Source organism: Nycticebus coucang, unplaced genomic scaffold, assembly GCF_027406575.1.
Source record: "Nycticebus coucang isolate mNycCou1 unplaced genomic scaffold, mNycCou1.pri scaffold_50, whole genome shotgun sequence".
Taxonomy (NCBI): Eukaryota; Metazoa; Chordata; class Mammalia; order Primates; family Lorisidae; genus Nycticebus; species Nycticebus coucang.
In genome coordinates, this window is record NW_026515581.1 from 1,008,916 (window position 1) to 1,081,004 (window position 72,089).

General features: G+C 37.8%; 1 long non-coding RNA gene across 1 annotated transcript; it reads left to right on the top strand.

Annotated features, from left to right (window-relative positions):
- The first annotated feature begins 11,955 nt into the window (after positions 1-11,955).
- On the top strand, positions 11,956-18,459 carry LOC128579400 (uncharacterized). The gene is made up of 3 exons (XR_008378139.1): positions 11,956-12,065; positions 12,406-12,515; positions 17,452-18,459. It is a non-coding gene; the product is annotated as an uncharacterized LOC128579400 (long non-coding RNA).
- Positions 18,460-72,089: the final 53,630 nt, after the last annotated feature.

Genomic DNA, 72,089 nt, shown 5'->3' on the forward strand with positions numbered 1-72,089 from the left:
TGCTGCTTAACTTTTTAGGTATAATAAATACCTATTATATTTTGAATATGAAAATATCCTTTAACAAAAATTCTGGAGAGAAATTAACTGTTTTATTCCAATAGGTTAAAATAATGCCTCTTTCTGTATAGCATACAGAATTAAGGTCCACTGTTGTTTGTGGATTTTGTTATTGCTTTGCTATTAAATATGATTCCATTAAGACCTACATAGTCATTGTCTCAAACTCATAGGTGTCCTTTCTTACTTTTCAATGTTGCTTTGCTCTCTTACAGAAAAATTAATCTGGAAACAGAAGGAGACAAAACCACTATGTGCTTTCTAATGCCAGAGCCTTACTGACAACCACTCATACTAGAGAGAATATTTTCTCTCTAGTAAATACTAATTGGTAGGTGAAGAAGTAGGTGATGAGAGAGGACAGGTTGTAGACAAAGTGATATTTGGGAAGACAAAGGGGATGGAGATGGTGCAAGTTCTCAGTAGATCCCCATTCTCAGCAAGGATTTAGAAGCACTAATCTGATACACACCATCCTACCAGTCTTTCTATTCATTGTTAGAATGGTCACTGAGAATGTATAATGAACAAATGCTTTTAATACTTCAAAATTGAATTTCAAATGTATTACCAATTTTTCTTAAGATGTTTAAATTACTTTTCTTCAAATTAGACTTATATATATTCATAATTTAAAACACATATAACATGTACTATACAACCGCATGAGCTCTTTACATATACAATAATGCCTTTTTTATTTGGGGCTGTTTATCTTCTGGTTATTATGGTAACTGAAAAATAAGTATTAACTGTAACTGATTAAAACCAGATAGAGTAATGCCAATAATACTCACTTTTAAAAGTGAAATAGTATTAACACAGAGCCACATGTGCATCATAAAGATAACAATTCTGAATGCTACTAAATATAAAGTCAGTGGTATTTATTTGCGAAAAAAGATGAAATTGGATTTTTCCCCTTGAAACTACAATGGGACAAAAATCTTGGTACATGTTGCCCTCTAGTGGAATTTTAAAAACAGGCAGTTGAATTCTTATGTTCTTTCTATAAATCTCCAATGCAAAGTTTACTATAAAAACTAGTAAATGTGGAATGTAAAGGTCTTAGCAAAATAACTAAGAAAATGCTACAAAAGCTATGTTAACTAATGTGATGAAAATGTGTTAAACGATGTATGAACCAAGTGTATGGTGCCCCATGATCATACTAATGTACACAGCTATGGTTTAATAAAAAAAAAGAAAAAAAATGTTCTAAAGACAACTTACTTCCTTTAAAATTGAGAGTATTATAATGAAATTTACATTTTTTGGTTGTTATTAGGTTTTGTGTTATTAAAAAATTAAGGTTGTCAAATAAAACTTAAGTCAGTAATTGTCATTAAAGGTCAAGATATGATTCATATAAAATGAAAAGTAGAAATGTGCCACCTCTGCCTATATTTGTCAGCATTCCAGTGTCCTTGTAGGAAAAGGATTCTAAATTTTTTTTTATTTTTTTGCAGTTTTATTTATGTATTTTTTTGCAGTTTTTGGCCGGGGCTGGGTTTGAACCCACCACCTCTGGCATATGGGGCTGGCGCCCTACCCCTTTGAGCCATAGGTGCCACCCTTTTTTGCAGTTTGTTTGGCTGAGGCCAGGCTTGAACCCGCCATCCCCAGTATACGGGGCCAGCGTCCTACTCCTTGAGCCACAGGTGCTGCCCAGGATGCTGAATTTAATCAAATACTTTTTCTGTATACAGTAAAAGGATCACATGGTCTTTGTTTTTGCCCCTATTGATATGGTGAATTACATTTATAGATGTTTATATGTTAAATCAGCCTTGCAACCCTGAGATGAGGCCTACTTGATCGTAATGTACAATTGACGCATACTTCTGTGACAATTACAACAACAAAAATAAATTGGACTTAATTAAACTGAAAAGCTTCTACACAGCTAAACACAACAATTAAAGCAAATAGACAACCTTCAGAATGGTAAAAGATATTTGTATGTTACAAATATGACAAAGGCTTGATAACTAGAATCTACAGAGAACTCAAGTTAATCAACAATGATGACAAAAAAGAGAAAACAATCTCATCTGTCACTGGGTAACAGACATGAACAGAACATTCTCTGAAGAAGACAGACGAATGGCTAAGAAAGATGAAAAAATGCTCATCATCCCTAGTCATCAGAGAAATGCAAATCAAAACCACCCTGAGATGTCACTGAACCTCAGTGACATTAGCCCACATCACAAAGTCTCAAAGTTGCTGATGCTGGCATGGAGACAGAGAGAAGGGAACACTTACATCTGCTACTTACATTGTTGGTAGCAGTGCAAAGGAATATAGCCTCTTTGGAAAGAAATATAAAGAATCCTCAAGGAACTGAAATTAGACCTCCCATTTGATCCTGCAAATCCCATTACTAGGCATCTACCCAGAAGAAAAATGCCATTTTATCATAAGGACATTTGCACTACATTATTTATTGCAGCTCAATTTACAATTGTCAAGATGTGGAAAGAACCTAAATGCCCATTAACCCAGGAATGGATTAACAAGATGTGTTATACATATACCAAGGAATACTATTCAGCCATAAAATGGTGGAGACTCTAGATCTTTTGTATTAACCTGAATGGAACTGAAACACATTCTTCTTAGTAAAGTATCACAAGAATGGAAAAACAAATATTTGATATACTTAATACTAATGTGAATCCAGGAGACAATCTAATACATGCCCGTGTAGGAGAAAACCTTGATTCATTTCAAATTGGGGGGAGGGGTAATGAGAGGAAGGGAAAGAGGAGGAGGTGAGGTATTGATGAGCTCCACTTAACGGACACAATGTAAGGGTGTACGGCAACCTTTTGTGTGCAGGACCCAACTACAAGAGTAATTCCACATAACATATGCAAATATTATAACCTTGTTGTTTGTACCCTCATGTTAATCTGAAATTGAAAAATAAATAAATAAAAATAAAATGAAAAGTAGCAGCAAGATCTTGGACATGTACTTTCATTTGCTTTTTATTTTCTTTGAATCTTTGCCAAGGAATTTTATCTAATCTGACTCTGTAATACTAAAATCGAAGCTCGTCTCTCTATAAATTGGTTGACTACAACTATATTTTAGCCTCTTGGTGGAAAATAATAATTTGAAACTCTTTTAGTGTCAAAAAATGAGAACTACTCTTAGTAGAGATATTGAAAATAAATTTTCAGAAGATTTACATAAGAGTTTGATTTTCTTTTCATGAAAAAACATGCTTTTCCTGTCACTTTCCTCTATTAAATTATTTTAGCTTATTACTTAAATACATATTAGTATAAATTTATAGGAAACCTATAGATTTATAGAAAAAAGTGCATGTATGATTCTGTGCAAAATATATTCTATTTATGATAGCCATTTAAAACTTTATTATCATAAATTCATTTTACATCATTTCTTGACTCCTACTTCACATTACTATTGCTTTTATATCTAACTTGAGCATATATGGATTTAGAATGAGAATTCTGTTTATGTGTTTGTCCACATTTCCTTGCCCTAAAAATAGTTTTAAAATATAATACCTCCACTAATTACAGAGAAAACATGGTTTATGGTTTCACTACCCTATGAACAACTACAAACTCCATATTCAATCAATTATATCTCTTGTTGACTCATTAACAGATGATCCCATCCCCATACCAGTTATTAAGCTAAAGAAAACTTAAGTCTCTCAAGAAAGCATAAAATAATCAAAAACAGCCCTGGATAGTGTAAAGAATTATAAATATGCCTGTAAAGCAAATTAAAGTTAAATGACCTGAAAATAATCAGTAAAATACTTTCAAATTTGTAGGTCATTCTTTATTTTCTTGAAATATAAATATTTTAATTTCATATTTTAATTTATGCATTGAATATTCAGAAACTTTTCCCTTATTAATTCTAAACAATGAAAATATATTAAATAATTTACACTGGGTAAAGTGGTAGATTTTGGTGGAACTTGTAAGTTTTAATTTATTTTCTTGAAGGAGGTAAGGACCTCCATTTTGTTGGCGCCTGTCTCATTTTCCACTTTCTCTGTCCTGCTTTGGCAGGACACTTACCATGCATTTCCTCTCCATAATTGTGCCTGGTTTCATGTCAATCTCTATTTTTTTTTTTTTTTTGGCCGGGGCTGGGTTTGAACCCGCCACCTCTGGCATATGGGACCGGCACCCTATTCCTTGAGCCACAGGCACCGCCCATGTCAATCTCTAATAATAATCTTATTGAAGTCCTCTTCACTAATATGAATTAAAATCCTATTGTTCAAAGTAACATGGTGCCCATGGCTGCCATACAACATAGTACACATACTGGAATTCCCAGCCAGAATAATCAAGCAATTATCCAAATTGGGGAAGAGGAGGTAAAATTATCAGTTTTTGCTGATGATATTATGCTATATCTAAAAAGAAATCTCAAAGATGCCATCAAAATACTCCTAAAAAAAAAAAAAAAACAGCAGTCTGGGGTAAAAAAAATATCAATGTATACAAATTAGCAGCATTTCTACACACTAATAGTTAAGAGTCAAATCAAAGAGTTGATACTATTCATAGTATCTACAAATAAAATAAAATACTTAGGAATATACTTAACCAAGGAGGTCAAAAATTTCTACAGGGAGAAGTATCAAACACTGATGAAAGAAATCACAGATGACAGAAACAACTGGAAAAATATCTCATGCTCATAGACTGGTAGAATCAACAATGTTAAAATGTCCATACTTCCCAAAGTGATTTACCGATTCGGTGCAATCCCCATCAAAAGACCAATATCATATTTCAAAGATCTGGAAAAAATAATGTTATGCTTTATTTAGAAACATAAAAGAGCCCTAACAACCAAAGCAATCTTAAACAGAAAAAAAAAAAATTGGAGGAATCATACTATCAGAGTTGAAATTATATTATAAAGCCATAGTTACCAAAACAGCATGGTATTGGTATAAAAATTGAGATGCAGACCATGGAACAGACTAGAGAACCCAAATACAAAATTATTTACCTACAACCAACTGATCTTTCACAAAGCAGACAACAACATACCCCAGGGAAAGGAAGTCCTTCAATAAAGGGTGTTGGGAGAACTGGATAACCTCATGGTAAAGACTGGAGAAGGACACCTACTCTCAGCATGTACAAAAACCACTCAAGATGCAGAAAAGGCTTAAATGTAAAGCATAAAACCATAACAATTGCAAAAAATAAATAAATAAGAAAACCTCTTGCAGTCATTAACTTTGGCCAAGAATTTATAACTGAGACCCCAACAACGATTATAGCAACAACAAAAATAATCAAGTCAGACTTGATTAAATGAAAAAGCTTCTCACAACCAAGGAAATAATAAATAGAGCAAATAGACAATCTACAGAATGTGAGAAGATATCACAAACCATACATGTGATAAAGGGCTAATATACAGAATCTACAATGCAAATTCAAATCAGGAAGGGAAAAATCAAACAACTCCTCTAAAAAGTGGGCAAGAGACACGAACAGTTTTTCAAAAGAAGCTAGGTGAACGGCCAAAAGTCATGTGAAAAAATGTTTAACATCACTAATCATCAGGGAAATGTAAAGAAATTAAAAACCACGAGGAGACATTGCATGACCCCTGTCAAAATGACTATTATTGAAAAGTAAAAAAATGATAGACACTGGCCTGGATGCACAAAAAAAGTCCTGCTATTAGTGGGACTGGAAATTAATGCAACTTCTATGGAAAACAGTATAGTATTCTTCAAAGAAATAAAAATACCCTGTTTCCCCGAAAGTAAGACAGTATCTTATTTTAAGTTGTGCTCCCAAAGATGCGCGAGGTCTTATTTTCAGGGGACGTCTTATCTTTCCTTTAAGTAGGTCTTATTTTCGAAGGATGTCTTATTTTCGGGGAAACAGGGTAGATATACTATTTGATACAGCAATCCACTATTGTGTATCTACTCACAGGAAAAGGAATCATTTTATCAAAAGAACATCTACACCCCAATGCTTTTTGCAGCAAAATTCATAATCACAAAAATGTGAAATAAATTGAAGTGCTCATCAATTCACGATTAAAAAAATGTTATAAGTCTACACACATTCACCCTGTATTACTATTTAGTCATAAAAAGGAATGATTTAATGTATTTTGCAGCAATTTGGATGGATCTGGAGACCATTATCCAAGTGAAGTATCTCAGGAATGGAAAAGCAAACACTATATCTTCTCGCTAATAATTTAGAACTAACCAGTGGGTACATATTGAAAAAAAGAGAAGTAAAAGTCATTGTCAATCAAGAAAGGGAGAAAGAGTAAGGTACAAAACACTGTCAGGTATAAAACACTATTCCAGTAATAGACAATCTAATATTTCTGACTTCAGCCTTATAAAAGCTATCCATGTGAAATAAATTGTACTTTCTTTCTTTATAGAGACAGAGTCTCACTTTGTCACCCTCAGTAGAGTGCCATGGTGGCACAGCTCATAGCAACTTCAAGCTCTTGGACTTTAGTGATTCTCTTGTTCCAGCCCCCTGAGTAGCTGGGACCTACCACAATGTCCAGCTATTTCTTTGTTGCAGTTTGGCTGGGGCCGGGTTTGAACGCACCACCCTTGGTATATGGGGCCAGTGCCCTACTCACTGAGCCACAGGCCTTACGCATTTTTAACAAGGGAGCCCTAGTAAGAGAATGAGGATCTCATGTAAAATATCAAACCATCCTTGAAGTAAGACACCCATACTTGTCACTTATGTGATCAAAATTGCAGCAGAAGTTTGCCTACCACTGTTCTTTTGTTTTTACGATCAGTCCATGAAATGTTACATCAATGACTTTTTCATTGACCTGGCACAGTTCTGGAGACCAGACTTTCATCTTTCGGAACAGAACAGATCAGAGCATTAACTCTCGGCATTGATGTCTTCTGAGAGAATATAATATTAAGTGGAAGTCAGATTCCACGACTACTAAAGGTAATAATGATGATGATTCTTAGAACTGAGTGTCTCTATGACAATTAGTGTATTTGTCAGTGCGCCAGAGCAGCCCTGCGTAGCAAACAGGTGGGAAGAGAAGCCATCAGCTATGTTGTCTTCCTTGTTATCAGAACTTTTAGAATAAACAAGGAAAAAGTTGTCATTCATAAATTCAGTTTTTTATTGTATTCTCAATAAATATTTTTGAGATTGTTTTTAGATTAGCTAAGCAAAAATATTTTAAACAATTACGTTATAATGACAATATTTTAAACCCATCATTATAACTTTGAAAAGTTTCTTCTTGCAAACCAATCCCTATTTTTTGGAAGTCCTTCAATATCCATGTTCCCAAGGCCAAGTGAATTCCACTTTCTAACAGTACACATTATCAGTTCTGACTATATTCAACAATGCCCACTTTTCCTTTATTTTACTCTAAGAAATGTGTTCAGTTATTTGCAGGTGATAATATAACACCATATTGAGATTAAAAGGTTAAGTCTGGACATACATTTGACAGAGATAGTTCTAACTGTAACATATCAGTATAGAGAAGGCACAGCAATTTACCTATCTTACATGGAATGAGGCTAATAAAGCTCAGAGGAATCAATGTATAATGTTGTCCAGTGACAGAGAAGCTCTTATAAAACCCTTAGGTAAATCCATCTTGTTATTTTGGGTAACTTAGTTTAACATGTTTTCATTTGTCTCCTTTCTATAAAGAACAAAATCATATAGCCTTCTATGGGGAGGAATAGGTTGGTGTATAGGGAGCAAGATGATATAGGCAGATAAAGACATACGATAAAAAGCAGCAAACACCAAACCGTGTTTAAAACTTCATAATTATTTCTGGAAATCTGTTTTCAGTTTACTCTATACATTATGAATGGAAGCAAGTTATCCCCATTGTATTTTAAGACAATGGCCATTGTGTATGGATCTGTCCATAAAAGTTTCTCAGAAATTGTTGCAACCCATTCAACAGAGTCTCTTTTCTATGGAGAAAAACTTTGACAGGATGGGCATCTTATAGTTTAGGAAGGAAGTTTTACATTATTATTTTCTAAATTTATCAGCTTTACTTTTGCAAGGTACAGAGGAATGTGCTTCTGGTTGATAGCAATCCCAAGATCTAAACTCCTTGAGTTTAAAACTCCTCTATAAAACCGTGTACTTTTATAAATGAACATGAAAGTGCTCTGAAAGTTTTTAACATCATCCATATTCTTAAAATAATTTTTTTAAAAAAGTGCCATAATTACTTTGAAAATCTATAAGCTAAATTTAGATATAATACTGTAATGATATATGGGTAACTCCCATTCTAAGAATTGTTAAATTTGAACATAATTTTCTAAGTACATATTTTTAATTTTCCTTTCATTTGAGGAGAGAAATATTGTCATCTCCAGGGCATCAACTTTTCTATAAGTATTTTGGCTTAATAATTATCTCTTGATAAAGTGAGAAATACTACTAATAGCAAATTTCCAGGCTTTAGTAAAAATGTATAATTATATTAATACTTTTGTGTATAAGAAACACAAAAAATAATAAAATTCAAAAAAATGAAAGGTCTAGTTTTCTTATAATCTTCGTGCAAGAAATGTATCAGATATAAAATCTAAAGCCACGGAAATCATAAAGAAGGAATCCAAAGCTATCTTTTTCTAAACTTGAAGATTGGAAAAGAAAATAGATGTGAAATGTCTATATTTTCCCATATAGAGTTTTAGTGAATTCCTTTAACAGTATTACTGATTATTACATTCTGGTACTATTTTAGGTAACAATTGAAGGACTCATAATCTGAACTGATACTTATCTCTTGATGGCTTTAGTGTGTTTGAATAGACAACACGCATTTCACATTTCCTGCTAACTTCCCAAATTTATTTCAGTATTATTTTCTTACTTCTTAGTTGCCCAACAGCAATTTTACCAATAAGCCATATTTTTTAATAAGAAGTAGAAGTGGTTTTGCTTGTATGTGTGAACCTCTGTGTGTATCTATGTGTGTGGGTTTATATGTTTGTCTTTGTGTGTGTGAGATATTTAGTGGAGCATCTGAAGTTCTGCTATTACTGTCTACATTCCCTTAGACAAAGTGTTATACGATTGCAATAGAAGGCCCATACCATTTTGTAGATATTAAAATATTTTATAGGTGCTAAGAATGCTACCCTGAAAAACAACTTTTTGAATATTCAATATCTGTTAAATTATATTCTTACTTATATTGAAATAAACATTCATATATTTTATTATTGAGGGGAAATACTGTAAATTTGCTACATAAAAAATCGTATTTAAAGAAGTCATTATTTTGAGACAAAGACATGTTAGTTTATTAAGCTTCTTTGTATATATGCATATATTTTTTCTTTTAATTTTCTGTTTCTTCTCAGATGATCACACACAGACCCAGCAAACTAATACACTTGGTAACAAAGACATGACCTTTAAATTGTCATTAATTGCACTCTGGGAGGCCAAGATAAGTGGATTGTTTGAGCTCAGAAGTTTGTGACCAGCCTGACCGTGAGTGAGCCCCTGTCTCTACTAAAAAATAAAAGAACTAGCTGGGAATTGTGGAGGGTGCCTTAGTCCCAGGTACTTGGGTGGCTGAGGCAAGAGGATTGCTTGAGCCCAAAGAGCTTGTGGTTGCTGTGAGCTATGGTGCCATAGCACTTTACCCAGGGTGACAGAGTGAGATTCTATCTCAAAAAAACTAAAAATAAATTAATTAATAATCATTGATCAATAGAAGGCTGGCAATTTTATTAACATTTTTATATTGTTTAAATAAGATCTATTTTCACTAAACAGTTTTCCATTCTGTTAAAGAAGAATTTATAGGAATTATTAATACATTCTGATTAAAACTTACATTAGTATTACAAAATTAAAATGTCTGGTATTATTTTCCTAATTATCTCTAAAAATATTCAAAAATATAAATGAAATAATGGATTTGATTCATCGAAATCAGTAATATTATATTTACCATGGTTTTTTTGAAGGGTGGTCAAGTGAATTATGTATCATTATCTTACTTTGTAAATAGCCAAGGATTCATAACAAATGTACTTTTTTGACATATAATTGCTTGAATTACTTGTTTTACACTCCAAAGATTTCATTTAAGAAACTGACAAAAACAAAATGTAAGTATTCTATAATGTTGTTGAAAAGAATACATAAAGAGTTAATTTTTTAATTCAAAGTGTAAGTATATTTGATAATAGATTAGTAAGTCCTTAGCAAAAATAACTTCTACAATGTGGGGATACATGGTCAATTTATTACCAAAAGGTAAAACATTATTTTTTGTGAAGGGGGGCATTTCCATTTCCATCATGGATTTGCAGTTATTCTTTTTTTTTTTTTACAACCCAGGCTAAATTTTATTTATTCCTGAATCTGAGGATTTGAGAAATACAGCTTAGATAGCAGGGAACAACTCTGCTGTTATCCCTATAATTAAAAACAATTGCAGGCCTGCTACTTCACAACTAAAAATACATTGCGCAGTATTTGAAGAGTGATATAGTAACTTACGCTTAGAGTATTGGCTTGAACAAAGCATTTGTTCATTAGCAGCTGGTAACTTTGTATAACTGTCACTTCAAGGCCTTAAAAACAAGAACTAGCTTTATCAGCAGTAGAAAAGCAATACAAAAACAACTTCTAACTCAGCCTTTCACATGGGAAATGCATGTTCACACAAGCAGAAATGGAAAAATATTTTTAATAATGCTTGCTATTATTAGCTGACAAATTTATCAGGGAGACTTCTGCGTAATTACTGGTTTAAAAAAATAAACGGCCTACCTAAAACAGTTAGTTTGTAAGGGTAGGAATACACAAGTCAGCTAATCTTACCACTCTCAGCAGCTCTCTGGGTCTCTAAAAGTGCCCAACAGGGAAGAAAAAAGCTGACGGTGAGAAATTAACTCAATTTAAAACACAGGGAGAGGGGGGACTGACGGAGGCAGTCTACAGTAGACTAATTCTATTTTTAAAAATGGGCGATAGGCCTTTTCTTTACATCAAATTGTGTGAATTCCGGGAAGAGTAAACGAAGATGCTGTGCGCAGCTTTTTAACTCTGAAAAACGCCCGTTCAGTGAAAGAGTCACTTCCGTTTCGGAGCATCCCCTCGCTGAGCCAGCGAATGGCGGCGTCGGCGGGGTCGCTGGAGGGCAGACATCCGAGCGCAGAGCTCCCCGCCGGCTCGGCGGCAGGTTTCCCCGGAGGAGCGGGCGAGGCGGCGGCGAGCAGGAGCCGTGCCCCAGGCGGAGAGCTGGGCGGGGGCCGAGGGCCGGACCTGCCGCGTGCGGGCTCGCGGGGCGGAGCGGCGGCGGGGACGGCCGGGGACGCCGCGGGCTCGCGGGGCGGGGCGGGGCGGCGGCGGGTCGCGGGCGGATGACGTGCGGGCAGGCGGAGGAGCTGCCACTTCCTGGAGCCGCCGGCCGGGGCCGCTGCAGCACTCAGCGCCGGAGCCGGAAGCCCGCGGCCGCCACCATGTCCCACCAGACCGGCATCCAAGGTAATGGCGCCCGGAGGGGCCCCGGGCGGGGCGGGCGCGGCCGCAGTCGGCCGGGAGCGCAGGGAGTCAGTCCCGAGGGCTTTGCGGCCCCGGCGTCCGGCGCTCGCCTGGCGCTCCGGGTCCGCGCCTCCCTCGCTGGGCCCGGCCACCGCCACGTTGCAGAACGACTCGAAGTTCCGAGGAGCGAAGGGCGATTTGCAGTTATTCTTAAAGCAGTCACCTAGACTTGTCCAACATATTCTGTGATTATAGGTTGTTCTGTTCTGTTTTATTTTTTACAGGAAGGCAGCCAAATTTAAGTGCTTAACAATATTTATGACTGAATTAAATCACACTTGCTGTAAGATAAACACCTTGCTTTTTAATGTTCCTGCTTGCACTCATTTTAAAATGTGATCTCCTATTTACTTCAAGGCTAGTCTACAGACTATATCCTGTCTGCAAAAGCCTCTGGGATTTGGGGTAAGTAATTAAAGACATTTAGGAAATTCAGAATTTCATCATTTTGAAAGTTCATCACCTGCCTGGTCATATTCCATAATTCTAGAGCAGCCTTTAATTTCACATTTTTAAGTCTTTCTCCCCTTACTGTATATGTCAGTTGCAAGTATATGTTAATTTACAAGATCATTTGATGAAAGTTTATCTTCCTTATATACAGTACTATACCATACGTGTTTTTGTTTAACATATCCAGCACTTAACACAGGCTGGACACCTAACAAGCACTCAATATATCTTGATTTCTGAAAGGTACTTCAACTTAATAAATTATATTAAATAATCACTTTCTTGGTCTTAGCTTTCCTCCATGAACCACATTACTACGATTCTGTGAAAAGCACACTTGAGCATTGGATAATATTTTGGTAATTCTGCTTCTTATTGATCATAAGTCATCTGATTTCCATGGTAGGTATATACCCCATAGTAATAATACATTTTATATTTATTAAATATTTGCTGTATATCAGGCATTATTTAAAGCATGTATCATCACACAAAACTTTGGAGATATGAACTACGATACTCACTATCGAAAAGAACCAACCAACCAAACAATAAACACTTAAAAATGGATGTTGATGCTTGGAAAGAATAGGTAAATCCTTAAGAATATATATCTAAGAAATAGAGGCAACAAGATGGGAGCTGTATCCACATTCCCATAATCAACAACCAGACACAGAGTACATGGATTTTTTTAATCATCCTTTCTTCTTCTTCTTTTTTTTTTTTTTAAGAAGTGGGCTTGGTGGGCATTTTAAACTTCTTTATGATTCTGGTAATCCAATAAAAAATTACAGGCCATTCCATCCCAGAACAAAAAATGTTTCCACTAAGCTGAGATAAAATAAAATCTGTGAAAGGTGGGTGTAACAAGAGGCGTTATGGAAAAGAAGGTAAAACTTTTACAAGTTGTTGTTGGCTTAATGCAAAGATTCTAAGATTTAGGTGATACAGCATTCTGACATTGCTGGACTTCAAGATCATCCTTCTAACACTTCCTAAAAAATAATATCATATATTTAATTTGGAATAAAGGTATATTAAAATTAAATGATATTTACAAATGTTTACAGTCTCCCTGAGATGTGGTGGTTCCCAAGTTTCTTGAAACCAATTTGCTGGTCCATTCGTGGGTCGATGGGCACTTGGGCTTCTTCCATGACTTAGCAATTATGAATTGGGCTGCAATAAACATTCTGGTGCAGATGTCTTTGTTATATTGTGATTTTTGGTCTTCTGGGTATATACCCAGTAAAAGAATTATAGGATCAAATGGCAGATCTATTTTTAGGTCTCTTAAGTATTCTCCAAACATCCTTCCAGAAGGAACGTATTAGTGTGCATTCCCACCAGCAGGGTAGAAGTGTGCCCTTTTCTCCACATCCACACCAACATCTCTGGTTTTGGGATTTTATTATGTGGGCTACTCTTACTGGGGTTAGGTGATATCTCAAAGTAGTTTTGATTTGCATTTCTCTGATGATTAAGGATGATGATCTTTTTTTCATGTGTTTGTAGATAATGCATCTGTCTTCTTTACAGAAGTTTCTCTTCAAGTCCCTTGCCCACCCTGAGATGGGCTCACGTGTTCTTTTATTGCTAATAGGTTTGAGTTCTCTCTGGATTCTGGTTATTAGACCTTTATCGGAGGTATAACGTGCAAATATTTTCTCCCACTCTGAAGGCTGTCTGCTTGCTTTACTTACTATGTTCTTGGCTGTGCAGAAGCTTTTTAGTTTGATCAGGTCCCAGTAGTGTATTTTTGATACTGCTTGAATTGCCTGGGGAGTCCTCCTCATAAAATATTCACGCAGGCCCATTCTTTCAAGAGTTTTCCCTGCACTTTCTTCAAGTATTTTTATAGTTTCATGTCTTAAGTTTAAATCATTTATCCAGTGAGAGTCTATCTTAGTTAATGGTGAAAGGTGTGAGTCTCAGTCTTCAGTCTCAGTTTCAATCTTCTACAGGTTGCCAGCCAGTTGACCCAGCACCATTTGTTAAATAGGGAATCTTTTCCCCACTGAATGTTTTTAATTGGCTTGTCAAAGATCAAATAAGGGTAAGTAGCTGGATTCATCTCTTGGTTCTATATTCTGTTCCAGACATCTACTTCTCTGTTTTTGTGCCAATACCATGCTGTTTTGATCACTGTCGATTTATAGTACAGTCTCAGGTCTGGTACTGTGATTCCTCCTGCTGTGTTTTTAATTGCTGAGTAATGTTTTGGCTATTCAAGTTTTTTTCTGATTCCAAATAAAACGAAGTATTATTTTTTCAGGAACTTTAAAATATGACAATGGATTTTTAATAGGAATTGCATTAAAATTATATCTTGCTTTGGGTAGTATAGACATTTTAACAATGTTGATTCTTCCCAGCCGTGAGGATGGTATGTTTTTCCATTTGTTAACATCTTCAGCTATTTCTTTTCTTAAAGTGTCATAGTTCTCTTTGTAGAGATCTTTCACGTCCTTCGTTAGGTATACTCCCAAATATTTCATCTTCTTTGGCACTACTGTGAAAGGAATAGAGTCCTTGACTGTTTTTTTTGGCTTGGTTATTGTTGGTATATATAAAGGCTACAGATTTATGGGTGTTGATTTTGTAGCCTGAGACATTGCTGTATTCCTTGATCACTTCTAAAAGTTTTGTAGTAGAATCCCTAGTGTTTTCCAGATATACAATCATATCATCTGCAAAGAGTGAAAGTTTGATCTCTTCTGACCCTATGGAAACCCTTGATTGCCTTTTCTTCCCTAATTGCAATGGACAAAACTTCCATTACAATGTTAAAGAGCAATGGAGACAATGGGCAACCTTGTCTGGTGCCTGATCTAAGTGGTAATGATTTCAATTCAACTTCATTCAATACAATATTGGCTGTGGGTTTGCTATAGATGGCCTCTATTAGTTTAAGAAATGTCCCTTCTATACCAATTTTCTTAAGTGTTCTAATCATGAAGGAATGCTGGATATTATCAAAAGCTTTTTCTGCATCAATTGAAAGAATCATATGGTACTTATTTTTTAGTTTGTTTATGTGCTGAATTACATTTATAGATTTACGTATATTGAAACAGCCTTGAGACCCTGGGATAATTCCCACTTGGTCATAGTGTATAATTTTTTGGATGTGTTGTTCGATTCTGTGTGTTAGGATCTTATTGAGTATTTTAGTATCAATATTCATTAGTGATATTGGTCTATAATTTTCTTTTCTTGTTGGGTCTTTCCCTGGTTTGGGGACCAAGGTGATTTTTGCTTTGTAGACTGTGTTGGGTAATAGTCCCTCTTTTTCTATATTTTGGAAGAGATTTAGTAATATAGGTACTAGTTCTTCTTTAAAGGTTTGGTAGAATTCTGACTTAAAGCCATCTGGTCCTGGGCTTTTCTTTTTAGGGAGATTTTGTATAGTTGATTCTATTTCAGAACTTGATACAGGCCTGTTCAACATTTTCACTTCATTCTGGCTAAGTCTTGTTAGGTGGTGTACTTCCAGGTATTGGTCAATTTCTTTCATATTTTCATATTTCTGAGAGTAGAGTTTCTTGTAGTATTCATTAAGGATTTTTTGAATTTTTGAGGGGTCTGTTGTTATTTCATCATTACCATTTCTGATTGATGAGATTAGAGATTTTACTCTTTTTTTCCTGGTTAGGTTGGCCAAAGGTTTATCTATTTTATTGATCTTTTCAAAAAACCAACTTTTGGATTTATTGATCTGTTGTATAATTCTTTTGTTTTCAATTTCCTTTAATTCTGCTACGATTTTGGTTATTTCTTTTCTTCTGCTGGGTTTGGGGTTGGAATGTTCTTCCTTCTCCAGTTGCTTGAGATGTCCCATTAAGTTATGAACTTCCTCTTTTTCCGTTTTCTTGAGGAAGGCTTGCAGTGCTATTAATTTCCCTCTTAGGACTGCCTTTGCAGTATCTCAGGGGTTTTGGTAATTTGTGTCTTGATTGTTGTTTTGTTCCAAAAATTTGGTGATCTCCTTAATCTCATTTATAACCCATCTATCCTTCAGCATAAGGTTGTTTAGCTTCCATGTTTTTGTATGGGTACGCAGGTTTCTGTTGTTACTGAGTTCAACTTCTTTTCCATGATGGTCTGAGAAGATGCAAGGACTAATTTCTATTTTTTAAAATATGCTGTGGTTAGATTTGTGGTGGAGGATGTGGTCAGTTTTGGAGTATGCTCCATGGGCTGATGAGAAGAATGTGTATTCAGTTTTGTTGGGATGCAATGTTCTGTAGAAGTCCAGATATTAGATGGTTAAGTTTAAGTTTAAAATTTCTTTGCTTAGCTTCCTTTTGGAGGATCTATCCAGCACTGCTAAAGGGTGTTAAAATCTCCAACTACTATGGAACTGGAGGAAATCAAGTTGCTCATGTCTGTTAGAGTTTCTCTTATAAATTGAGGTGCGTTCTGGTTGGGTGCATAAATATTAATAATTGAAATCTCATCACATTGAGTATTACCTTTGACAAATATGAAGTGTCCATCCTTATTCTTCCCTATTTCAGTTGGTTTAAAGCCAATTGCATGTGCGAATAGGATTGCAATGCCTGCTTTTTTCTGTTTTCCATTTTCCTGGAGTATAGATGACCATCCCTTCACCTTAAGTCTATATTTGTCTTTTAGTGTAAGATGTGATTCTTGTATGCAGCAGATATCTTGCTTGAGTTTTTTTATCCAGTCAGCCAACCTGTGCCTCTTTAGAGGACAATTTAAACCATTCACATTAATTGAGAATATTGGTAAGCCTTTTGAGAGCCAATTTGTGCCTCTTTAGAGGACAATTTAAACCATTGACATTAATTGAGAATATTGATAAGCCTTTTGAGAAGACTGGTGTACATTTTTAATCCTTTTGTGACTGTGGAAGTTGAAATTTGATCAAAATTTTCTGGGTGGGTTTACTTTTGTGATGGAGGATTATGCTGGTCTTTATGGAAGATAGGTCTGAGAATATCCTGGAGAGCTGGTTTAGTTATGGCAAATTTCTTCAACATGTGAATGTCATTGAAGTATTTAATTTTTTCATCATAAATGAAACTCAGTTTTGCTGAGTATAGGATCCTGGGTTGAAAGTTATTTTGTTTTAGGAGATTAAAAGTCGATGACCATCCTCTTCTAGCTTGAAAGGTTTCAGCAGAGTGATCTGCAGTTATTCTAATATTATTGCCCTTATAGGTGACGGTTTTCTTTTGCCTGGCTGCTTTCAAATTTTTCTCCTTCATATTAACTTTAGTGAAATTGATTATGATGTGTCTGGGGGATGTCTTATTTGGGTTGAGTCATGCTGGATTTCTGAAACTGTCTGCTATTTGAATTTCAGAATCTCTTGGCATGTCAGAAAGTTCTCCTTCGTAATATCATGGAGAAGTGACTCTGTGCCTTGTGAAGCTACTTCATCACTTTCGGGGATCCTTATAAGACGAATATTGATTTTCTTCAAATTATTGGTTTTGGCACACTGGAGCCTTGGGCTGTTGCCCTGGGTAGAGTGCCGTGGCATCACAGCTCATAGCAACCTCAAACACCTGGGCTTGGCACCGCCCAGACCTCCATAAGAGTTGTGCCGTGACCCCCAACCTGCGATCCGTGACTGCCAGGTCTCCGCATGCCCTGACCAGGAACTTTGGGAGCCACACAACACTGCATCCTCCCTCTGGTATCCTCCCTGCCTCCATACCAGCCCACTCATCTGGCCAGGGACTCTGGTAGCCGTGTGCCCTCCAGAGCCTTCCCTGACTCTGCATAGAGCCCTTCTCCTGGCCAGAGACTTCTGGAGCCTTGGGCTATCTGTGCCAAAGTCACTGGGTGCCAGGCACTCCCAGAACCATGCACACCACCTCCCGCCCTGTTGCTGGATCCAGGTGTGCTACACTCCGGAGCTGTTTCCACAACCAGAATTCCCTGGCTGGGGCAGCCCCAGAGGAACTACACAGGGTCACTCCCTATAAAGATCCAGCAACAATAAAGTGATCATGCTGGTGTCTTATCTTGGAGAGATACCTCCCCAACTCTGAGGACAGCCAGAAGCAATGGTGAAAAACAATCATGAGGCAAAATCAATGGAAAAACTCTGGCAATATGAATAATCAGATTTGGTCAACTCCCCCAAGTATCAATGGGGCAGCACAAGATCTCATGCACAAACAAATAGCTGAGATGTTAGAAATTGAATTCAGAATCTGGATAGCAAATAAGATCGAATTAGAATTCCAAGCAGTAACCCAAAAGATATCTCAAGAATACAATGAATTCAAAGACCAAATGACCCAAGATTTTCACACATTGAGACAAGAAGTTGCAGCCCTCAAAGATCTGAGAAACACAGTAGAATCCCTCAGTAACAGAATGGAGCAAACAGAAGAAAGGATTTCTGACATTGAAGACAAAGCTTTCGAACGCTCCCAAACCCTCGAAGAGGAAGAGAAATGGAGGGCAAAAACAGATTAGACGGGTTTTTTTAATTGACTCACAACAACAACAACAACAAAAAAAATACCTAAGTCCAAATTCCATTTTCACCTATTGCTGGCTTAGTGATACTGGATAAATTATCTCAGCTTTATCTGAGCTTTATCTGAAGCTCACATTTTTCAGCTTCATCTGTAATTTTAAATACTAAACATGATTTTTCTTCAGATTGAATGAAGTAATATATTTGCCCAAAGAAAGAGAAATTTTCCTCCAATGAATATCAAATGTAATTTCAAGAAACTTGGTTACAATGATGTCTCAAGGAGACTGTACATTTTCTCTTCCCTTGGACGTATACACATATATTAGTAAATTGCTCTTCTCACATCTTACTATTCTTTAAATGCTTTCAAATAACTGGTTGTCTAATTCAGTTCATTCTAAAATTCTTATTATCTAGTCCTCTCCCCTTTCTCCCCCTTGTCATACATTCTGATTGTAGCTGGGACACTCAACTCACCAGAAAGAGAACACATGTTTATGCTTCAAGACACGCCAAGCATATCACAATTCAACTGGCAAATGTAACTCAAGAACAGAGGGTTGTCAGAGCTGGGAAGAAATCTGATAGCAATATTTATGTCTGAAGCAACTCACAAAAGATGAAACTGAGGCCCAGAAAATTAAATCATCTGTTTACATCACACAAATATGTTAGCAAACTTTAAGAGTGATGACTATAATAGGAATATAACTAACATAAGCTAAATTCCCATCAAAATGTTATAAACTATGAATAAAACTGTATTTAAAATCAATTATGGACTCCGCCCGCGCCCCGGCTGCCGTCCCCTAGCCCCGAGCGCCGCGTCCCGGCTCGCTCCTGAGGGGCTCCCGGTGGGCCGCGCAGCACAGTGGTCAGCGGCAGGGACGACGGCGGTCCCCATAGACATGCAGGACCTGCGGGAGGCGCAGCAGAGCCGGCGTCCGTGCGCTCACACTCGCTCGCTCAGCGCCCCACGGGCCGCGTAGCCGTCCTCCCGCGCCGTCTTCCGCGTCCCCGCGCCAGGGTGGCTCCGTCTCGCCCGCTCTGGGACCCTCCCTGCGTCCCTGCGCTCCCCGTCCCGCGGTGCGGCCCGCCCGGCGCGGAGTTGGGACTGCCCGGGCTCGCTGAGCGCTCCGCTCCAACTTCTCGCTGCTCGGCCCCGCGGCGCCTCGCGCCCCGCGCCCGCGCCCGAGGGGATCCCGCCGCCCCGCTACTCCGGCCCCGGCCACGAGCAGTGCAGCGCCTCGCTGGCGGTGGCGGCTGTGGCGACAGCGAAGGCAGCAGAAGCGATGGCTGCGGCCCCGCACTCCACCGCCAAACTGGAGGAGCGACGGAAGCTGGATCCCAGGAGGTGAGCCCGGGCGTGCGGAGAGGGTCGGCGGAGGGCGCGGGTGGCATCCCGGGCTGGGCGCGGCGACTCCTGGATGCTTCCTCAGCAGGAAATCACTTTCCCCTTAGGACGGAGTGGGGGTGGGGGTGAGTGGTCCTGCTCCCCCAGCCGCGCAGCCCCCGCGTGTACCTGGGGGTCGCTGCCCGCACTGTGCGGCGGGGTCCGCGGCCGGCTGAGTTGGGCGCAGTGACACGCGTGTTCCCGTGACCCCGGTGGTGCGTGCGGCCAGGCAACCGCTCTGGAGGGATACACATCCACACCGGTCAGCGAGGGACTCGGTGTCCTCTCGGTGCCAGGAGGCGCGGCCCCTGCGTCACCACGCGCTCGGCACAGGCGCTCACAGCCCCGCACCCCAACGGCTGGCGAGTCCGGCCGCCCCGAGAGCAGCGCCCACAGCGGGAAGGGGCGAGGCGGGCCTGGAGCCTCTCCTGGCCGGCGACGCGAGCCCTTCCCCAGGTGCTGGGCAGCCTGTGCGTCTTGGCACGGAGAGGCGATTTCTTTTCTCTTAAGTGCATTTTCGTCAGCCTTTGCCAGTCCATTAATAAGTCACCAAAGGCAGGCATGAGTTGGGGACTACATCAGCAAACTGCAGCAGAGCCACTCAGGAAAGAGTTGTTAAAGAGCAAAGGAGGAGCTGGCGCTTCCCGGGGACAGACGGAGAAGGAAGCGGGTCTACCCCTGTCCCACCGTTGTTGAACATTTTCTCGGGTTCTTGTAAAACTTCTGTGTCCCCCCACCCCCCGCCCCCTTCTAGGCCTTTCTCGGCATGACTGCCCTTGGCGACTTTGCCAGGCTCCTGTCCTGGTGGCTTGGTCTCCTGTCCTGCCTCTCCCGGTGCTGGGGAAGGCGCTCCTGGGGAGGGCGCGTGGCGCGGGTGGTGGCACAGACCCTGGCCCTTTCCCAAGAGACTGCACTGTGTCCTGTTCATCCTCCTCCTGGTCTATGGGACTTGGAGTTGGAATGTTACTTGAATAATGAGTGTCCACTGCTCATTAGGGCTTCTCTTACGTGAACACATTGTCCAGGGCTTCCAGGACATACTCAGTAGCTCCCTATGGCCAACATGGTGTCTTGAACTCTCCTCCTCATCCCTGATGTTAGCGTTTAGATGATTTTCCGCTCATCGCAGTACTTAGTTGAAGTTATTAGGATGAGTCCATTCAAAGGTGCCTGTTTTATTTGTCTTGATCTTTCATAACTGAGGAAAAACTTTTGCTTTCATTTTAAAGTTAAAGGTGGTGCTAGGATTCTGTCTCTATATTAAATTTTGAAATAGGATGATTTGTTTTAGATTTGTCCACAACTGTCAGGTAAGATGACACAAATGCTCAGGTGCATAGAGTCAGGAAGCCTCTCCCTGCCCTGTCAGCTGTTGGGCCCGGTTTACAGGAGAGGGCTGAGAGGGGAGAGATGGGGTACTTTGATAGTTCCGGGCTGCAACGGACCGCTCAGTCGGTGGCCTGTCCTTCAGGTCCCTGTTCGAGGCGCCACTGCAACGGACCGCTCAGTCGGTGGGTTTCAGTCCGAGGGAGTGCAGGGAGAAGGAACGAGGAAAGTTGAGAGGTCGGCGCAGGAAAAATGACAGACTGCCACACAGCATGTGATGAAGGAAGCAGCTGTAAATTTATTGGGTACACATGTTGGTATTTATACATTTTTACAGAGCTTACATAATGCAATCTTTTTGCTTACGTGCGCGGGTTATCTTTGCGTTTACAAGTGTGATTTATCATGTTATGTTTTAACGTTCCGCTTCCGGAGGGTGGCGGTTATTAGTCAACTCTGCCCGCTTTCTCCTATCTCAGTTTCTTATTATCTTTTTAGAACAGCTTGACATCTTCTTTACGTTAATGCTTGACTAATTCTACATTTACTATTTGATCTTATTGTTATTGATAATTATAATTTTGATTTAGAGTAAATTCTTTGACAAGTATTATTTTTCCTATTGATTTTTATTATGCGTGACAATTGGTGAAACAAGATGTTCTGAACAGGACTTTATGGTGGGTGGATGTGTTTTAGTGACTTTGTAACTTATGTAGATAATTTGTATTTCATGTCCTTGGGCTTATCGTCTTAGCTTACTGGTGGGAAAACATCTTTATGTGCTCATTGTTGGTGTCACTGAGTTTAGCAGCTCACAAGGCTGTGCTCTATCTGGATTAGTAGTGCATTGTGCTCATTCTTAGGAAAGTACATATTGACAATTTATCAGAACAAACAGACTTCTGGTACAGGATGACAAACACATGAGTAGACGCCACAATCTTTAAACTTAAGCGGGTAACTGAGTATGCTAGGCAACATTTCTGATGCTGTGCATACTGGGGGCAGCTGGGGGCAAAGCTCCGGGGAGCACAAACCACCTTCCCGTCGTTCTGTAACGCGGACAGCACTGCCTCACTACGGCTATATGCCGTGGGTGCGGCATTTCCCCCTTTTTTGTTTTTAAACCGCAGTTCAAAGACTTCTTGGCGTATAGAGATAATAGAGGAAAACAGATACTGTATGAGACATGGTAACAACAACACAACACAAAATGACAAACAACTAATAATGGTTATGAGCACAATATACTGGATCCAGTCAAGAGGATTGAGTGCTTTAAACCCATTAGTTAAAGATTGAGTTAATGTGTTAAGAGAAGTTATTGGTAAATGAGCTTGACTCATGGTTGTAATATCTTGTTGTAAGCTGTGTAAATTATGTGTTATATTATTGTCTCTCTAGACATCTTGAAGATGTGTTTGTACTTTGTTCCATGAGTTAGATACATTATATGGTAAAGGTGTAATGTAAATGGCTTGAAATGTTGAGTGACATTTTGTTTGTAGTTTCTGTTGTATGTACTTAATGTTCTGACCTAAAGTTAAGACTACCCTTTTTTAACACATTTAATTTAGTTTTAAGCTTATTATCCATATTAGCTTGTGTCATTAATGTTAAAGTTATATTATTGCCAAGAGTATTGACATAGTATGTTGTATGCATTTGTTGCACTAAAGTTGTAGTAGTTACAGCAAAAGTAGTGATTATAGAAATTAAAGCTGCAATACTTAAAATTAAGGTTGCTACAAATTTTTTAGGTCTAATTAATTCATTAAGTGTTTTTAACACTTGTAATGCTGTATTATCATACTATGGATTGCTTTGTAGATTTACAGGTAACATTACATAAGAAGGTTTTTTTATAATTAACATAACATTTACTTGTTTATCATGTTGAATATTAAAGGACGCAATACAATTAGTTATTTTTACAAGTTAAAAGATTTTAAAGGAAATACATAGTTAACTGGATTACATGTAAATTCTTTCATAAATTCTCTTTTATGAGTTTCATTTAACCTGCACAGACCATCTACAAACATTCTAAACTTTCTTGAACCTTTGCCCTGCCTTTTACTTTCTTACATAACTATTCTGTTTCAGGACAAAATTTATCACACAAGATTCTTTCTTTACACAATGTCATTCTCCTTTCTGTTTAATTTCTCTTACTCTCAAAAACTCACTTTCCACTAAACAGGATCCTAGTTTACTATGAAGTCACTTATTCACTCAGCTAAACTGATAATTAGAAGGTTTAAAAGGCAAGAATTTTATCCGTTGACAAAGATTCAGTTTGTAAAAATATTTTTCTTATTTATACAAATTACTAGTGGCAAAGGGCCAATAATAAAGGTTCTAAATCTCACCCTTGGGATTCTGCCAGTGCTGCTGTCTGGGGGCTGTAACACTTGGGAGGTAGGCCCGCCCCACGAAGGGTAGGGGGGCCCCCAGCTTCCTTCCCCGCTGGGTTTTTTCAGCTGTCTTGGAGCCAGTGGAAATGCGCCCGGTGGTTTTGTTTGCTATCGGCGAGTGTACTTTCATTTTCTTCAAGCGGCGGGTGAGATCTTGTAGTAGCTGCTGGCGCCTCCTTCTGCGTTGTCTTTTCCGAATCTGAGTTAACTACTCCTGGAATAACTTCAAAGTTTTTAGTATAATTTGAACTTTTACTAATTATAATTCCAACCGTTCCAGGTAAAAGTTGCCTTTTCATTGCAGTGGGGATTAAAGTAACACCGTCCCATTTGGATAATAAGACATTCTTTTCACTTGTTAAATTTAAACCTGCACTTTCAGGAGTGCCCCGTGAAAGGTCATGAATAGTAAATTCAGGGGCTTGAGGATTCAATGTAGATAAAGGCTGTGTGTTACAAGCTACAGCCTGCTCTCCCTTGGGGCCTGGGCTGGGAGAATGCCCCTTATCTAGTTTTTTGATCTCTGTACGTCCTGATCCTCAGGATCAGTGTCTCCCTTGTTATTTAAGGGGGTTCCATTCTTATGAAATTTTGATTTACATTCATTTCTCTAATGTCGCCCCTTCTTACAACGAGGGCATAAGCCGGGCGGTTCCCCCCTCGGCTTATTGGCATGGGACTGTTTACAGTCCTTCTGCATGTGACCTGGCTTGCCACAATTGTAGCAAGTGTCAGCAGGAGCTCTCGGCCCCTTACCTCCCTTATTGAAGGTATTTTTAATATAGGCGCTGAATTTCTGTCCTTGCATTGCTGCAGCATAGGCCATATCTTGGACTATCGCTGGTGAGGCATCCATGCATGTTTTAATATCCTTGGTTAATGCGTGCCCCATGGTACCTGCTGATTGCTCACACTTAACCGGTCAGCCTTTACCGGCGGGACTGCAGCTCCCTGGTGAGAGCCGCCCTCAACCTTGAAAAAGAAAGAAAGAGAGAGAAGATTACCTGTCCTTCAGGTCCCTGTTCGAGGCGCCACCTGCAACGGACCGCTCAGTCGGTGGCCTGTCCTTCAGGTCCCTGTTCGAGGCGCCACCTGCAACGGACCGCTCAGTCGGTGGGTTTCAGTCCGAGGGAGTGCAGGGAGAAGGAACGAGGAAAGTTGAGAGGTCGGCGCAGGAAAAATGACAGACTGCCACACAGCATGTGATGAAGGAAGCAGCTGTAAATTTATTGGGTACACATGTTGGTATTTATACATTTTTACAGAGCTTACATAATGCAATCTTTTTGCTTACGTGCGCGGGTTATCTTTGCGTTTACAAGTGTGATTTATCATGTTATGTTTTAACGTTCCGCTTCCGGAGGGTGGCGGTTATTAGTCAACTCTGCCCGCTTTCTCCTATCTCAGTTTCTTATTATCTTTTTAGAACAGCTTGACATCTTCTTTACGTTAATGCTTGACTAATTCTACATTTACTATTTGATCTTATTGTTATTGATAATTATAATTTTGATTTAGAGTAAATTCTTTGACAAGTATTATTTTTCCTATTGATTTTTATTATGCGTGACAATTGGTGAAACAAGATGTTCTGAACAGGACTTTATGGTGGGTGGATGTGTTTTAGTGACTTTGTAACTTATGTAGATAATTTGTATTTCATGTCCTTGGGCTTATCGTCTTAGCTTACTGGTGGGAAAACATCTTTATGTGCTCATTGTTGGTGTCACTGAGTTTAGCAGCTCACAAGGCTGTGCTCTATCTGGATTAGTAGTGCATTGTGCTCATTCTTAGGAAAGTACATATTGACAATTTATCAGAACAAACAGACTTCTGGTACAGGATGACAAACACATGAGTAGACGCCACAATCTTTAAACTTAAGCGGGTAACTGAGTATGCTAGGCAACATTTCTGATGCTGTGCATACTGGGGGCAGCTGGGGGCAAAGCTCCGGGGAGCACAAACCACCTTCCCGTCGTTCTGTAACGCGGACAGCACTGCCTCACTACGGCTATATGCCGTGGGTGCGGCACCGGGCAAGGTGAGAAAAGGGAGACTAAAAAACTCCGGACATTTTATATTTGAGTGTTCCCCAAAGTGAACTTTCTGGCGTCCTGTTGTTTTGGGGTCATTTCTGCAGACAAACGTATGTGAGGCACCTTAGCCCGTGAGATTGCCAGAATGCTCTCGGCTGTAGTGATGTATGACTCCTCTTCATTCAGTGAACACTGAATAACTTTTAATGTTTGAATGTTAGTTGCATTACGTCAGTCTTTTAAATGATTAGGAGACATTTTGGATTTACAAAAATATTGTGCAAAAGGAACCCAGGCCATTGTATTTAGAGGAATAATGTGATAAAAATTGAATAACCTTTGGGACGACTTCCAGCACGCCCTGGTGCCAATCTCATTTTTCACTGAGCTCTGGCAAGTACGATTTTGAGGTTCTGATCCTTTGTTCTGGTGATGAGAGAGATAGCTGGCCGTAGCTTGCCTCTTAAAGGAAAGCACAACACTAAAGAAGATGAGACAGGGCAGCCTGTAAAACATGCAGATAAGCAGGGTTTGCTGCCTGTCTCGGAGGGCACTGCAGTCCACCAGGACTTCTGTTTTAAGGACCGGGCCCTGGAAGAATGGCTGTGCTTGTGCGCAGTCAGACACATCATTGGCTTGTGTCTTGGATTTCTTTGTTTTCATTTAAGATAATGTGATTGAAATCTCTGACAGGAGTAGAGAGAGCAGATTGGGAAAAGTCAGATGACAAAGTTTCTAAGTAGCTTTCCCTTGATTTCTAAATGGGAGGAATCAGGCTACATGATTTAATGGGACAAAAGAAGCTATAAGCAGAATGCATATTTCAGTTTATGCTGATTCTGAGAGCAACCTGGGATTTATCAAATACATGAGTTTTTATGGAGTCATTTAACAAACTAGTAGAGGAATATCCAGAAAGTCAGTAAGACATGACAAAGCTACACCTTACTGCTTTTGAATACTGTAGGACTTTTAGAGAGGGGGAAGAATAATATTTCTTTCCTATAAGGTCAGGGCTAAGTTGGATTTTAAATACATTTGCCTTCCTCCTAGTATTTAAAGACTTGATATGTGTGGGTCACAATGTGGGAAATACACTTATTCTAACATGAAGACAATATTTATACCCTCCCTAGCACGTGGCCTCCGTTATTTGCCCTGCAGTGGGGGTGGGTTTCATTTCACTCAGTCCCGCATGCTTACATTTATATACGCACATGGCACACTGCTTATCATTTGTAGAAGTGGCTGACTTTTCTTTTTTTTTTTTTTATTGAGATCGAGTTTTACTCTGTTGCCCTGGGTAGAGTGCCATGGTGTCATCATACTTCACAACAACCTAAACTCTTGGGCTCAAACAATCTTCCTGCCTCAGCCTCCTGCGTAGCTGGGACTATTGGCACCCCCACCATGCCTGGCTAGTTTTTCTATTTTTAGTAGAGACAGGGTCTGGCTTCTGCTCAGGCTGGTCTTTAACTCCTGAGCTCAAGTGATCCTTCCACCTTGGCCTCCCAGAATGCTGGGATTATAGGTGTGGGCCTGCCTGATTTTATTTTATCTTAATCCATATTTACTGCCATTACAATGATTTTGTATTGATGACTGTTACTGAATTTCCGAAGTCTCGTAAGTAGTGCGGTAGCATTTAAAACAAGGCATCAACAATAGGGCAAGGTCAGTTGGGCATTGCGGTCCTGGTCCCAGCTATGTGGGAGGCTGAGGCAGGTGGAATAGCAGTGAGGCAGACAAGAGATAAAAACTTTTTTTCCCAATCTTATCCATACTGTTCATAATTTTATTTGTTAAAGAGAATGTCTTATTTGCCTCTGAATTATGTATAGATGGTCCCGACTTGCAGTCATTTACATTAGCGGTCTTTCGACTTCAGCCTGTTGTGAGCATGGTTTGCATTCAGGAGGCATTGTGTTCTGAGTGCTCATACAGCCATTCTTGTGTGTACCTTAAGTGCACTTCAATAAGTTGTGTAAGAGGTTCAACATTTTATTCTAGAATGGGCATTGTGTTATGTGATTTTGCCCAACTGCAGGCTAAAGTACGTCTTCTGTGCATGTTTAAGTTAGGTGAGGCTAAGCTGTGATGTCCAGTAGGTTAGGTGTATTAAATGCATTTTGACTTCTGATATTTTTGACCTACAATAGATTTATTGGGAAATAATTTCATTGTAAATTGAAGAGTATGTATGTGTATTTGAAAAAGATGGTAGTGGAAATAATAATGGAAAAACTATGTCCTCTGTAGTTGTTTATGTAAACCAAAAGATTGTCTTGTTCTTTACTGTAAAATAAATAGATATGAGAGATTGTGATGCTTATGGAGAAGATGAAGAAACTAAGTCAGACAGAACTTTTGATACTTTCTTAAACTTAATGGGAAATTATTAGTGGAGATATGAATGAACGTTTTAACTTTTGACTAGTGATACATGTTTGTTGAATGACTGTCAACAAATGCATGAATGCTGGTTTGTCACCTCAGAAGCAGATGAGAGTTTATCCTGTTTTAAAGCGATGGTTTCTGTCCGCTGTTGGTAATTGCTCAGTGTCAGTACCCACTCACTTCAGATTTATTGCATTTCTGCAATGCCGGGCATTCCACTAGGGAATAATCTTCAGGTTGAAGGTACCAACTTTACCTCTCATCCCGAGAACTAACTTCTGTTTTTCATGTAGAATGAAAACAGAAGTTACGTGAAAGAAGAATGTTAAAGGAAATAACTGCCAACTCTCCTGCCCTCCTTCCCTCCCTCCCTCTTCTTTGTTATTGCAGAATATTACGGAAATAAAAATTCTTTGGTTACAAAAATAAAAAAAATAAAAAAATAAAATCAATTATGACTCTTTTGCTATTTTATGCATTATCTTAGAATACCCTATTAGACCTCCCTTTTCATCCTGCAATTCCATTTCTAGGCATCTTCCCAAAAGAAAAAAAAAATCATTTTTCATAAGGACATTTGCACTAGAGTGTTTACTGCAGCTCAATTTACAATCACCAAAATGTGAAAACAACCTAAATGCCCACCAACCCAGGAATGGATTAACAAAACGGTATATGTGTACCAGGGAATACTATTCAGCTGTTAAAAATATGGAGACTTTACATCTTTTGTGTTAACCTGTAAAGAGTTGTAACATGTTCTTCTTAGCAAAGTATTACAAAAATAGAGAAGAATAATCCAATGTACTCAATTCTAATATTAAGCCAGTAGACAATTTAATACACACTTACATAAGATAGAAATTCAAATCAATTCAAGGTGAGGAACAGGGAAACAAGTAAGCGGGGAAAGGGGAGGTGGGAAGGAAGGGATGGAGGGTGATGGTGTATGGCACATTATTTGGGGTCAGGATGCAAATTTAAGAGGGACTTTACCTAACAAATGCAATCAGTGTAACCTAATTCTTTGTACCCTCAATGAACCTACAACAATAAAAAATAAATAAAAGGAGACTACCCTACATAATTGTTTTAAATTATATTTTTCAGAAGGACACATATATATTAATTTATTTGATTCCCCCAAATCTGTGAGGTAGTTACTTGTTGTTGACCCATTTTTAAGGGTGAGGAAAAAATAAATAAATCTGAGAATCTTGATGATTTACCTGAGGTGATTCATAATAAGTGGAAATTAAAGCTTCTGCTTGAATTCTTCATGCTATATCTCACTCGTTTTCTACAAATTTATGCTGTTCCTATAACCTGACCTTAGAAAATGAAATAAACAAATCTAAGGATAATTTCTTCTCTCTAAATAGGACCTATTTTATCGCATAGACTTTGTCATCCTCACAACGGAGTAATATATTCCAAAACAAAGAATTGGCAGCACACTGAAGCAATGAAACCAATGAAAGGCTGGGAACTTGCAGAGTAAGCCTGGTGTCAGACATTCAGAGACAAACAATCTTAAACATAAATAATATCACAGTGTAGGTTTTTAATCCAAGACTTTTCAATTTTTCCTTAGAAAAATATGATATGCTTTTCCGCAATAATGCAAACAGCAGATCTTGTAGGCTAAAGTGTGTGTTATGCATTAAAAGGAGGGGGGGGGAAACAAAACTAAAGTCATGATTTAAGGGGCTGAAAGCTGCTGTTTGCATCAACCACTATGAATCAACCCTAACCTGACCTTCACATAGAATATTTAATATCTAGCAGAGAACTTGAGCTTCCAACATCAAAATCTCATTTCAGATTACTGATCTGTGAAATTCTAGGAGACATTAGAAAATCCCATGGAAGATGACAAATAACTGAAAGGAAATATCTGCAAACAAACATGTAATGTTGTAAGAATGTAAGACATGTAATGTTGTAAGAAACCATTTTTAAGTGTTATGAATGATCTATGAAAGTTTGCCTTGTGTTTTAGAAGACAAAAATAAATAATGCAATAAAATGAACTCTATTCCACAAAAGATAACTAATTACTTAAAATAACTAAATAGGTAATGATACACCTATATATTTATATACACACATAAAAGTTAATGTGATTTCTTAAGGAGAAAATGAATGTTCAGCTACATTTTTGAAAATAACCTTAGCTTTAAAGGAATAAAGAGAATAGAACATTCAAATAGTTACCGTGAACTCACACTATACCTTCAGTTACAGAGAAAGTATTTAATGACTTTTCTCATGCAAGTTCCATTTCTCACCTCCTCCACCCTCTAGCAAATTCATAAGACTCACTACATAACCCAGAAGTAATTTATAATGACATCTTTATAGAGCGATTAAGTCACTTTTCAACATACCTAAGCCAAAGAAACTGTTGCCTTGTCAGAGCCAGCATTTACATTAAAGAAAACTTAATAAAAATAACTTAAATTATCCATGGTGAAGAAAGAAATCCCAATCTTTGGCCTATAGCTTGTTTATTGTTTGATTTATTGTTTTGCCACCTCCATTATAATAACGGGTTTTAAAAATAACGTTATTGCTTAATCTACATAAAACTGAAAATAAAATTGAAATATGTTTATGGAAAAATTATATTGTTTAAAGACTTTTCATTGTATTTGTGACTCTTTAGGAGAAAATAATTCAGCTATAACACTGTTTTAGATAGCACTCGGAATTTTCACTGATTTCTCCAAAGAAAACCACTGTGATGGAAAAACTTTTGTTCTTGGGACCTTTGTTCACCACCTCTATGATTCTGCACTTTTCCTACTGAGTGGATAGTAGGACCATTAAGTAAATAAAACTGGAGCATTTGGGGAAATGTAGAGAAAAGTAAGCTTTCCAGATGCGACCAGCAGGAATGAGGTAGATCAAGGCTGAGGACGGTATTCACAGAGAAGACCCAGTCCCTGGTTTGAAGAGCAGAGGAAGAGAACAGAGCTTAGCATTTATTTATGGTCTCATTTCCAACAGGCACGCTTCACTCATAGAACCACATGGAGCATGTGTTGGGGAACCAGTCAGTTGAGTTCCTCTGATATTTTTACAGCATGAATTATGACGCATTCTCTTTAAGGTATTTGTTGAAAATTTTAGATAAAGCAGAAACATATTAAGCTATGATAGGAAACCGGTGGATATGATTGACCTGAAAGGTTTTTTGTTGGGTAATATCAAGTTTTTTCTCTTTTTCTTTTTATAATTAGTACCTTTGGGCTGGACAGTCTTTGGTTTATAGGGGTCTGCAACATTTTCTGTTGTCTATACCAGTCTTCCTCAAAAAGCTGTGAAAGCACATGAGTTTTCAATCCTTTTTCTGGAGAACTGGTCCAAGAGTCTAATGCTAGAGTGTATTAAAACTAGAAACACAGATGGTGCCTGTGGCTTAAGGAGTAGGGCGCTGGCCCCATGTACTGGGGGTGGTGGGATTTTGCAGCCCCCGCCAAAACTGCAAAAACTAGAAACACCATCATTACCAAGAAACCTTTTAAACGTGTGTGTGTGTGTGTGTGTGTGTGTGTGTGTGTGTGTGTGTGTAAGAGCCTACAGTGATTTCCATTTCCATGTACTATTTGTTGTGTTTTGTCCCTGGGCAAATATAATGCTTAGCACAAAAGAATGAGAAAGTAAAATTTTGTTTTAATCTGTACATTCTGAAAATTCAAATGTTAAGAGTAAAATGAATACATTTAAAATATACATTTATATATTAAGACCTACTCAATGAAGTTTTATACAATATAAAAAAAAGTGCTTTTGTTCTTAAAGTAACTTTTCTCTCTCTATATATAGATATATCCATCAAACGGGTTTCAAAATTCAGAAAGTTTTAAAGACACAAAATCACATATTTTACTGCATTTTCCCATTTTAGACAAATGTTTCTATAAAATTCAAAAGAATGATTTACCACATTATGTTTCTTTTTTGAGTAGCTTTGAATGCAAACGAGTTCACCTCTACTAAATGTAAAATTCCCTAAGCCGTGTTTTCTGATTTCCCCTTCCAAACAGATCCCAGAGAGGGGAGCATGCATGCAGTCAACACAAGAGGCTGAAAAAACAGCCCCAATCAGTCCTCATGCATTAGTAAAGCCGGCAAAGCTTCCTGCACTGCTGAACAATGCTAACTGTCCTCCACCAATGAATTCAATCCTCAGGCTTTCTGAGTGTTTGCCAATGTTCTGCCTTGCCTGCACATGGCAGATATAATTGGCAAAATGAATGAAGAATTTCCTATTCTTACTAGGCATTATTCCAGATAGAAGATAAGAATAGCTTGAATAGCTGAACTGGCATGCGAAAGGAGCTCTGCTTTTCATATAGCACTTACTATGAAGATGCAAGTTTCCTCTCAACCAGCAACAATGTTTGTGGCTGCTCAGAAGACATTCCCTTTGCTGCTAATAATTTGTGTCCTCAGTTTCTTATTTTTCATTAATATCCAGCTCCAATTTGAGATGATCTAATGCCACCTTAGAATTCTCCATAGACAAATACTCATGATACAAATATGACTTATGAATATGTCCTCACCATTGTATTATTTATACATTTAAAATACTCTATCCAAGGATTAGTCCTTCTTAATGTTCATTTGAGTGAAACCTAGGTTAATGAGACCGAATGTCATGATTTAATTGAAAAAAAAAAAAGACACTTAAATGATTCATTAAATCTCCAAGTATCACTCTGGCTAGTTATTGTACCCCATTATTGCATTAATGTACACAGCTATGATTTAATAATAAAAAAGGTATGTGATATGGTTGATGTGTTCACATGTTTTTTGGGTTTTTTTTTGCTATTTGTTACCATCATTTTATTTCATTTTTTGAATGAATCCCCATATGCTGTGAATACGTATATATATAGTCTATGAAAAATCATAAAGCTTTAACTAGAAAACAAAAATTTCTGTCCAACACTTAACTTTAAGTCTCTCTATATTTTTTCTCCTCATATAACTAGATACTTGGGTTTCCGTCAAGAAATCATCAATGCAAATGAAGAGTAAAATAAGGTTTCCAGTCTTTAATTTTTCACCTTAACCACTTTTGAAATCTAGCAATTAATCATCACGTTAACAATTGAATTACTATTAGCATAATTATACATAATTTTAAAAATAAATTTTAATAAGCAGAGCATAAATGCCACTTGCCAGAAAGCTGGGTACGCCCTCCAGTAGATTAAATACTTTGACAAGCGCAACCCCTACTTTCACTTCTTCCTTCATAGCTCTCACCTCACCTATATTTAGGTTAAAAATGTATTTTCCCGGGCAGCGCCTGTGGCTCAAGGAGTAGGGGCTGGTCCCATGATGCCGGAGGTGGTGGGTTCAAACCCAGCCCCGGCCAAAAAAAAAAAAAAAATGTATTTTCCCATTTTGAATAGAAGACGTACAGCGTTTTAAAATAGAATACAAAGTTACGCAGTGCAATGTCTCCTGCCCACCGCTGACTCTCCAGATCAATTTTACAGGCTTCTCCTGACCACCATACACATACATGGGTTACCATTATTTTTTGTTACTTCTTAATCTTGCCATAGTCCTTTTGTCTATATGCAGACAAACATGGATATGCATTCTGAATCCTTTTTTATTACACATCATATATTTGCAGCTTATATATGTCATTATGCAATATTGTGAAACTGGAGATCTGAGCAATACACTCGTAGTTGGCTTAGCTATTTGTTTCTTAAAGCTGTGTTCTGTTCAGTCATCCGTGTGCATCAGAATTAAATAAGTCATTGATGAACATGCCGGTTGTGTCCTGGTATGAACAAATAATTTTGAAATACACATCAACTCCACATATGTCTGAATTTACGTACAAGATAAATCTCTGTAAGGAGAGATGCTTAATAAAAGCATCTGTGCATTTTTAATTAGAAAGACATAACATTATTGCCTTCAAGGGGAGCAATATCCACTTGTACTCTCATAGGCAATATTTGAAAATATCTGTTTCCCATGGTGTTTTTGAGAATGTATCAACAAACTAAAATGAGTCATTGCAAAGAATGAAAAATGGCATCTATATCATCTCTCTTTCTACTATTCCATTTGAGTGCCTGTTTTTAAAAAGTTCTTTTCCTTCACTTATATAACAAACTCAGGCTTTCCTTCCTTTAACAAAGAGAATCTTTACCTAACCCTATTTCCCCTATTAGTTATCCTCTCCTCATCTCCCTTCACTTTCTTACAACTTGTCATCCCCGCCCCCCCACCATTTTTCAGATTAATATAAGGGTATAACGATTAGGTTGCAGTGTTTGCATTTGTTCGGTAAACTCCAAGTTGCAGTTTAGCCCTTCACCCAGGAGGTGTGCCATATACCCCCACATTGTGCCCTTTAGGTGAGAGCTTCCCCAGCCCCCTCCCTCCTTTCTTCCCTTCCCCTCTCTCCTTCCCTCCCTTCCCCCTCCCTCCTTCCTTCCATTCTCCCTACTTGTGTTTAATTGTGACTCAATACTAATATAAAACAAATAGATGAAAAACTACACGCCCACATGAGAGAGAACAATGCCCTGTCACTCTTGAGCCCATTTGAGTCTCACTCATACCCTATCACGTCACTGTTAGTATGCTTGTCAAGTTACCAGTCAACTCCTAATTTCCAGTGAGTGCTTCCTTTTCTTACCTCACTTGATCTTTCTTGTGCATTTGACAATGACCATCACTCTCTCCCTTCTGAAATTTTCTTGCCATTGGACTTTTGGGGAAAAAAATATCCCCTTTGATTGCTCTACAAAATTTTTGGCTACTCTGCATTAATCTCTTGATAGGCTCCTTTTCATCTTGTTAATATTTACACATTAGTGGGTCCCCATATTTATTCTTGGTTTTATTCTTGTTTAAAATTCTTCCTTGTCCATCTCTTTTGATGTCATGCCTTTTGATGCACAAATGTAATAACTCTAAATGACTGTCAAATCTTTATCTCCAGCCCAGACCATCTTTGTATTTGTTTAGATCTTGCTCTGGATATTTGACTATAAATAGAGGGGCAAGAAACTGAAAATGTAGAATTTTCAATTATGGACTTGGTGTAAAATAATACCTTTTGATAATAGGTAACCCAGAGTTACCTATTATCTTGGTAAAGTAAAGGTTGTAGACATTTCATTACTGTACTACAAAATAAACACTGTCATAGTCTTATTCAAGCTCCAATTGCTGAGGACTTGATGAGGCAACAATGATTGTATGAATGAATATTTGATAAAATGATGGTTATTTAATCTCTTGCAAGGAAAGATCTTGGGAAATGTGCTGAAATTATCTGTGGTTTGGGGGTTTAAAGTCCAGGTTGGCTTGGAGAGCCATCTGGTGGTAAGAAAATAGAAGAAATACATGAGGCAATGCTGAGCTTGCCCTGGTCTAAAATCACAACACAGGAGTAGCCCGCGGTCTACTTAGAATGATTAAGATAAGTTATAACTATGTAGGATCTAACTGGATTTCATATAAGTTGTCACTCTCACAAACTATTTGATGTTGAATATATATTTTCAGTAACATATTCTTATTTTCCTACGAGTTTATTTAATTTACCAACCAGAAGTAGATATTTATATCTGGGAGAAGAAATGTACAAGGGTGAGGTACATTGAAGAAGAAGGAAGGAAGGGAAGGAAGGAGGAAGGAAGGAAGGAAGGGAGGGAGGGAGGGAAGGAAGGAAGGAAGGGAAGGAGGGAGGGAAGAAAGAAAGGAAAGAAGGAAAGAAGAAAGGAAAATACATGAATGACGGCAGAGCTTACTCAATCTGGGGGGTAGAGGTGGGGTTCTGATGGCACAGGATGCAGCTGCCATCCTCCTTTCTCCCCTGCCTTCATTCCTCCTCTTTCTACTCTCTCAGGAAGCTTCAGGATTAATATTTCCTCAAATGTGGCAGAAGTAGGCTTAGAATTGTTCATTCACTGAGAGTGAGAAGACCTAAGAGGATTGTTTATAAGATTTATGATTATGGAGGGGAGAAATAGGAAATAAACAAATACAAAACAAAAAAAATGAATAAAGCTTTGCTCTGTTATGCAGAGGTAATAGAAACAATCTCCATCTGTTATGCAGAGGTAATAAAACAATCTCCATCTCTCAGTGGTTCTCAGGACCATGCATTTCTCATTCTCATTACATGGTGGCCAGTTAGCTTCAGCCCTGCCCTCTCATACCAGAGGCCAGGCTGAAGGGAGAATCCCAATGTGAAGGATGATATTTTTGCGGCAGAGGGAAAAGAAAAAGGCATCTCAAAGAAACTCTCAGAGGCTCTTAAAGTTTCTAGAACCAACACTGGCCTTTCCCCTTCATGTTTCACTGCACAAAGCATGTCTCATGGCCAAGCCTAATATAAATCAAGACTATATTTCTCATAATGAGAGCTTAATTTCTCATTATGAGAAATATACTGAATACTAAAAGTATGCTAAACAACATATTGTTTCAGGTAGAATAAGTTTGGGTATAAAAATGTTTTAAAATAGTTAAGCCAGAATTATAGTTCTAAACTAGGATTGTCTTGGCAAACTTCATATAATCTTCTTCTTTTTTTTTTTTTTTTTGTGGTTTTTGGCCGGGGCTAGGTTTGAACCCACCACCTCCAGCATATGGGACCGGCACCCTACTCCTTGATCCACAGACGCTGCCAATCTTCTTACATATATAGGGCACGGGTTATTGAGAAGAGTATTGGAATTGATCATGAAGTACAAGTAAGAGACTTTGCATACACTACCGGATGCGTTCACACATGGTGAAGGGAGCAAGGGAAAACAGGCAGGCAGAAAGATTAGATCAGGTGCATCAGGAAGTTAGAAAGTAAGGTTGCATAGTATTCCATGGTGTATATATACCACAATTTATTAATCCATTCGTGGATCGATGGGCACTTGAGCTTTTTCCATGACTTAGCAATTATGAATTGGGCTGCAATAAACATTCTGGTACAAATATCTTTGTTATGTTGTGATTTTTGGTCTTCTGGGTATATGCCCAGCAGAGGAATTACAGGATTGAATGGCAGATCTATTTTTAGATCTCTGAGTGTTCTCCATATATCTTTCCAAAAGGAATGTATTAATTTGCATTCCCACCGGCAGTGCAGAAGTGTTCCCTTTTCTCCACATCCATGCCAACATCTCTGGTCTTGAGATTTTGTGATATAGGCTAGTCTCACTGGAGTTAGATGATATCTCAAAGTAGTTTTGATTTGCATTTCTCTGATGATTAAAGTTGATGTGCATTTTTTCATATGTCTGAAGGCCGTTTACATGGATGGAGCTGGAACATATTCTTCTTAGTAAAGTATCTCAAGAATGGAAGAAAAAGTACCCAATATACTCAGCCCTACTATGAAACTAATTTGGAGCTCTCACATGAAAGCTATAACCCAGTTACAACCTAACAATAGGGGGAAGTGGGGAAGGTGGGGGTGGGTAGAGGGAGGGGGATCGGTGGGATCATACCTGTGGTGCATCTTACAGGGGTATTTGCAAAACTTGGTAAATGTAGAATGTAAATGTTTTGGCACAGTAACTGAGATAACGCCGGAAAGGCTATGTTAACCATTGTGATAAAAATGTGTCAAATGGTCTATGAAGCTAGTGTATGATTCCTCATGATCATATCAATGTATACAGCTATGATTGAATAAAAAAAAAAGGAAGTTAGAAAGTAAACACAGGTTGTGAGATCGCTTCTAAAATACAAGTCAAGACAAAGTATAAAAAACTAAGAGTTTGACTGAAATCATGTCCCTCATCTCAAAAGGTAAATCATGCTGAGAAAGATGAGAGTCCAGGGGACCATTTCTCTGGCCTCAGAAATTAAATCATATGCTCTGGGTCTCAAGAAATTAATGGGAGTTGAGCAGTCACTATGAAAGTAGAGTATTTGGTATTGTTAGTTTAGCAATTGCAAATGTTTTCTATGTAACAAAAGTTTATTCAGTTATATTCCCATGTACAGGAAACTGGAATATTTCATGCCTAAAACAATTTGAAGAATTACGGTTAATACAGAGAAACTCAAATCTTATCAGACTAGACTTTTTTTTTAAAATCAGGAATTCAAAATACTGTAGAACCTCTGTGGTTGATACCTCCCCTCCACCATTGACCACCTCATTAATTTGACCTAATTTTCATTCACCAGACATGCACCACGCATATATGTTAGTACAGTAGGCCTAATTCCCATGTTGACCACCTCTGTATGTTGACCTGTTTGCTATAATTCTTAAGCAGTCAACCAATAGAGGTTCTTCTGTGTATCAGAGATTACATAGATTGATATGGAGTGGAACAGTGGCCAAGAACCACATAAGAAATGAAAAATTAGAAAGCAAAAAAAAAAAATTAGAAGTTAATTTAAATTTCTGTTGCTAACAAGTGATTTCAATAAAACTAATTATTTTCTGGCTTAAAATAGTTTTTAGGCATTAACCTGAAAGCCATCCAGAGCATCTTATTTTTGTTTTTCTAAACCTAGAGTTTATGAGAAAAAAATATTTAAGTAAGAGATGAAAATATTTTTTCATTTAAAATGCAGCACAAATGCACTTGATTCTAAGAAGAATCAGTCATTTAATTGAATTCTCCAGAACAGAATTCACAGTTCAAAGAGAAAATATTCATGTTAGATACTCTGTAGATTTTAACTATTGTCATGGAGTGAAATAAGCTTTGATAATTAACCCCATTCACAGAGCGAAGCTTTGGTGGGGATGGGTGGGCCTTAAGGCAGCATCAATTTCTGCCGCGCCCACGGCATATAGCCGTTGTAAGGCGGCGCTGTCCGCGTTATAGAATGATGGGAAGGTGAATTGTGCTCTGCGGAGCTTAGCCCCCAGTGCCCCCAACACGTACAAGCATCAGAAATGTTGCACTACGTGTCTTAGGTATTTGCCAAAGTTTAAAAATTATGGCATCTGTTCATGTGATTGTCATTCTGTACCTGAAACTCATTCACTCTGATAAATTGTCAATATGTACGTTCTTAAAAATGAGCACAATGCACTGTTGATTCAGATAGAGCACAACCTCGTAAGCTTGTCAAACTCAGTGGCACCAATAATGAACACACAAAGATGTTTTCCCATCGTAAATACCAGAAAGCTAAAACAATAAACCCTAGAGCACAAACAATAGACTACCTACATAAGTTACAAATTCACTAGAACACATCCACTCATCATAATACAATAAAGTTCTGTTCAGAACACCGTGCTTCACCAACTCTCACATATAATAGAAATCAATGAAAGAACTTAATACATGCCAAAAAATCAACTCTTAAGTTATAATCAGTAAAAATAAAAATAGAAGTAGTCAAACATTAAAATCAAGAAAAAAGTTAAACTGTTCAAAAAAGATAATAAAAAACTAAAAAAAGAATTGTAGGCGGTTACAACACAAAGATAAGAGGAAACGAACAAAGTTAACTGATAAACCGCTACCCTCCGGGAGAGAACGGAATGTGGAGAAACCTGACAATGCATAATAAACTACATTTGTAAGCACTAAAGATAACCAGCAGAATGAAAACTGCATTATGTAATTGTGTAAAAAATGTATAAATACCAACATGTGCACCTAGTAAAATTACAACTGCATACTTCACCCGTAGTGTGTCAGACTGTCATTTCTTCGCCGATCTCTCGATCTTCCTCGTTCCCTCTCCCTGCATTCCCTCGAACTGAAGGCCACCGACCAGGCGGTCCGCGGCAGTTGGCGCCCGAACAGGGACTTGAAGGACAGGTAATTTTCCCCTCTTTTTCTCTCTCTCTTTTCAAGGTTGATGACGGCTCTTACCAAGGTGCTGCAGACCCGCCGGTAAAGGCTGACCGGTTAAGCGTAAGTAATCACAAACACTCATGGGGCACGCATTAACTAAAGAAAAAAGAATGTTGAGTATCATGTTACAGCGTTTGTTGGCCAAAAACGGGTTCAATGTGTCCCTCAAGCGGTTGGAGGATCTTATGCATTTTGTTAGGCTTGTCAGCCCCTGGTTTGTGGAAGACGGATCGCTGTCTTTAGCCGATTGGAAAAGGGTTGGAAGGAAAATGCGCCACTATGTGCAGGCTAACGGGGAACATTCTCTCCCCGACCAAGCTTTCCCTCTGTGGTTGCAGATTAGGGAACTTCTTACTGACACTACGCATCTTGAGGCGTTTGTCCGTGAGACTGCTTCTGATACTAAAAGTCAGCACACCTATGAGGAGGTTGCTGTGAAAGAGGCTTCAGGAGAAGAGTTAAAACCTGTAGGAAATGAATCAAAGCCTCCATGTACTTTAGTCACGGCTCCGTGCGCTGTGGCCACGGCTCCGTGCGCTGCAGCCTCGGCTCCCCTGTTGCCGGAATCAGAGGATTCCCCTGATGACGATTAGGATGTAACAGATGACATAGAGCAACAGGATAAGGCAGGAGATTTCTTTGATCATGTCCAACAGCCCCCTGTGACATGTGTGAATAAGGCAAGAGCTCGTCCTGCTACGCGAGTTTCTCGCCCTTGTGCTCCGTGGCCCCCGTTTCCACCTATGGGATTTCGGGGGGCCATGGATGAGGCTCGTAGGCAAGGAGACTGCTCTTTTGCATTTCCGGTTAAACCGCCTCCAGCAGCTGATGAGGTCCCAGTCTGGGAACCCCTCCCTTTAAAAACACTAAAGGAATTGCAGCAGGCTGTCCGTACTTCGGGCGCTTCTGCACCTTATACTTTGCAAATTATAGATTTGGTTGCGAGCCTTTGGCTCACACCTTATGATTGGCACCAAACAGCCAAAGCCACATTGTCCCCTGGGGACTACGTTCTGTGAAGAACTGAATATGAAGATAAATCTAAAGAAACTATTACTCAATTTAGTAATAGACGGGGAACTAAGCCCACTATGGCCATGTTATTAGGCACTGATAATTTTGCCTCTCCTGAGGCACAGGCAACCATACCTCGACAATTCTTAGAAGCAATAACAAAAAATGCTGTTAATGCCTGGCGTAAACTCCCTCCTCCAGGAACCAAAAGCAGTACTTTAGCAAACATTAAACAGAGTATGGAAGAATCATACCCAGAATTCATTTCACAGTTAGAAGAAGCCATTAACAAAATGCTCCCCCCGTCTGAGGGCACATCACTGTTGCTTAAACAGTTAGCTTAGGAAAATGCCAACGCGCTGTGTCAGGACCTTATACGTCCTCTAAGAAAAACAGGTACTTTACCAGATTATATTAAAGCATGCATGGATGCCTCACCAGCTATAGTCCAGGGTATGGCCTATGCTACAGCAATGCAAGGACAGAAATTCAGCGCCTATGTTAAAAATACCTTCAATAAAGGAAGTAAGGGGCCAAGAGCTCCTGCTAACACTTGTTATAATTGTGGCAAGCCAGGACATATGCAAAAGGACTATAAACGGTCCCATGCCAATAAGCCGAGGGGAGACCCACCCGACTTATGCCCCCGTTGTAAAAAGGGACGGCATTGGAAAAATGAATGTAAATCAAAGTTCCATAAGGATGGAACCCCTTTAAATGAAGACAAGGGTGACATTGATTCTGAAGATCAGGAAGTACGAAGGTCAAAAAACTAGATGAGGGGCGTTCTCCCAGCCCAAACCCCAAGGGAGATCAGGCTACGGTCCAAGACATGCAGCCATCATCCACTTTAAATCCTCAAGCCCCTGAATTTACTATTCATGACCTTTCACGGGGCACTCCTGGCAGTGCAGGTTTAGATCTTGCTAGTGAAAAGAATGTGATTTTATCCAAATGGGACGGTGTTACTTTAATTCCTACTGCCGTCAAAGGACAACTGTTACCAGGGACAGTTGGACTTATTATTGGAAGAAGTTCAAATTATACTAAACATTTTGAAGTTATTCCAGGAGTAATTGATTCAGATACTCAAAACACAATTAAAATAATGGTTAGAGCTTTAGTAAAAACAACTCAAATACATAAAGGCCAAAGAATTGCTCAGTTACTATTATTACCATATGTTCCTTTACCAGCACCACATTTAAAAGCAAATAGAGGACAAGGTCAGTTTGGTTCCACTGAGCATGTGGCTCTAGTGCATGATTTGTATAATCGACCATTTCTGAAAATAAAGTTGAATGGCAAAGTATTTAAAGGATTAATGAACACAGGAGCTGACAGAACCTGTATTATAGCTTCTAACTAGCCACAGTCTTGGCCAGTGCAAAAAACCGGTTCTTCTTTAGTTGACCTCGGTTCAGCCACAGGAGTTATGCAAAGTACAGCTTATCTTTCATGAGAATTTGAAGGAAAAAAAGGTTTTGTTCAACCATATGTGTTGCCCTCATTACCATTTACACTCTGGGACAGAGATCTTTTACATATTATGGATTTAAAATTAGTTTCTGCTGATCATTTAAATAACCAGCATTTTATATAGGGGCCACTGCAGAAAATTATGCAATCAAAATAAAATGGTTAACAGATACGCCTGTATGGGTTAGTCAGTGGCCCCTAACAACAAAAAAGTTACAGGCACTACAAACTTTAGTTCAGAAACAAGTAAATAAAGGGCACCTAGAAGAATCCACTAGCCCATAGAACACTCCTGTATTTGTGATAAAGAAAAAATCTGGGAAATGGAGACTCTGACAAGATTTAAGAGTAATCAATGCAATTATGGAAGATATGGGAGCCTTGCAACCTGGGCTCCCTTCCCCTGTGGCCATACCTGAGGGATGGTCAATTATAATTATTGATTTACAGGATTGTTTTTTCACCATTAATCTACATCCTGATGACTGCCCTCGATTTGCTTTTAGTGTTCCTTCATTAAATTTACGAGAGCCTTTTAAAAGGTATCAATGGAAAACTTTACCTCAAGGTATGAAAAATAGTCCTACATTGTGTCAAAAATTCGTGGCTGCTGCTTTAGCAGCACTGCGAGTACAATTTCCAGATGCTTACATTATTCATTATATGAATGATATTTTATTGGCTCATCAACATCAGGCACAAGTACAACTTATGCTGGAAAAGGCCATAGAGCAATTAACTAAGTTTGGTCTAATTATTGCCCCAGAAAAAATTCAAAGAGATAAGCCGCTTAGTTATTTAGGTCAGTGGATTCATTCAGATTATATCACTCCTCAGAAAGTACAGATAAGAAGAGATAAATTACAAACACTTAATGATTATCAAAAACTCTTGGGAGACATAAATTGGATTCGGCCTTATTTGAAAATTACTACGGGGACTCTCAGTCCTTTGTTTGCTATTTTGCAAGGAGACTCAGATCCACGGTCTCCAAGAATAATGACTAAAGAAGCTTTACAGACACTGGAGGTTGTAGAACAGGCACTTAGCCAAGCTAGAGTTAAACAAATTAATTATCAGAAACCATGGTCTTTATTAATTTTCTCTACTGAATATACGCCCACCGCCTGTTTGTGGCAGGCAGACATTTTAGAATGGATCCATCTACCACATGTACAAGCAAAAATTGTTGCTGATTATCCTTAATCTCTTTACTCATAGACAAAGGCAGGAAACGATCTAAAGAGTTATTTGGCAAAGAACCTCATGTCATTATAACTGCTTATAATAAAACTCAAATAGAACAATTACTTCAAAATAATGAAGATTGGATATTAGCCTTGCAAGGTTACACAGGTCAAATTTTATATCATTATCCAAAACATCCTTTAATTAAATTTGCAAAAACGGTTTCACTTGTATTTCCTCTTATGTGTACCAGACAACCACTGTCTCAAGTTATTACTTTGTTCACAGATGATTCCTCAACAGGCAAAGTTGTGGTTTTTAGTCCAGGCATGTCACCTCTTATAAAAGAAATAACACAAACTTCAGCCCAACAAGCAGAACCATGGGCTCTAATTTTAGCTTTTGAACATTTTTCACAAAAGTTTAATCTTTATACAAACTCTAAGTATGTTGCTTCCTTATTTCCAGCTATAGAAACTGCTCTTTTAACAGGAACTTCAACTATACTGCCTTTGTTAAAAAGGCTTCAAACTTTAATTCAACAAAGACACAATCAATTTTATATTGGTCATATAAGAGGGCACTCGCAATTGCCAGGGCCATTGGCTCGGGACAACGCCACTGCAGATTTACTTACAAGAACTGTAGTGACCACAGTCACTCAAGCTGAGAACAGCCATGCTTTGCATCATCAAAATGCTAATGCATTAAGAAAAATGTTTCACATTACCAGAGAACAGGCAAGACAAATAGTCTTGCGGTGTAAAGCATGCCCTCTTACTCATCATCCTTTAAAATTTGGAGTTAATCCTAGGGGCCTCCGCCCCAATATTTTATGGCAAATGGATGTTACCCATGTACCAAGCTTTGGAAAATTAGCATATGTACATGTAACTGTGGATACTTTTTCACATTATATTTATACCTCTGCAAGAACTGGCAAGGCTTACAAAGATGTTATTCAACACTTATTTAACTGTTTTCAACAGCTAAGTATCCCTCTGCAATTAAAAACAGATAATGCTCCAGCCTATACGTCTCGAGCATTTGTTAACTTTTGTGCTCAATGGAAAATAACTCATTCTACAGGGATCCCTACAATCCACAAGGGCAAGCCATTGTGGAGCAAACCAATCAAATATTAAAATTACAAATTGAGCACCTACAAAAGGCCCATACATATTTCTCTCCTCATCACATTTTATCGCATGCTTTATTTGTATTAAATCATTTAAATGTTAATTCAGAGAATCACACACCAGCATTTGTACATTGGCAACCTGAGACGAAAAATGTCTTGCCCAAAGTTCTTTGGAAAGATTTATTAACTGGTTTATAGAAAGGACCCGATGTCCTTATAACCTCGAGACGAGGGTATGCTTGTGTTTTTCCACAGGATACAGAATCTCCCATCTGAATCCCAGACCGACTGGTCAAGCCGGCTCCTCCGGAAAAGACAACGCAGAAGGAAACGCCAGCGGCTTCTTCGAACTCTCACACATCGGCTGGAGAAAATGAAAGTGCACCCGCCGAAGACAAACAAAATCACGTGGACACAAGTTAGAACTCTTTCCCAAGAGGCAAAACATTTATTGTTGTCTCAAGGCAAAGCTTTAACTCCTGTAATGTATTTTGTAGCATTTCTAACTCTCATCTCTACTCCTAAAGTGGAGAGTGCAGCCTACTGGGCATACATTCCAAATCCACCTTTATTACACCCTATAAGATGGCTGGATTCAGAGTCTATAAAAATCTTAACTAATGATACCCTCCGCTTGAGAGACTTACAAGATTCAGAATCACGAGGTCACGCTTCTTCACTAATCAATTTTACAGGTAGAGCGAACTCACTCCCAATCTGCCTTACTTTAAGAGGGAGAGCTCCGCCGTTTTGTGTACAAACTAGCTATAGAGTGTTCTTAACAGACGCTCCAGACCCCGCTGACGCAACTAAACGTTATGTTTGACAATATGAACTTCAAACCTTAGGACATATAACTTTTAATGAAACTTTTGAAAAAGTAACTACTTTACCTATTCCCAACTATAAAGAAAAATATAGAAATATAAATCAGTTCTGAAAATCATCTTTAACTAAAACACCCGTCTGGCTGTCATGTGGTTTTGCTGATACTGCCAGCCGTCATGTCCCAGTCAATTCAAAATTAAACATTTGGGATTACTCTGCTACTTCAAGTACAATTGATTATGAAAAATATTTTAAAGATAATGATATAAAATATCATAATTATAAATAGACACCATTCTTTTCTCAGAAAATAAGACGATGGTATTCAACTGGTTTAGTGGAGCCCATATGGGTTGCACAAGAACAAAATAAAACTCAAATTCACTATGATCTTTTCCGTTTAGTAGCTGCAGCTAATATGATTTTAGAAAAGAAACCAAGTATGACAAACCCTGCAGCCATACCAGTACGTATATGTGTAGGATATCCCTTTGCATTATTATTAGCACCTACAGCTTTCTTAAATATAACAGAATATAATAATTCTTATAAAGTTACATGTACTACATACAAAATAACTAATTGTATTACATCTACTGATATCTTTCATGTTAATAATAGATTGTTTGATTCTATGTTGATTATAAAAAGACCTTCATATGTAATGTTACCTGTTGATTTACAAGGTGATCCATGGTATGACAATGCAGCATTATAAGTGCTAGAAACACTTAATGAATTAATCAGACCTAAAAGATTTGTAGCAGCTTTAATCCTAGGTATTACAGCTTTAATTTCTATAATCACTACTTTTGCTGTAGCTACTACAGCTTTAGTGCAGCAAGTGCATACAGCACACTATGTTAATACTCTTAGCAGTAATATAACTTTAGCATTAATGACACAAGCTAGTATTAATAATAAGCTTGAAGCTAAGTTAAATGTGTTAGAAGAAGTAGTCTTAGCTTTAAGCCAGGATATTAAGTACATACAACAGAAGCTACAAACAAAATGTCATTCTACCTTTCAAGCCATTTACATTACACCTCTACCATATAACATTTCTGACTCATGGAACAAAGTACAAGCTCATCTTCAAAGTGTGTGAAAAGATAATGACATCACTCATGATTTACACGGTTTACAACAAGATATTACAGCCTTGAGTCAAGCTCACTTACCAATGACCTCCCTCAATACACTGACTCAATCTTTAACAAATGGATTTAAGGCACTCAATCCTCTTAACTAAATCCAGTATATTATGCTCATAGCCGTTATTGGCTATTTAATATTTTGTGTTGTGTTACTGTTACCATGTCTTATACAGTGTCTATTTTCTTCTATTAATTCTATACGCCAAGAAATCTTTAAACTGCAGTTTAAAAACAAAAAAGAAGGAAATGCCGCGCCCACGGCATATAGCCGTTGTGAGGCGGCGCTGTCCGCGTTATAGAATGACGGAAAGGTGAATTGTGCTCTGCAGAGCTTAGCCCCCAGCGCCCCCAACACGTACAAGCATCAGAAATGTTGCACTACGTGTCTTAAGTATTTGCCAAAGTTTAAAAATTATGGCATCTGTTCATGTGATTGTCATTCTGTACCTGAAACTCATTCACTCTGATAAATTGTCAATATGTACGTTCTTAAAAATGAGCACAATGCACTGTTGATTCAGATAGAACACAACCTCGTAAGCTTGTCAAACTCAGTGGCACCAATAATGAACACACAAAGATGTTTTCCCATCGTAAATACCAAAAAGCTAAAACAATAAACCCTAGAGCACAAACAATAGACTACCTACATAAGTTACAAATTCACTAGAACACATCCACTCATCATAATACAATAAAGTTCTGTTCAGAACACCGTACTTCACCAACTCTCACATATAATAGAAATCAATGAAAGAACTTAATACATGCCAAAAAATCAACTCTTAAGTTATAATCAGTAAAAATAAAAATAGAAGTAATCAAACATTAAAATCAAGAAAAAAGTTGAACTGTTCAAAAAAGATAATAAAAAACTAAAAAAAGAATTGTAGACGGTTACAACACAAAGATAAGAAGAAACGAACAAAGTTAACTAATAAACCGCTACTCTCCGGGAGAAAACGAAATATGGAGAAACCTAACAATACATAATAAACTACATTTGTAAGCACTAAAAATAACCAACAGAATGAAAACTGCATTATGTAATTGTGTAAAAAATGTATAAATACCAACATGTGCACCTAGTAAAATTACAACTGCATACTTCACCCGTAGTGTGTCAGACTGTCATTTCTTCGCCGATCTCTCGATCTTCCTCGTTCCCTCTCCCTGCATTCCCTCGAACTGAAGGCCACCGACCAGGCGGTCCGCGACAAATTTCTTGCCTCACAATTACTCATTTCCTCATTTCAGTACTTTTCTGTCTTTCTTTCTTTTTTTTTTTTTGACTGCTGTACTTAACTGTAGTAGTTTCCTGTCCTTAATCCCAGCATTATAAAATTAATTTTTCATGTTACTTTTTAAAAACCAATTTATCTTTCCTTAAATATATGTATATTTATCAATAAAAACATGTAAAACTCCCAGGTTCTTGGGGACTCCTGTTTATGAAGCACGGGAAATTATTTCCCTGAGGTAAAGAATACTTACTACCTTATGGGTGTGATGGAAATTTGTGTTTTAACCACAGGGTGGCAGAATAAGCCTGGAGCTTCATGAACCCTCTCAAAGTCACTGTTCAGACATCTGGTTCTAATACAGATGAAAACAAGCTAGAATAACGTTGCTGTGTGTCTTTGTTAACCTACATGCATGTGCAAGAAAAATGAAAACCTAAGACACAGCATTTGAAAAGAGGTTAAAATAACTAAACACTCTTTTCTGCCCTCAAGACAAATCCCACGCAAAAGGTATTCTAATTTTCAGAGAATGTTTGAGTTTCAAGTAAATACTTAAATACTTTCCCTCAGCAGATTATTGTTTTGAAAATTCTGTGAATATATTCTACCCTCTAAATGCCTCACATTGGGAACCCAGAGGATCATCACATTAACAGTCTGCTTCCAAGATCCAGAGGAAGGTAGCTGGGGAGGCGTCGCTAAAGGCTACCTTGAGTGGGCTGTGAACATCTGTGCCAGTAGGGAGCAGTGATTACCTTCCTCTCTTCTGCTACCCAACACTACCCTGTTTGTACAAGTGAACAACACACACTTACCCCGTACACTAATCCAAAGGAAGTGACAGTATTATGTAAGACAATACAGTAAACTGTACTTTGTTATAACTGTCAGTATGGTCAAAGGCATGCTGCTGCTAGCATCTACTAGCCTCATCTGAAGCAAAGTTACTCTGGAGAAATCACAACTGATCGTTTTCATATAAATACTGGCATCTATGTTTTAGATACGTTGCTAGAGTGCCACCCAGATGTCTTTGGATGGCATAACACTCTTTGTTACCCCTTGTTTTTTTGCGGTATCCTCTATCTTTAACCAGACCAAGTTTCGTTAAGCTACTGTCTTTGGCAAAACCGCTCACATCTTTTTTGGAATGTACCCTCTGCCTTTGTTCCTGCCACTGGCAAACTGTTATTCTTCCTTTAAGAAATGACTTAGAGCGTTTTCTCTCTGAAAACCCTCCCAAATGCAGCCTTAAAAGCAGAAATAATCATCTCCTCTGAATCTTGGAGTCATCTTTTCTATTTTCATTGCTCTGGACATTTAATTCTACTTGCTTTTGAACACTTATGTCTACCCAATGAGAGAAAACTTGTTTTATCATTTTGTATCATTTACAACTATTAGAGAACCTTAAAACAGGAGAGACACTTAATAAAACCTTTGGAAAAGGAACGAAGGAGGTGATACGACCATAGATTCATAAAACTCACATGTTAATGCCTTTCTATATCATCATTTCTATTTAACTATGACTATATTCAATGATGAGCATGTTCTTAGAATTTAAAGTGAATTGCTCTCTCTCTATATATATCTATTATATATTTATAATATTATTACTATCTATCTATCTATCTATCTATCTATATATATATTTATTTTATTTTATTATTATTTTTTTTTTTTTTGCAGTTTCTGGCCAGGGCTGGGTTTGAACCCAAAACCTCTGGCATATGGGGCTGGCACCCTACTCCTTTGAGCCACAGGCACCAACCTGAATTGCTATATTTTTATATTAAGTTCAGAAAAAACTTCAAATTTTCTTTAATTATAGAGCACAAACTATGAAACCATTAGCTTTCAATTCTGCACATTATTTGCAAATTCAGACATCTTCAATTGAGCATAGAAAAACTGAAATTAAATAACGTCATCTGTGTACTATTTCTCTTAAGTATAAAACTTAGATTTTCCTTAATATTTAAAGGATAAACAGAATATATTAAATACATAAAATGTTAAAGATCTGTGTCGAGTGTACCTTACAATCTAACACGTGACATTTTATAATTACCTCACGAATACCAAACTCATCCATTTGTGTTTAAAACAAATTCTGGTCATTATTAGTGTGCTTAAAACAGTAAGCTTAGCTTGATCATTATAAGATGTTTTATAAAAGATTATTATGCTCTCTCTATATGTAATATATAAACTCCATTCTTACCCTAAGTAAACTGCATTATATTGAATTGATCTATGTATATTTGTTTGTATCTCTTATATTATATTTGAAAAGTCTTCAAAATTGGATAAAATACCATTTACTTTGTAATAGCATGTTTGGATGTAAAACGCATATGACATATTTTTGTTTTTTTGAGACAGAGTCTCATTTTATCACCCTTAGTAGAGTACTTACACCACTGTCACAGCTCACAGCAACCTGTAACTCTTGGGCTCAAGCAATTCTCTTGCCTCAGCCTCCCTAGTACCGGGAACTATAGGCTTCTGCCACAACACCTGCTAATTTTTTTTGTTGTCATTTAGCAGCCCTGGGCCATGTTTGAACCCACTGGCCCCAGAGCATGTGGCCGGCGCCCTAACCACTGGGCAAGTGGCGCCCAGTCCATATAATGTATTTTTAATTTTAATTGAATTGAAATGAAACTTGCCTCTCCAATGATACCAAATTTGAAAATTCTATTATGTCTCTTATATTATCAATAAAATAGTTTAAAATTATATATATGTATGTGCATACGTGTGCAATATGTGTAGAGAGTTGAGAAGTGAGAGAGAGGGAGACATGAACAGAGACAGTGAGGGGGAGAGAGAGGTTTCAGGCCAATATCTATTAAATACTTGGAAATTGACAATAAAAATTCTCAAACTTTGAACAACATATCTTCTTACCTTGCATTTTCCATTTTTCTAATTTCTTTTTTTTTTGTAGAGACAGAGTCTCACTTTATCGCCCTTGGTAGAGTGCCATGGCATCACACAGCTCACAGCAACCTCCAACTCCTGGGCTGAAGCGATTCTCTTGCCTCAGCCTCCCGAGTAGCTGGGACTACAGGCGCCTGCCACAACGCCCAGCTATTTTTTGGTTTGCAGTTCAGCCGGGGCCGGGTTTGAACCCGTCACCCTCGGTATATGGAGCCGGCGCCTTACCGACTGAGCCACAGGTGCCACCCTTTTCTAATTTCTTTAATGAAAAAGATTCATGATACTTATAAAATACTCGTCAATGACAAAGAATTAAAGAAAGCAATATTAGATGTAAAACATTTATTAAAATGTGTAGTAGGGGATGCTGTATATTTTTTTAGCTCCAATACATATACTATAGTAAATGGTTCTTATAGAGAGATTAAAATATTTAAAAATGCTCTTCATCGAGGTGATGGTCATTGAAAGGATTGTGAGAAATAAGAATGTGCCGTCACTCTCATGGTGATATAGTACTTATAGGTCTGTACATTTTCTAACAATTATCTACTTGAATAATTTTGTTTTACATATATAGTTTATCTATAATTTAAATTTATTTTTCCATCAATTTATTCATCAGATATAATTTTTAACTGAAAAAATCAGTTTTTTTCGTGTGTTTAAGTCTTCAGAAATCTGTGCTCATTCTAAGGATTTTATCCTTTAAGGTAATTTTCTCTCTTAAAAGAAAACAGTATGATACTCAAGATTGTCTCTGGATTTTTTGCATTGGTCCCAATGAAATCTCAGAGATAATCCAGAAAAGTACACTTACTAAAATTTTATTTCCTGGGACAATTTCAGATGCCAGAGACTTAAACAGGATAGCATCGTCTCAGAGGAAAAACTTACGTAAATGCAATGCACAAGGTTTTAAAGTATTTTTAATCTTGTTTTCCTAAATTAAAATATATCATGAAATGTTTAAAATGAACATTACTGGAAGCATATATATTGCAGGAAAAAATGGAGAAAAGAGAATTACTACCCTTTACATAAAAGGGCACAGGGAAAAGTTTTACATGGGATCTAAAATCTAATGTTACTATCTCTGACAACTCATAGTTGAGACTCCACTGCGTCCTGAATTTAGCAGCATAATACTTCCCTTATAGGGAGAGTTGTTAGGTTATAACATATCATAAGTGAACTGAATATAGTATACTGCTTAGCATAGAGCAGATATTTTTAAAAATGGTACATCATATATTTTCTGTGACTTGAGTACATAGGTCATAATCCATAAGAATTCCATGAAGAAATAAAAGTTCAGAGGCTTTTTTGTATCTCAAGCTTATTTGTATCTCATTTATATCTTATAACAGATGGGAATAGTTTGTGATTTAAAGTTCATATTACTAACTCCTCTAAAATTCAGATTCAATTTTTTTCTAAGTATTCACTGATCTATCAACTTAGGTAGCTTTTGCTATTTTTAGGGCTTATAAGATTCAATTTCAATAACCTTTTTGCAATGATTCTAAAGGATTGAGATACATTTAGAAGATAAAAGCATATCAAATTATTAAAAATACATGGATCACCATAAAATATTTCCATATTTTGCTTTGTATTATGTTGCCTAAATTGTGAAAAATTTTGAAGCTTTTTAGCAATATGAATTGAGGTTTCTTACTCTTTCTACACACTGAAATCATTTCTTTCTAACTCCACAGGAAGTTTTCTTACAAAACTTACATAAAACCCACTAGTAATTATTTCAATAAATGAGCTTTATTGTTGCACTAAAATATATTTCAATACTGATATTAATATTACATTATTTAATTTCATTCAAACACATCCATTAAATAAGAAACAAATTTTTCCAAAAGAGATGAAGTCATATCAAGAACTCAAGGTTTGGGCGGCGCCTGTGGCTCGGTGAGTAGGACGCCGGCCCCATATGCCGAGGGTGGAGGGTTCAAACCCAGCCCCGGCCAAACTGCAACAAAAAAATAGCCGGGCGTTGTGGCGGGCGCCTGTAGTCCCAGCTGCTCGGAGGCTGAGGCAAGAGAATCGCGGAAGCCCAGGAGTTAGAGGTTGCTGTGAGCCGTGTGACGCCACGGCACTCTACCCGAGGGCGATACAGTGAGACTCTGTCTCTACAAAAAAAAAAAAAAAAAAAAAAAAGAACTCAAGGTTTATGTCATCATTTGCTTTTTAATTGAATGTGAGATTAAATCTTCAACAAATTTAGAAAGTCTTTCCAAATAATTAAAATGAATATTTTGGTTAAGTACTGCAAAGCCTGTTATTATAATTTGATTCATATTTGTTACTAGTATGATTCCAAATAATTCAGCTGCTAAATAATTTGCTAACTTTACTAATAAATCAAATTCTTCTGAGTTTTATATTAACATTCTCTATATTTCAATGAGTTCTATAATAATACTTTAATGTGTCTCTACATAGAAAAAGAAAAAAAAGAAAATGCTTTTTTTCCTTATACATGCAATTTACCTGCATTTCAAAGAGATATTGATTATTTCAATGACAAATGAAGAGAATTACAGTCTCTTTGGGATTACCAAGGTCTTTTGGACAACAAAAGTCCAAAAAAGTATTAGTGACATTTACAGGAACATTAGCAACTCTCAAATGAATTGCTTCTAAATAATATGTAAGCTGGGCATGGAAACAGGGGCTCACACACCTAATCCTAGTACATGGGGCTAGAAGTTTGAGATCAGCTTGAACAAAATAGTGAGACCGCGTGTCTACAAAAAATAGAAAAATCAGCTGGGCATGTTGCCACACACCTGTAGTCTCACTTAATCGTGAGGGAGAAGCTGAGACAGGAAATTCACTTGAGCCCAGGAGTTTGAGGTTGCAGTGAGCTATGATGACACCACTGCCTCTACCCAGGCAGTAGAGTAAGCTCTTTCCTTAAAACAAACAAAAGCAAACAAATAGAAACACACAAAAAGCAAACAAAAAAACAAAAAGAGCAGTGGCAAAATAAAGGGCAATTAGACCCCAACATTTCAGTAAATGTGTGCATGTTTTATCAAACAGCTAGATAGTCTTTTATATTCCTTTAATATACTTCCATGCAAGATTTAGTCATCTGCCTTGTATTAAATATGGGCATTTAGAATCCCAAAGAGACTATAATTGTCTTCATTAACAGATCCCAAGAGAATATATTATACCAATTCAATATTATTATAAAAGTGCTTGAATTATAAGGCTGTGGTGTGCTACAGTTCACAAATACTAACACAAATCCAGTAGATGCGGTTAGAAAGGACCCTTGCCTTTGCTATGCTCTAGACATAATCCTTTTCATGATCTATTGAAAAGGGTCAAGTTTACTACAACACAATTCTGTCGTAAAGGAGCTCAATGCAGATGAATTTAGTAGTTTCCACCCGGGTAACCTGCTCTGTGCCAAAAGAAAACAGCAAAATAAATAATTAAGAGGCAGAACTATTGTGACATATGTAACTGGGTCAATGCTGCTTGACTTCCCTAATTCAATTTTGTTTGATTGCAACTTCTGACCATGTAAATAGAACCATGAAAGTTATCATAAAAAAATAGAAAAAGGTTGCTATTCTACCTCTCAGCAAGAAAATAATCTTGAAAATAGTCTTGGCTTTTTGGTAACAGGACTTGTATGTGTTTCTTTATCACATTTGGGGATAAACCTGGAAACTCAGGCCAGAATAATCTATCCAGTTTAAAGAGAAGACCCTTAACTACTCCGAATTGGAGTCACGAAGAAAGAAAACATAATTCTGGGAGTGAAAATAAAAATTCAACTTCACTTCTGCCTTTAGGATTTAGAGTGGGAAGCAAAGTGAACTACCAGCCAAGATTCCATGGCTATTCTCTTTTGAAACTTGATATGACAGAGATTATATAATAATTTAAAAGAAAACATACATAATACGTTACAAAGCTGTGGTACACTTTCCCACTCAGGTAAGACTGTTTCAGGCCAGGGGGAGCCCTAAGTTGACCTTTCCTCACTGTACTCCGTCTCTCATGACAGACAAGGAGCGGGGAATTTGATGGAGTCTTGCAGCCAGCTTAGCCTACACGGGAAGGACTATGGTTTGGTGGAAGATGTGGTGGGCATTCACACTCCTGTGAGAATAAAATAGTTGAGCTCCACCATCCACTGTGAGAAAGAAGAAAAGGTATGCGTGAATACCGACTCTCAACAACTCAATTGCAAAGATATTTTACTGTCTAAGGGACAAAAATTATTTTCCAATTTTGCTTCTTAGCATTTTCATTAATAATTGAGAGGAAGATTAGATTACATTGATCTTCTACCATTATGGCATATAAATATATGGCCAATTATTATAGAAAATATTAATGAACTACATATAAAAATTTTGTCATTTATATTACAGTAAATGAATGAACAGCAGTAAATCAATTATGCTAACTTGCAAAGCTTATTTCAATTTTGTTTAGTAACCAGAAATCATAGTGACCTGACATCTTTCTCTTTTCCTTTTTTAATTCAGTGACTTAAGTTTCTGAAAAATGCTTCCTTGCTTATTATATAATCTTTTGTTGTCATAACACTGCAATGAGAATGGTATTAAACAAGTTTAGATGAAAATGCATTAATTCATTTTCCTGGCAGCATAAAGCACCATTGTACTTACTTCCTCTACGTTATTCACTGTTTGGAATACTTCATGTAGATGGCAAAATAAATATGCATGCACGAATAAAGGTGATTTTATCAACATATTGCACAAACATTTGAAACTGCTTTGCTTATGATAACAGAGCAGCTAAATCCCTCAGTCTCACTACTAAGAATGCTTCATGTTTTAATGGGAATTTGAGACTCAAAGATTAGTACTTACTAGTTCCTATGAAATGTTTGAATCATCCCAGAGTAACCATCTAATGTAATAAATGAGGCTCTGGCTTCTAGACAGCTTCTTAGACCAATGACGAAGCTTAAAATAATTCACATTTATAACCATTGTAATCTAAAAACCAGTTAAAAGAAAAAGCCCCATATTTTGCTTGATAGAATTCAATGTTTCTTGAAAATATTGTCAGTGATGTAGTGAATGCCTCAACCTGAAAAATTGGGGGATATATTTCAACATCCTAAGGAACAAACAACTCAATCCTCTTTCTGGAAAATTCTATTAAAAAAAAATTATGATGAGCCTTCATTACATGTCAAATAACTATAGACACATAAGGCCTCCATTTTTATAATTAAATACATACAATTATTTTTGTAAAATGTACTTGAACTCAATGACACTAATGTAGATTTTGTAATACTTTTTACTGGTTTGTAAATAATTTGCTTAAAACTTTTATTTACCATTTCATAAATATTCTATGATATCTAAGTTTTGCATACAGAAAAATAATCTTGTGAAACAATAATAATGTCATAGATCTTTGAGAAAGTTTACTTCTTATGAGAGATGTTATTAAAAAAAGAAAAAAATAAAGATTTGTGTAGACTTTAAGAGAAGTTAAATACATAGTAGTCCTCTTTTATTATGATTTTTTTTTTTTTTTTTTTGGAAACAGGATTTCATTCTGTTGCCCACGCTAGAGTGCCATGGCATCAGACCATCTCACAAAAACCTCAAACTGCTGGGTTCAAGTGACCCTGTGCCTCCTACATAACTGAGATAACAAGCTATGGATCATCATGCCCAGGTAATTTTTCTATTTTTAGTAGAGATGGTTTCACTCTTGCTCAGGCTGGTTTCCAACTCCTGAGCTCAAGCAATCCTTCTGCCTTGGCCACCACACCTGGCCACAAATTTTATATAAAATAAACACACACACACACACTTACATGCATAAATATGATAAAGTTTTAATAATAAAATACACACAAAAAGGATTCATGACAATAACTAATAATTAAGGTATCATGAGTAAAGTATTATTAAGTAAAATAAGGGTTACTTCAACAAAGCATTGAGGTGCTGTGATAACAGATTTGATAAGTGGGACAGCTACTAAGTGACCAATAGGTGGTGACCAACAGGTGGGTGACATACACAGCCCAGATACTCTGGACAAAAGAATCAGTCACATCTGGGGTAGGTCAGAGCAGGATAGAGCAAGATTTCATCACACTACTCAGAACAATGCATAATTTAAAGTTTATGAATTGTTTATTTCTGAAATTTTCCATTAATGTTTCTGGATTAAAGTTGACTCTAATTAAACATATGAGAAGGGAAATGCATACAAGGGATGACTCTGTATTGAATCAAATGAATAAACAGAAAAGCAGCTTTCAAAATGTCTAAAAAAATCAGAATGAAGTAGTGAAAAGGTATTATTTATTTAAAATCTAACTTTTAAAAATTAGATTCTTTTTTTTTTTGCAGTTTTTGGCTGGGGTGGGATTTGAACCCACCACCTCCAGTACATGGGGCCGGCGCCCTACTCCTTTGAGCCACAGGTACCACCCTAGAAATTAGATTCTTAATGAACCTGTTTCATTGGAGTATTAGAAAATGCAGTTGTTAACCTTTTTAAGGTAAAATAGTTAAGAGCATGATATGGATACTTGAGAATCTATCCTCCCTCCCTAATCTAACACGAGAGATGTCTTTGCTGATAAAATAGTAAAACTCTCACATTATCATTTGCTTTAACATAATAGCATAAAATAACATATTAAAATATAGTAAGATTGCTTAAACATAATAATCTCTGATTCGCAATCATATACTTTTCCTGAAAACAGAATTATTTAAATACTACATTTTATTTCTGCCAATGCACTCATAGCAATGACAATTTTTCTTCTAATTTTACACTCTCAGATAATTGCATCAACAGGCATGGCATGAGGTGCTCCCTACAAATAATAACACTCACATATATGTCGTCAGCCAATAACTCTTTTCTGAGTTCCAAGATACTTTTTCCCCCATATGCCAGTTTGACATTAATCGGACATCATATTCTGAACTCAACATACCCCCAAACAAATTCAAGATCTTTTGTCAACACATATGCTAAGAAAATGGCATCCCCAACTATCCCAGGGGTATCCAACCAGCCTGTTGATTTTGGGAGGTCTTATTTGTCTATCTCTGGTGTCAGATATCATAAAAAGTATGCACAGACTTTTTTTTTTTGCTAATCGGGTTTAATTAGTATTTGTGTATTTATTGTTTGGCCCAAGACAACTTGTATTCTTTCAATGTGTAGCAGAAGTGAAAAAAAAGGCCGGACACCTTGATATCCCATAATACATACAGATTTCTTTAAGTTACCTTAATTAACTCTTCCTCTTTTTAATATCCCATATGTAACCATAACTAATTCTGGTCACTTTTGCTTCCTTATACCTTTCAAATCTATCTGCTGTTAATAAAACCCTGCTATGCCTATTCTGGTCAAAATCGGACCATCACTACAGCTTCTTTCCAGCGTTAGCCTCTGTTCTGGCCTCCTAAGAGCAGCCTGAATGTTTTGTTTTGTTTTGTTTTTGAATTGCATATGTTTAATGCACCCACACTCACATGCCCTGCAACCACATAAACATGTCCTTCACCAGATTCTCACTGTTGTTAAGAAAAAGATGAAAATCCCTTATAGACTTACAAGACTGTCTGTGATCTGTCTCCCATTACTCTCTAGTCTTTTTTCACAGAACACGGCCCCTCAATCTGTGCTTAGCACATCAGGCAACTTCCACTTCCTTGAATGCAGCTTTGTTCCACCAGCTAAATTATCTGTACACGGAGCTTCTTTTGCCTAAAAATTATTTTGTAGCATTTATCATACCTCCACTTGACATCAATTTGTATAATTTGTTGATTAATCACCATTTCTCATATGTCCTAAACTCTTAAGAACAGGAACCAGAAGTTGTCATAACAGGTTTCCAATAAATATATTAATAACATTAATAATATTCAGTATCTTTGTAAATACTTGGTACATAGAAATATAATAATTTAATTCAAATAATGTGAATTTGTCTCTGTATCTGAATATTTAAATACACATACACATATAAAGGGTGGAAATATAGTTCATGTGCAATTTAAAGTTACAACTATTTTAAATTGCAGATGAAATATATGTCCACCATATAAATATCCATACACACACACACAATGTGAATTTTAAGGTACCGTACTAGAAACCGTAGCAAATAAAACAAATTTATACTTGATTTCTATTCCATATTTTCAACAGAAATTAAAAGTCCCAATACTTAGTTCAGTAGCCTGGCAGAATAAGACACTCCATGCTTATTAAGCGTGTAAAGACATTCTATTAAATACGGTATTTGCCTTAAGGATGACATATTGCTTTAGGAAAATCAAACTCCTTGAATTGCCTTAATCACAACATGAGTTTAAAGCCACAAATCAAAAGTTATCATAGGAAAGACCTGAGTAATTATCACATAAATTGCAAAGATAAAAGAAATAGGAAAATTTAGAGGGAGCAGAGAGCATTAGGTTTGAGCTTGCGACATGTTGGAGTGAGATTCGAAGACAATCCATGCAACACCTCGTTGCTTGACAGGCCTGGGTCTTTTAGTGAATGGATGGTGAGAGAGAGGGTTGGAGCACAGCAGAGGTAAAGTGGTGTGCGTTAACTCTGAGAAGACATTTGAGTAATGTACTTTAATTTATCATGAAGGCACTGAAAGTTCTTCAAGGATTCTTGGTTTGGATAGCACAAATTAGATGAGAGCGAGACTGACATGAAGCTATTTCAAAAACGCGTGTGAAGTGAGTATGCCTGCCGTCTGGCAATGGGAAGGAGGGGGCATAAATGGAAGAGATTAGCATCATCGGAAAATAGACTGACACCTAATTCGCCCTACCACACAACATGACTCCAAACTTTTATGCTTTTAATATTAATCCAAAGATAGAGGGTAAAGAAAGATAACCAATTATATTTGTATTATACACTGGCAAGGCAGAAGAGAACTATTTTGTAAGTCCCTGAAAAAATAAGTCCAAAGTCTAGCTGAATAGATCAAAAGTGAATGTTCTATTAAATTTAAAATAGTCTGTCTTAACCCAGAATTTCTCAAGCTATAGAACGGATACGAAGGAAGGAAGAGCATCAAGAAATTGATATTTAAACTCCCCATGTTTTCTTATACATTGCACAAACATATTCAAACACTAAAGCACATCTCTGATCTTCTCTGTATCCCGAATTACTGGAATCATTTTTGCTATGTCAAAAAAGAAAAAAAAAAGAATAAAGAAAAAAAAAACAAGTGCGGCGGTTTCAAATAATCTGAGTGGAGAGACAAAGGAAAGAAGGCGGCGAATACTGGTAAGAGCTTCCGAAAGGGGCTGCTTTCCAACAAGGCTGCCGCATAATGTCTTTACTTACCCCAGAGCCCACTCCCCTTCACTAGCCTACACTCCTGGAAATTCTGTCATTTCTAGTTTCAGTTGGATTAGTGCCCTTATGCCGATTCACGTTCAGGGGACTATCAATCAGACATCATCTAAAATGATTAATCAGCTACCTTCAAAAAAAAGTATCCCTTAATTATATTTGGGAGAAGAGTTGAGCCTTTTAACTCTCAGTGGAGGGGTATTTTCTTGCAGTATAGAGCATGTTCTGGTTCCTCGGTAGGTCTGTGCCCTGGGGTACGGGGGTGGGGGGATGTGGGGAGGGCACTTTCTGCAGAGGTTGCAGAAAAGGGACAGGAATAAAATATAGTCTCTGTATTTTAAATCTTTGGAAACAACAATAATGATTTCTTTTTATCTTCTCTTTATTTTCAATAGCTTTATTGAAATGTAATTCACATACATATATGTCACTCACTTAAAATTGTACAATTTAGTACATCACGTCATTTTTATTACCCCTCCCTGAAGACTGCATTCCTTAATCATCACTCCCCAGTTCTCTGACTCTTCCCTCGCTTAGTTTGGTGACCTCCGTTCTACTTCCTGTCTCTATGCACACTTGCCTGATCTGGACATCCGCTGTGTATACGATCATACAATATGTGGCCCTTTGTGTTTTCTTTCTTCCACTGAGAATATTTTCAAGGTTCGTCTATGTCATACAGTGTATCAGGACTTGATTTTCTTTTGTAGCCAAATAGTGTGTGAGTGTGTAGATAATACCATATTTTATTCTTCCATTCATTTGTGGAACTTTGGGGTTATTTCCACTTTGGGGCTATTATGAGCAAAGCAGCTCTGAACATTCAAATGCAAGTTATTTTGTGAACATATGTTTTTATTTCTCTTGAATTCTAGGAGTAGGATTACTAGATCATATGATAACATTGTATTTCACTGCTTAAGGAACTGCGAGGTTGCTTTCCTTTTCTTCTTTTTTTATTTTTTTCTGATAAAGTCTCACTTCATTGCCCTCAGTAGAAGGCATCACAGCTCACAGTAACCTCAAACTCTTGGGCTTAAGCTATTCTCTTGCCTCAGCCTCCCAAGTAGTCAAGACGATAGGCGCCCACCACAACGCCTGGCTGTTTGTTTTTGTTGTTGCTGTTGCAGTTGTCATTGTTGTTTAGCAGGCCTGGGGCCACCGGCTTCGAACCCACCAGCCCAGGTGTATGTTATGTGGCTGGAGCCCTAACCACTGAGCTCGGGGTACCAAGTCTGCTAGGTTGTTTTTCAAAGGGAATGTACCATTTTACATTTTCACCAGCAGTGTGTGTAAGTTCCAACTTCTCCCCATCCCTGCCAACTGTTTTCTTGTTTGTTTTGTTTCTTTGAGACAGAGTCTCACTCTGTCACACTGGGTCCAGTGCCATGGCATCACAACTCACTATCCTCAGAATTTGGGCTCAAAAGTTCCTCTTGCCTCAGCCTCCCAAGTAGCTGGGACTACAGGTGCCCATGACTATGTCCAGCTAGTTTTTTTTCTATTTCTAGTAGAGATAGGATCTCATTCTTACTCAAGCTGGTCTTGAACTCCTAAATTCAAGCAATCTAATGACTTCCCAGATGAGGATTACAGGGGTGAGCCACTGAGCCTGGCCCTAACTATTGTTATTGTCTGTCTTTTATACATTAGAAATCTTATTGGGTGTGAACTGGTATTTTATTGTTGTTTTTATTTGCAATTACTCAATAGTATTTTTTAAATTTCATAATATTAAAGGGATACAAATGACTTTGCTTTTTTGCATGAGTAGCTTGTATAATCTTTGAGTCAGACTGTAAGTGCACCCACTACCTTGAACAGAGCTCATTGCTCCTGTTAAGTAGATTTGGGCCCCTCCACCCCTCCCTCATTCCTGGTTGATTTTCAATGGCATGTAATTACTTCATCTGTACACAAGTGCCCTTCAGTTAGTTCCAATTTATTAGAGAGTACATGTGGTGTCTGCATTTCCATTCCTGAGATACTTCGCTTAGAATTATTGTCTCCCATTCTATCCAAATTGCTGCAAATGGCATTAATTCACCCTTTTTAATGGCTGAATAGTAATTCATGGTATAACTGTAATACCATATTTTCTTATTATTTGAAGATAAAAGTTGCCCACTAGTCTAGGGGAATACACTAGACACTGGAAAAGACAAGAAAGGGAATTCTTCGCCAGTGCCTCCAAAAGGGTACACAGTCCTGCTGGAACCTTGGTTTTGGCTCATTGAGAGTGGTTCTGACCTTTAGAACTTTAATTTAATAAATTTGTTTTAAGTCACTACATTTATGGTAATTTATGACAACGCAAATAGAAAATTAATACCACCACCATGTCTATATGAAGCGCAGTTTGAATTGTTTAGTCTAAGTTCCTAGCGGTCCTTCCTGGCTTTCTCTCTGGTTAGTTATTTTCGTGATTCTAGTATAAATGTGTCCATTTCTCAGCTAATATTATGGAAGCCAAGACCTTCTAAATACATTATTATATTCAGTTCTCAGATAGAACTTGAAAAATCTGTGCAAACTCTATTTTAAAATAAAGAATATATGTTACTTATTGGTCTTTCTCCAAAGTAGGAAATCTTAATCATTCTTTTGCCAGTGCTTTTCTTTTGGGTGGTGTTCAAAAGAACTAAATGTCCAACACATTCAATGTTCCATCCTCAGCCTTGGGGGCTGTTGTTCTCTTATCAAATAGACGATTCATCTATTGACAGATTTATTAAGGCTATTTTAAAAATTAAGCCTCCTAGATTTCCTGTCTTCAAATAGAATTTGAATCTGATCCTGCAGGCACTCACCTAACCTCCCCTTGAACTGCTGTCCAGAGCTGCTTATTCTCTCTGCATTTGACTGTCCTAGCAATGCACGACCTAATGATGGCAGCTTTACCTCCAACATACAGGTTTAATCAGCACCTTGCTTAGTTTGGCATTTGGTAATTCACCATCTATTGCAGTGCTTATTTAAGCTTTCTCTAGTTCAACGTCATCTTTTACTCAATTTATCTTCAGATATAATTGGTATGTCTAACCCTCTCCCCAATTTCCCACCCTTGTATTCCATCACTATTTTCCAGAATTAAGAAAGTCTAGGTAAATAATTACCCAGAGTCTTCAGTTATGATGCTAAATATTTAGAGAAACATTCCCTTTCAAAAAAAAAAAAAAAACTCTTGGAAAATACAGTGGAAATATAACTAATGTTTATTTTAGAAACACAAGGATATTAATGCAAATTAATTAACTAGGACACATTTTTCTGAGCAACCCACTAAGAAATACTATTGCAGAGTCTAGTGTCAGATTTTCCACAATAGTATGTGGATACCCCTTCTCTAAAAGTTCATGTAACTAAATGTACCACTGTTCATTTAAGGTCACCATAATTCATCATGAGCTACTGAGTTCAAAAGGAGAAGAAAGGGAACTGTGGTACTTTTTCCTCCCCAACTTTATGCTAAAGTAAAAAAATGTGGCAAGCACTGTTAGTAGAGTACACGGTGGTCATTCCGCACACCTCCATGCTTGGTGACAGAGCTTGCCTGCTAAGACAGAGATCAAAATTTTTAGTAATTTTCTTTCCTGCTGTCTTTTTGCAGCAAAGTTATGAGTATGACATCTATCCTAACCAATGGGATTTTAAGAAAAGTGTGCCGAAGACATCCCAGAAATATATATATTTTTTATGTAGTAAAACAAATTCAGGAGATTTATTTCCTACCATTCCTTATGTAAACATTGACATAGGAGGATCTGATGACAGGACCTGTGGCAGCCATCTTTGACAATGAGGGAAAGTAACAAGACCTTGGGCCCTTAATTTCTTCCTTGCTGAACTCACTGTTTTTATAAATTTGAAGACTTTTGCCTGAATTTTTAAATTTATATTTTGTATGTGTTTATGGCTCACGGAAAAATGCTTTGTAATATGCCCAGAATAAATAATACCTGCCTTTCCATGGTTCTCTGCCTGGCTTTTCCCTTTAGCAATATATCCTGGAGATGTGTCCATTAATGCACAAACACAACCACAACTACACATTTTTATAATTTTTAAAAACTACATAATATTTCAAAATACTAATAGCTTTGTAATAATACATATATATGTATATATACATATAACAAAATAACTTAGCTGAAAATTGCATTTCTTTGAGGATTGTCCTTAAATGCTTTCTCTTTCATATTTGTATATGTATATACACACCCCCCAAATATCTTTTGAATTGACATGTGTATATATACACACTCACCCCTATACAGACACACACTGACACATACACACACACATATGTGTATAGCACTCTAGTCTGTCCCAAGCCCTTTTTATGTATTTCTGTATTTGAATGTCAGTGCCATGCACTATACCTTTGTGAAATGTTTCTGGTAGGATGAATATTATCCCATTGTTTTGCTCTCGGTCAGTAGATAGGTGATTTTTGCATTTCCTCTTCTAGACAGATAAACTAGAGAATTGGTACTATCAGAAAAATGAAGGTGCTGAATATTGGATTGTGTCCAGTATGCTTAGTCACTTGCTCTTTGATACTCAAATATTTACTCTCCATCACCTATGACCCAGACTGGGCCTGACTGACTCTGGCACATCAAGAACAGCAAGGCTCCATACACATCATATTACCAAATGTTTTCATTATAGCTTTCTAGGATCTGCCTTTTCAAATCGCTAACATTTCCATGATTGTTTCTATTTTCTCTCCCTACCCTCTGCTTGGTTCAAATGTTTCATTGTTTTAAAAATTGGTATGGCTAGTGCTAAAAACATCTTGTATCTCTTAAATGCCTAAACCTTATTAATAATGTTTCTGTTTAGAGCTGTATGTAAATGTCATGTTAAATTTTATTTTTTGTAATCTCTTTAATCAGAAACAAGGGAATTAGCCAGCTGTTTGGAACTCATGTTAAGATGTAATTAAACATCTGATTGAATTTTTGTGCATATCAAATAGCAGAGGCTAGAGTTTGTACAGAAAATACACCAGACTCAGTGTAAGAAGGTCCTACCAGATGATAATGGTGGGGTGGTGGTGAAGGGTTTGCTCCAATATTCTATGTCTACTATAACTTTTCTCAAAAAAAACAAAACAAAAAAAAAACCAAACAAATGTATCGGTTGACAGATAATGTAGCATAACATGTAAAACATGGCAAACAAATTCCTCATCTACTACAACATATCTTCACACCTGACTACCAATTTTATATCGCAGAGTCCTTTCAAAAGAGATTGTGCATTTTATAAATTTTACAAATGCACTTATCAAATATTTTCTTTTGGAACACTACTCAGTACTTCTTACACTTTAAGGTAGATAAAAAGGAACATAGAAATAAGTCCTATTTAAAGATCATTTTATGTCAGCATACAGATAAGGTGTTATAAAATATATATGTAACATGTTCTTTAAGATGTACAGTTGAATAGACTATATTCAGAGTAATTATGAAATGATTTAACATGACTTTAGGTCTTTTGTTCTACAACCATCCCTCAATATATCTTCCATTTCAAAGTATACATTTAGAAAGAACATATGAATAAATGAAAGTAAAGGCTTTATTTTAATATTATTTTAGTTCTAATATTAAGTCTTTACCTAATTGACATCATGCTGAGAAAAGTTCGGGCTTTTCATTTAGATCAGTTTAGAAAAAATATTTTTTTAAATTTTCAATCTTTGAGCCTTATATTAGGGTTTGAATAATGTATCACACTATTAATTCTTTTCACCCAACATCCCACAGTGGGAATTTTTCATGCTTAAGAAGATAAAATTTTCCATAACACTTATGCCCAATCATGCAGTGAAATTTTATTTCTTGGACTTCAGCATAAAAAATGTCTATTAATCATTATGTTGATTTTACAATGTGAACTATTGCCCAGAGGATTTCTGCAATGATCCAAAGATTAATTTTATGTGTGACACCAGTTGGAGTAGAATCTAGACATTGAAACTTATAATAATTCTATTATTGGGCGGTGCCTGTGGCTCAAAGAGTAGGGTGCCGGTCCCATATGCCGGAGGTGGCGGGTTCAAACCTAGCCCTGGCCAAAACCCAAAAAAATAATAATAATAATAATTCTATCATTAATATATTTATTTTTTCAACATTCCTTGGAAGTTACTGTAATTCTAGTATAAGGGTCAATATTGTTTAATATGTTGCAGAAATGCCTTATTTTAGGACACTGAAATTTGGCACTATTAAACCAAAGATTTTATAAGTGTGACATCACACCAGCAGATAAAGTTGCTATAATACAGCAGTTCAAAAGTTCCTATCTTACATTTGGATCATATAAGATCATAGAACCAAAAGTTCAATAGTACTTTTCAACATTTTTATCAAATATGATTTTGTTTCTGACACAGAATTTAGTGTTGTATATTTTCACTGACTGTGAGTTTGAAATATCGTCCAAAGACTGTCACATTGTTTCGGTTGATAAAAATACCCTTTACATATTAACCGAAATTCTGTTTTAGTTTTATAGGTTACGTTCAAACCATTCTAATGGTAAATGTTTTCAAGCATCTTTGGTCTCTTCTAACCTCTCTGACTGGGAAATTGTGTCCAACTCTATATTTTTAATATCAGCTCATACCCCAATCTCCTACTCTGCTTCCTAACAAGACTCCCATGCTCTGGTGATAACAATCTACTTTGATAAAAGCACATACGTTTCAGCCTTTTCTTTTTTTTTTTCGTAGTGACAGAGTCTCACTTTATGGCCCTAGGTAGAGTGCCGTGGCATCACACAGCTCACAGCAACCTCCAACTCCTGGGGTTAAGTGATTCTCTTGCCTCAGCCTCCCAAGTAGCTGGGACTACAGGCGCCTGCCACAACGCCCAGCTATTTTTTTTTTTTTTGGTTGCACTTCAGCCGGGGCCGGGTTTGAACCTGCCACCCTCGGTATATGGGGCCATTGCCTTATCTACTGAGCCACAGGCGCCGCCCCCATTTCAGCCTTTTCTAACACTAACCTCTTGCCTAGTGTGTTTTTAACATCTCAGTTCTTCAATTCTGGCTCAACAGATTTCTCTGTCCAATTTCACCTTTTTTTTTTTTTTTTTGAGAAATGTGACCTAAAAACTAAATTCCTTCTTTTATCTTTTAGCACTACATTTTAAAGTTTGTCCATTATCTTTTGAATTTTTCTTTTTATGTGTACCTGGATGCTCTTATTAGGGAGAAACTATTTAAGGCTTTTTAATGGATTTACATCTGTACATATTTCTTAGAGTTCGAAAGTGAGTGAATTTTAACTGAGATGACAGGTCAGTTAAAGGCACTGATTTGATCTTGTTTCTGTTACTTGATTTTGATTGAAATTACCCCCAACCACCAATGTTTGACACTGTGTTAACATCTCTCCTCCTACCCCACCCCCAACCCTCTGCACCCAACCGGTGGTGTCTGACTCAGAACAAGATTAGACATTTAGAGTTTTGTTTTTGTTTTATTTGTCTAAATTCCTTGTAGAGATAGGGTCTTGCTATGTTGCTTAGGCTGGTCAAACTCCTGGCTTCAAGCCTCCCCAGAGGCTAGGAGTACATGTGTGAGCTGCTGTGCCTGGCCTTGGAGAGTTTTTTGAAAAAAGAATAACAATAGAAGTTTATTCCTTCACAATTTCAAGAGCGATATTTTATTCCTTTAAAGAAAGAAAAATGTCTGCTATTGTATACCTGCATATAAAATATGCTTCCTTTCTTAGCATAATTAGTCAAGGTTTACAAGTGGAGTTTAAAAACGCACTGAAATAATTTGCTAAGATCTGTCAGCTTTCTCTCGCCTCCTCGACATTGTAATTGTGCATTATCTAGAGGACATATATCTTTACATGTGACTGCTATAAGAGATTTAGAATATATTCGGATATTAACTTAAATATTATCTCAAAATACTGGAATTTTCTAGTTAAGAATAATTTAACCAAAACAGTGATGATTTTTAGTGGTTGGGTTTCTAAATTACTTTTTACTCTAATAGAATTACTAGGCACATTAATCAACTAGGTCATCAACTCTGATTTTATAGGGTCTGCTCTTCAGCTAAATTAGATCATCCACTAGTGAGGAATAACATTTTTTTCACAGCCATTGGGGCAAACCTGATAATATGATGATCTTTCATCTCTTAAGGTCTGTCATTAGCAATTAGTGGGCTTTATTATTATGTCTAAAATCACAGACTAATTTTCTGCTTCAGTGTTTGAGTCTGTACTATAGTATGTGCTCAAAAATTTGCATAATTTAGAAGTTTAAATTATTCCCAAACTTCAAGTATTTATCCTCTATTATGGCAAATGTACTGTCACTTTTTTTTAATTTTGTTTCGCAGGTTATAAAATTGTAACAAAAAAGAAATGCCTAATTGTACCCTTCTGAATGATGCTCTTTGTCAACACTGCATTAGAAAGACATAGACATATATATTTTATTTCTTAAGCTAACTTTGGCTGATTAGCATTATCAGAAGTTTTTTTCAAGGTTCACGCACATCTTCCATATATAATATATGTTCAGAGTTTTTTTTAGTGGATTTAATGAATTTTTTAAATAAATAAAATTACTAATATAATGCATTTAATTTAAAAATTAAAATGTCTGCCAAGACATTAAACGGAAAGTCTCATTTAATACTCATGTAACTCCTACTATCTGCTTTAAGTGGATAATGTAACTGACAGTTACAATGATTGAGTCCCTAATCACTCAGATAGCTATAAGCTGTTGAGCCATGAGTCACATGCCCACCCACCTAATTCCATAATTTGCTTTCTTCCCTACTTCTTTATGTTATTGTCATCAGAGAGGTGCAGTAGTTGCCCTTTATAGTAGTTCTATCTGCCAAATCACAAGCCTATATTTCCATTTCCTATAGCAATATGGTTTAATTAAATACAATATCTTTGAATATAATGGAATTTCATAAGAAAGCATGATAGATTGTATAAGACAATGATGCAAAAAGGGGATTTAAATTGTTCATTATTATTTGATTGAAATATGTATATTTCTTTCTTACAGTGAACTGAGTAATGTGTCCAAATTTCCTGGGAAAGCATTTGTTCATCACTCGTGCAGGAAGAAAGAAGTTATTCATTAGCTGTCACCTTTCTAAGTAATTATAAACTGTAGAACATGCTTGCAATCACTTTGGGGAGTATTTTTCTAGGAGAAAGAATAGATAAATGTGTACGTAATAGCTAAACAATTGTAAAAGATAAAATGTCCAGATTTGCTTTTTTCAAGGCTTTAAGTTAAGTCTTAGGAGCTAACATTTTTCTTTTTCTGAATAATCTACAACATTAAGCCAGACATACTCTTTCTTTCAAGTTGATTTGTCTTTCCCTCCACAGGGGTATCAAATTACTATGGAGTACCTCCTTCCCTTGATTATCTGGGAGAATAAAATTTGTAAAGAGATAGTGTTTATGTGGTCAATATACAGTGGAATATTATTCAGCCACAAAAAAGAATAAAATCCTGTCATTTGCAATAAAAAAAAAAAGAGATAGTGCATCACTGGAGAGCCCAACAGAAATAAAGCACAGAGCAGAATCATTGATTAGACCCGTTAAATGGATTATCCAAGCTGCATATGAAATTTTCTTGTATTTTTAAGCTGTCACTAAATTGATTTATGATTAATCCTGGGTGAATAGTTCATAATAATAAATCTGAACTTGATCTCTACAAAAGCATACATATATATTTTTCCCTGTACAGAAGCAAGCCCTTTTTATTAGCTGTGTTCAGATTTGACTTGTGAAATCCTTCACTCTAAACAACTTACAATTCAAAAAAAAAAAAAAAAAAGAAAGAGTTGAGGGGAGACAAGATGGCGGACTGAAGCCAGCTTTCAACAAAGGCTCCCGCCCAGAAGGAGAGTTAAGGGACAGGAATTTAGTAAGTATCCTGGTGGACTTGAGCCTCACCAAGAGAGAAGGCTGAAGAACGCACATCAACACCGCTGAGGCAAGTTGTGATCACAAGGACGCAAACAAAAGGTACAAAATCCACCACCAAGCGGACGGGAGTCCCCCTCCCCCATGAGACCGGCTCTGTAGCCCCACAATTGAACAAGCGGGCAGAAATTAAAGCCCCTCCCACTACACTCCACGGGAGAAACCTTCTAAAAACTGGACCTACCTCCCCTACTGGGGTGCCGTGGCTTTCTCCTGCCGGACATAGGGCTGAATAAAACTTTGGGAATCCTTTGCCGGCAACCCTGAATCCCCGGCGCTCCCCTCCCGCCCACTGAGGTCTGGAGGCCTGTCCCCCAGGACTTCGGATCCTTGGGTGATTTCTCAAGGGGAGTGGACAGTCCCCGAGTTGCGACTGGTCAGCATTGACTCTGAGGCGCGCCGAGTGAGGAGAGGGCACCGGGCTGAGGGGGAGTCACGCCTCGTGGCACTTCCCTGCGGTGCAGTGCACCAACCCTCCCCGGGCATAGGGGACCCAAGACTGAATCAGACTCTGGCCTCCCCGCTGAGAGCTGAGAACCCCTACTCTCACTCGGGGTCTGAGGGCCTATCCCCCAGGAGTTCGGCTCCTTGGGTGATTTCTCGAGGGGAGTGCACAGTGCCTGAGCTGCGTCAGGTCAGCGCTGACTCTGGGACACGTGAGCGAGGAGAGGGCACTCCGCTGAGGGGAAATCAAGCCTTGGCGGCACTTCCCTGCAGTGCAGTGCAGGAGCCCTCCCCGGGCACAAGACTGAATAAGACTCTGGCCTCCCCGCTGAGAGCTGAGAGCCCCTACTCTCACTCGGGGTCTGAGGGCCTATCCCTCCGGAGTTCGGCTCCTTGGGTGATTTCTCGAGGGGAGTGCACAGTGCCTGAGCTGCGTCAGGTCAGCGCTGACTCTGGGATACGTGAGCAAGGAGAGGGCACTCTGCTGAGGGAAAATCAAGCCTTGGCGGCACTTCCCTGCGGTGCAGTACAGCAACCCTCCCCGGGCATACGGGGCCCAAGACTGAATCAGACTCTGGCCTCCCCGCTGAGAGCTGAGAACCCCTACTCTCACTCGGGGTCTGAGGGCCTATCCCTCCGGAGTTCGGCTCCTTGGGTGATTTCTCGAGGGGAGTGCACAGTGCCTGAGCTGCGTCAGGTCAGCGCTGACTCTGGGATACGTGAGCGAGGAGAGGGCACTCTGCTGAGGGGAAATCAAGCCTTGGTGGCACTTCCCTGTGGTGCAGTGCAGGAGCCCTCCCCTGACCGTAGTATTGCGTGAAACTGAATGAAACTCTAGCTTCCCCCCGCCCCACTCCCAATCCGGGTCTGGGGGCCCATCCCCCAAGAGTTCTGATTCTTGGGGGATCTCTTAAGGGGTGTGGACCCAGCACAAACTGCGGCCGCTCAGTGCTGACTCTGGGGCGCGGGACAGAGGAGAAAAGGGTCGCCTGAGTGCCCACACCAGAGCAGCAGTTCCCTGGAGGTAGATCAACAGCCGTTTTTTCTTTAACGGCAGAACGCTCACTTCTGGATATTCTGAGGCCACACCCCCGTCTCCCTGGGCAACCAGAGGAGGCCACCGGTGACACGGCTCACAAACCCGGAAGCCTCCAGGGCGGGGCCGACCCAGAGAGGTGTTCAGACGCAATTCTCCAGCAGCAAAGACGTTTGAACTCAAAACAGCCCGTCT